The following is a 72,089-nucleotide window of genomic DNA, read 5'->3' on the forward strand; positions in this document are numbered from 1 at the left end:
TAAAAACAAAAGTATTGATATTTAACCATTTGACCAAAAAATTAAATCGTTAATTTTCAGTGAAAACGTGTCCTACAACATTTTCTCTCAAAAATACCTATTATCATAAAATATATAAAAAAGCCTAAAATCATAATATTAAAAAAGGGCATATATATAATTTAACCCATTTGAAATAGATAAAAAAAAAACGGCAATATTGAATTAGGAGCTAAACCCCGGAATAAAAGGACACTTTTTTTTGTCAGACTAGGGGTTTTCTTTTCTTGTTCATCTCTACTTCTGTAAAAGAGGCTTTGGTTTCTTTGCATTTGCATTTGATCCTTGAACCCTAGGTGATGGTTTAGTTTCTGGCAACATCCTTAATATGATTCCCATGGATATCAGCAACAGTCCTGACCCGTGGCATTCGGTTAATGGTTTTGTAAATATGATGTACGACAACAACAAAGTTACAGCTTTTCTAGCAGTTGTTATCATGGCAGTTGTAGCTGCACCGAAAATAGCAATCAGGGATAAAACAGACACTTGACCAATGAATGTAGCCATGGCTTCAAACACTAGAACGTAATAAATGTACGGATGTTGAGAACAAGAACTCCATGCCTTGAAGAGCTCTCCTGTTAGAACCATTGGCACAAGTAAGAAAGGAATCCCAACTATTGTTGAGCAAAACAACATCTCCATCTGTGTTGTTTCCGGATTCATGGTGAAAATTGCTTCTTGAAAATTACCTAAAAATGCATCCATGATTAAAGCACCCGAAATCATTATCACACCAATTATGCTAAAATTTGGAGATGTTTGAGCATCTGCTAAGGTGAAAAGGATGAGACCAACCACAAGAAGCAAAGCAGAGATGTATTCATTAAATGGGTATTTCCTTCGCAAGCCAGGAACGAAGGCACCCATAATCATAACTGGCAGTACCTTGGTAGATTTAAACATAATTTGGGCAGGATAGTTAAGGTAAGCCAATGAACCCTTGGTTAATCCATGAGAACCCATGAGAACACCTGATAGTTTAACATATGTGTTCCATGGATTCACCATTTGCTTCATTGTAAAGCCTTGAAGCCATATCAATATCAAGTAAACAAATCCTTGTACAAAAGTAAAATACCATCCATAGCTAAACTGAAGCCTATTATAAACATATTCCTCACAAATGCCATTAACAAGGTAACCAAAGAAGAACCCAAATGAGCAAATTAGAAACTGCTGCCATTTTGGTCTATCTGAAAGGGAAATTCCAAGCAAAAATCTTGTCTGATCCTCGCTTTTCATCTCCTTTCAACAAATCCTGATTGTTTAATTTACAAAGCACCAAAAACCTCAGCTGCTAAAAAAGCAAAAATCAAACCCTTAACCAAAGAATTAAAGCTATGCCTAGAAAACAGATGAAAAATAGGTCTTCTAATAAAATGTTTTATTTTCTAAATTTAGCTACCCTGAACAGAAAGCTTGAAAAATAGGGTAGATTTTAATCATTAAAAAATAACAAGAAGAAGGAAAGAACGAAAAGGACTTGTCTATTCTTTCCGTCTCACTAAAAATAAAAAAGTTGTATGAGCTATAGAGGCGAAAGAGAGATTTATGGAGGTTTTAAGTTATTGTTTTCTTTCTCTTTAGGAAAACGGTGGCAAATGGAAAACAGAACATACGACTTAAAAAGGGTAAGAAATAAAATATAGGAGGTCTGAGAAAAACAAAAGGAAAAGAGTCGCTCAAGATCAGGTTTCGTTCCCAACTTACCAAGCTAAACAAGACTATTTGGTTACATTTATAGAGGTAAAAAAATAATTACATAAAACAATTCAAAATTAAGATAAAAAAAATCCTAACACCACATTATTAATGATAAGCTAACTCTATACATATATCGAATTTTATATTTTATAGAAATGAAATTATTTTGCTAAATATATATGTAAATTCAAAGAAAATCAAATCAAATGAAATAAAAGTAATTGAAAATAAAACCAATATTTCATGAATTTAGATGGATAATCAAGATTTACCATTAAAATGGAGGATGAACAAGGTTATTTTCCACCAAAGTGTTATTTAAAGAAATCTTTTCTCTTAGGAATTTAAAGGGAATAGAGAGAAGGTTAATAGGCGTGCAAGGGACACTTTTTTTATGAAGACACGAGGTTTTATTTTGATTTTGGATTGAGAAAATAAAATGATATTAGTTAAAAATTACATTAAGTAGAATACTTAAATTATTATTTTAAATTTGTTATATAATTATAATAAAATATATCATAATCCGACCTGAAATTCAACTCTCTCTAGTGACTTAGAATCTGACTCAGAAAAGCCTCCTTTAAGGGGTTTGCGCTCCAAACACTCTTCTTTTCATCTCATTCTTCATCAGAGAACCCTCCTTTTTTTCTCCTGACCAATTAAATATTGTTCCAACAATAGTGCGGTGAGCGTGGACCAAACCCAGGAATGTTGTTTACCAGGATCATCAACTATGAACTTTAGAGGGATCAGGGTAGAGCACGTCTAGGAAGTATGGTTGGATAGAGTGACCGGGAGAGTATATGCACAGCATATGCCAAAGGGATGACAATAAATGGAATTGATGATTGGAGATATTGGAATTGGGTTTCTACAGAAGAACCTAGTCATGTTTGATGGGTATTCTAATTTCAAAAAGACTGATGATATTTGTGAAGACGTTTGTGGAAAGATAAATTTTCTTTCCTCTAATTTCGTTTTCAAAAAAACTGTTCATTTTGGGAGTGGGGATTGATTAATGGGTGTTTTTACTATTTTTCCTTGAATTTGTTTAAGATTGAAGATGAAGGTGAAGGTGTACGTGTGTCTATATATATATCTACCTTCATCTTTTCTTACTGTTAATTTTTTTGCTATTTTTCTATTATATTTTCTGGGGAAAATGTTTCCTATATGGTTTTTGATTTCTGGATAGTTGATAATCCTCTATTTGGTGGTTGTTTGAGATTAATGGAAAAAATGGGAACATCTCTTTGAATTGTTGATTTATATGTTCTAAAAGTTTATTTGAATTGTTGAATAAATTGCATTGTAGTTTCCTTTAGCTTTCATTGTTCCATACATTCCCCTCCATTTTGAATTTTTTTGGTACTTCATTTTTCTTTCCTTGAAGTGATTGGTTGAAAACGTATTTGCAAGGAATTGGAAAATTATTGATTTTAGTCATATGAACATGAGAATGGAAAATTAAGGAGAGGTTTAACTATATATACACATATGTGTTGGAACAAGACATTACCTTAATGTGGGATTGAGATGCTTTATCTTGAAATGTTTCTAGTATTGTTTTCAACCAACTTGTTAGAATTATGTATTGGTTACTTGAAGAAGAACAAAATGGAATTAAATATGCCAATTCTGCTTCTACATGGAGCACATAGATGGTTAAGCTATATATTTTTTAGCATGGGACATTTGGTGAACTACATTGTCAGTTGCATGTCTCATTTATTCTTTGGTGGGAGGAAATGCATTCGGGTGCTACTTAATTGCAACTTTCTAGGGTTTTGGCTTTTTGTTGATTTTCCTTTATACAAATGGTATTATGTAGAAAGTTTGAAATCTCTGAAAGTTTGCATCTTTGTTGTTGTTTCATCATTAATCTCTAGACAATGGGATCTTTTACTAAATATTGTTTAGAGATTATGTTTTTCTTCATTGCCAAATTGTTAATCTTGGAGTAAAAAGGTACTCAAGGAAATTTTGGGAAACATACAAAATCTTATAGAAACGATTCCAGAACCAACTCCTAATAGTAGACTTGCAAACGATCAGTGACATAGGGTGCTTCGTCGCAGTGGGAAGGTGTCTTGTAGGCTTGAGTTCTTCCAATCTGGCGGAAGTTTTTTTAACACTAAGTCTATTGAACAGGAAGATGATGACCCACTCATATATGATGAAGTGATGCAGAGTGTCGATATCAAGCTCTGGGAAATAACTATGAAAGCTGAGATGAATTCTATGGACTCCATCTCAGTGTGGGAACTTGTAAACTTGTAAACCCATAGGGTGTAAGTGGATCTGCGGGAGGAAAAGAAATGTGGATGAAAAAGTGGAAACTTATGAGGCCAGACCTGTAGAAAAATGTTATACTCAGAAAGTGTTGGATCTAGTACATTGAGTGTAGTATTTTCGTCTAAGTACAATTGTAATTTTTCGATCAGATTGATTAAATTATTCATGAATTACATTAATACTTTGTATATTGTCCTTACATGGTTTTTGCACGTAAAGCAAAATAGAAGCAAATGTTGCTCATTAGTTGTCTATTATTTAAAATGATACTAAGCAGTATTACATGGTCGGATCGTAGTATAGAAAGACAACTTCTATTAGTAGACGAACCTAAACATGTCCGTAGTCTAATCGAAAATGAGCAAACCGATTGAAAGACTAATATGCCGTCTATCAAGTCCAATTGAGGAGATGCCTTGTCTTGGGCTTCGGAGCGGATAACTTCCAGAAGATAGAGACATAGATGTGACTGACTGGACTGATAGTACATCGGACAGGACTCAAGCAGAATAGATCCTGAATCTGTTTATTGATTTATTCACTTGTGATATTCATAGTGTAGCATACCTCAATCTTAAGTGGATGGTAGACTATGTATGTGTGACTCGTACATTTTGTTGTAAGTAAAAACCTGAGTTTAAATATATAATAGACCGAAAGCTCATGCATTGGGTGTATGACTTCTGTAGTATGTAGCGTCATTTACAATAGTGGAATTCATAAACCAAAACATGGGTAAATGATATCCTCTAATTGGCATTACATGGTTGATGACAAGTAAACGTGGCCATGGGTCATCCTTCTTTGTGATGGATAACTTGATCACTATTTGATAATCATTGACTTTTCATGAAAGAAGATGTAATGGTTACCATGAGATAAAATAGGATCATGTTGGGAGAAAGGACATTATCCCAAAGAGATTAAGGATATACTTTGAGGGTAACACACTCATGACAAGGTCATTGGACGAGCACTAAATAGTTACTTTCATAATGGTATGTTGTTGGGGAGAGCTTAATCATGGTACTATAGTGGAATGAGTTTATTTTAAATAAGTTTATAATTAATAGGCAAAAAGTCGAAACTTAATTATAAATCATTTGAGCCTCAACAACATATGTCCAATCGGTCCTTTCGCTATCTCATTGAAACCATAAATGAATTGCGTGTTTGAATAGAAATGAATGGAATGAATAGGAAAAGAGAAATGGAAAACATTTAGGAATGATTATGGTTTTCTCTGAAATGGAGAAATGAAATAATTTGGAAATGAATGTAGGTTTCCAAAAATGGAAATGGAAATGGAAATGGAAATGGAAATGATCCATTTGCAATCCTATATAAATTACATGAAAAATTATTGGAAGAATGAGTTTATGTTTTTGGACTGTTTTGAAGCCCAAAAATGAAAATAAACCATTCGAACATAGTGAACATGTTGAGTTGTGAAATATTGAACATATTTTCTTGAAATTTTACAATGGGCAAAATCATTAAAATTTTGCTAGGGGTAAAATATGGATAAGAAAACTGTTTTGTATATAAATATTAAAGTTCATTTTTGGAAATAGAAAATTTCAATCGGGTTGGATCACATTACAGAGTATTGGGTCTAAAATGGGACAACCCTATTAAGAATACTAGGGTGTGTGGTCCACCCTAGTTCTTTCCTAAGTAGGATGTTGTTTTTCTATTTGAAATAAACAATTCCAACTCAACAAGGGTTCTACCTTCTCTTCTTATAAATAGATGACACCGATAGAGCTATTAACACAACTTTTGAGAGATTGTTATTCTGCCGAAAAATAAAGAGAATTTATTATCAACTATCAAATATATTTTTTCAAAATAATAATTCTACTAGTTCCTACTAAGAAGATAGAATTTTCATTTGCACCCCAAAAGGAGAGAAAACTTTCTCTAGTTTTATGTTTTGATTCAATTGGTTTGAGCTCACACTCTAAGTAGTTCGTGATATAAGAATAGCGAATAAGGTCGTTTGGCTGAAAGTCGAGAACAATGAATGTCTGCTAAGCTAAAAACACAAGTACAAATTCGATAAAGGTTTATTGCTATAAATATCACAAACAGGTTGATTTTTAAAATTTTAATTTTTCACTGTGCAAGAAACTCGTTTTCAAACCGAGATTTTTCCAACAGAAAGAAGGTATCAGTTACGAAGAAACCTTCTCTCCGATTGTCATGCTCAATTCAATCCTCATATTACTATCCATTGTGGTAACTCTTGATTACGAGATCTAGCAAATGGATGTCAAGACAACATTTTTGAACGACTATCTTGAGAGGGCATCTATATGATGCAACCCACCAGATATATGCTAAAGAAAACAATCATAAAGTTTACAAACTACTTAGATTTATATATGGGCTTAAGTAAGCATCTCGTTCATGGAATCAAAGATTTGATCAAGCGATCAAGAATTTTGGATTTGACCAAAATGTAGAAGAATCTTGTTCTATATGTCGATTACATTCTACTCATTAGGAATGATGTACGAACATTGTCATCATTTAAACTGTGGTTAGGTCAACAGTTTAGCATGAAGGACTTAGGAGAAGCTAATTTTGTTCTAGGCATTCGAATCCTAAAAGATCGAAAGAACAAAGTGATAGCACTATCTCTGTCTTCATACATAGACAAGATATTGGAGCATTATGCAATGACCGATTCGAAAAAGGGAAATCAAACCTCCGTATCAGGATTTCATCTCTCTTTGAGAGATTTTCCTAAGACAGCGGAAGGAAGAGAGAACATGAGAAAGGTTGTTTATGATTCAAAAGTAGGTAGTCTCATGTATCCTATGTTATGCACATGCTTAGATATCCATTTTGTAGTGGGATTGGTAAATCGATATCAGACGAATCTAGGATCGAAACACTGGCAAGCATTTAAGCATATACTCAAGTATTTACGGGAGAACGAGGGATCATATGATTGTGTATTCTAGAGGAGATCTTACTCCTATTGGATATACCGATTCTTACTTCCAGACGTGTTAATATTTGAGGAAATCGACATTGGACTATGCTTTTGTCCTAAACTGCAATTCCAAAGTGCAAATAAGTATCAAACAGTGTTACATTGCTAAATTCACTATGGAAAGCTGAATATGAGGTATGAAAAAGCTATGACACTATAATAGGGAGACCGTAGTGTTTAACGGAATAGTGGATGTAGTCAAAGTTCACATCTGAGGACAAACCCTGGGGATTTGTTTTGCCAAGACTCTACTAGCTAGAGAGCTCTTTGGGAAACATATAGAGGGGCACAATAATGTGAAACATGACTATCTACTTTACTAGAGAAAGTTAGAGACTATTGGATCTGGTGTCCTAAGTGTAGTATTTTCGTCTAAGTACACTTGTAATTTTTCGAACAGATTGGTTTATAAAATTATTCATGAATCACATTAATACTTTGTATATTTTCCTCACATAGTTTTTGCACACAAAGAAAAATGGAAGTAAATGTTGCTCACTGGTTGCCTAATGTTTAACTAATACTAAGCGGTATTATGTGGTTGGATTGTAATACAAAAAGACAGCTTATATTAGTAGACGAACCTAAACATGTGTATAGTCTAATAAAAAATGAGCAAACTGGTTGAAAGACTAATATGTTGTCAATTAAGTCCAATTGGGGAAATGCCTTGTCTTGGGAATTGGAAGGAATGACTCCCAGAAGATAGAGACATAGATGTGACTAACTGGACTAACAGTACATCAGACTAGACCCAAGAAGAATAGATCTTGAATCCGTTTATAGATTTATTCACTTGTGACGTTCATAGTGTGGCATACCTAAATCCTTAGTGGATGGCGGGCTATGTATGTGTGACTTGTACACTTTGATGTAAGTAAAAGCCTAAGTTCGAATAGCTAAGAAGCCGAAAGCTGGTACATTGGGTGTACGACTTCTACAATATGTAGCGTCATTCACAATAATGGAATTCATATCCCGAGAAATGGGTAAATGATATTCTCTCACTGGAATTACAGGGTTGATGAACAATTAATGTTGCCACGAGTCATTCTTCATTGTGATGAATGACTTGATTACTATTTGATAGTAATTGACTTTTCATGAAGGAAGATGTAATGGTTACTATGAGATAAAATAGGATCATATTGGGAGAACGAATCTTATCCCAAAGAGATTAAGGGTATCTTATGAGGGTAACACATTTATGACAAGGTCATTGGACGAGCACTAATTGAGTTTCTTTTGTAATGGTATGTCGTTGAAGAGAGCTCAATCACGATACTATAATGGAATGACTTCGTGACTAAATGAGTTTATAATTAAAAGGTGAAAAGCTGGAACTTAGTTATAAATCATTTGAGCCTCAATTTCATATGTTCAATAGGTCCCTCCTCTAGCTCGTTGAAACCATAAATGAATTGCATGTTGAATTGAAATAAACAGGATGAATAGAAATACAGAAATGGAAAATATTCAAAAATGATTCTGGTTTTGTCCGAAATAGATAAATGAAATCATTTGGAAATAAATGTGGTTTTCTCAAAATGGAAATGGAAATGGAAATGAGAAATGATTCATTTGCAAATGAACATGGATTTTTCAAAAATGATCAAAAGAATTAGTTTATTTTAAACCACGAAATGAAAATAAATTATTCGATCATAGTGAACAAGTTAAATGGTTAAATATTAAATATATTTTCTCGAAATTTTACTAGGGGTAAAATCGTCATAATTTTACCAAGGGTAAAATGTGGATGAGTAAATTATTTAATATATATTTATTGAGGCTTATTTTGGGAAATAGAAAAACAATTATTGGGTTGGATCAAATTATAAAGTATTGGGTTAAAAGACTGGAAGTACTTGTAATTGGACACGATATGGAAGAGGCCCAAAAGCCCCTTACATTAATAGGGTGGACGGCTAACCCTAGTTAATATTAATTAGGGTTTCACCACCTATACTCCTAATTAGATAAGGAGTTCATTTTTCTAATTGAAATAAGCTTCTATAATTCAACAAGGGTTCTACTTTCTCTTCTTATAAACAGATGGCATCGGTAGAGCTATGTAACAGAACTTTAAGGTATTATTACTCTGTCAAAAAATAGAGAGAATTTATTCTCAACTATTAAATATATTTTTTTGAAATAACAATTCTATCTATTTCTATTTGATAACAAAAAGAAGTGTTTTGTTGAATGGTTGTAGCAGCTAACCGATAAGAAGAAAGGAAATGAATTTTTTTGTAGAAGAGGAGAAAACAAAAAAGAAAAGCCAGAAAGATTTGTAAGGTTTGTACAGAGATTAATTTTTTATTACATTTTTATAGTAGAATCTTGTTCTTTTTAAATAATTATTAAGAAATTTAATTATGTTTAAATAATTTTACAATTTTAGTACTAAAGATAGATAATCAAATCTTTGTATGCGTTTATTTTGGAGTAATTTTAACAACAAAAGTTGGTTGTATATTTGACTGTCTCCAACAAATAGCAATAAGATTTAATAAAAATGTGTCGGTTGATGACATGAAAGAAAGGGTTAGTATAAAAATTGTTAGACGTTGTGGGAGGAAGATCTTGAAACTATTCTACAAATTCTCAGTTTCATCAAATCCCATCAAATTCACCGAGATGGAAAATGTAGACGATGAAGACGTGGAGACAATGGTCGCACTTTATTTTCGGAATTGGAGTGGCCACATTGAACCGATTCAGTTGTTTGATGAGTTAGTTGATGTGGAGCCAGCTGAAGATTTCACTCCATTAAGTGAAGAACATAAAGTTCAAGATCCGTGTACGGAGGTTTCGAGAGCGTCTGTTGATAGGTGATCGTATGTACGCGGGTTCGACATCTATCTTAATGATCCACCTACGTGTAACAGCCCGTTTTTCAGTGGTGTCGGAAATAGTGATTTCGGGACCACAAATCCAACGAGTAAGTTTGAAAATATTATTAATTAATATTTATGAGTAAAGTATAATATTAGTGAAATTTTTATTTAATAAATTTTATTAATTGGTTGTATAATTAAGTTCAAGTGGTTAATCCCTAAGTCAAGTGGTTTTAAAAAATGAGGTATCGAACCTCATTTTCGAGCCCGTATTTTTATTAAATATTTATTGAATGATTATATAGGTGGATTGAAATTTGGTTAAGAATTTTTAATGTTTGGATAGTTAATTAATTGAAAAGGATTAAATCATAAAAGCTACAAAATTTAAATTTTATTAATTAAAGGTGTTAAATAGTTAAATTAATAATGTCACAAGGGTTTATGTGGCAATAATACCATAGGCAAATGGTATTCACTTGTTAATTTATATGTTATATTTTAATAAAAATTAAAAGAAAAGTTAAGTTAAAATAAAATAAACAAACATATCATTTTTTTTTCATGTTCTCTAAACCAAAATAACCTCATTTTTGACACCAAGGAGGTTCCCCCAAGTTCTCTCCCATCATGTGTGAGATTTTAAGGTCCGTTTTTAATGATTTTTATGTTTTTTTATCGTTTTAGCTTAATGTAGCTAACTCGAGGGCCAATTCGTAATATTTTTAAAATTTTAGGGACTTGTCATGAATGTTTTAAGTATGTTTTTGAATTTAATTGATATATTATTAAGCTTAGTTGTTAAATAGAAGTATTTTGTTAAGTGATTTTTAGTAATTTTAATGTTTAGGAATTAAATTATTTAAATAGTAAAAATTCTTGAATTTTTTGTAAAAACATGATAAATATGGGCCGTAGAGGGTCCCTAGTAAATTCAAATAGCATGATCTTTCTCTAAAAATGGTAAAATCGCAAGTTTTGGGTTTAGGGACTAAATTATACAAAACTTAAAATATTGGGGTAATTTTGTAAAATAGTGATGGAAGGGCTAAATTGTATAAAATTTCTTATTTAAGTGCTAGAAAAGTATTAATTGAATGAAATTACTATTTAGATCAAGAAACGCTACAACCAGATTTAAATCGAGGAAAAGTTAAAGTTTTGGACTAGTTGTCGACTCTATTTTTGCAACCGTTTTAGTCGACGTAAGTTTGTATTTCAAGTAAAATAATTCATTTGATTTCTAGAAGTAAGTTGATATATATAAAAATTGGTGATCAGATTCATTGTTTGAGAAAAGGGAAAGACCATGATTGAAAGATATCATAGCATTACAATCGAAAAGGAAAGGACCATAGTTGAAAGATACTATGGCATCACTTTGGGATTGTGTAAGACCTTGGTTGAAAGATACCACGATATCCTCGGAACAATGAAACAATTGAAAAGGATATTAATGGAATGACTATTATATTAATGTTCTAAGGTTCGGTATGTGAATAAGAACTTATGAGTATTATAATAAGGGATTGAAGTTTATTATGCGAATAGAAGGTTGAATTGAGTTTTAAATACGTGTACTTGTAATGTTTTATGCCATAATAAAGTCATTTGTTTCATTTGGTTCAAAGGGTATTAATGAATTAAAATGTCAGTTAAATTATATGAAGTGTAATGTGATCTTGAATGTTGAAATGGAAGATGATGGTTTAATGCTTTGAATGGAATGTGTTATGCAAAATGGTATTTGTGATGAATGAAAGATATATTTGGTATGTTATTATTATGTGTTTATGATAAGATTATGTGTGTATCTTGTTGAGCTCACTAACTTGTTGGGAATTTTGATATGTATAAGATATTATAAGTTCATAAGCATGATAATAAAAATTATGCATCAAGTTTATATAATTGAGCCTAGTAGGTAAGTTTACGTTTGTAATTATACGAGCTTACTAAGCACTAATGGCTTACTTAGTTATTTTCTCTTCTTGTAGATTATCAGAAAGCTCAACCGGTTGGAATCTTGTCAAAGTACAATCACACTATCCATCTATCATTTTGGTAGTTTTTGGTTACTTTGGTTAATGGTTATACATGACATGTAATAGGAGCTTTTATACTATTTTGTCAAAGTAATGTGGTTTGAGCTTTTGCTTAGCTTAGTTGTATGTATATATGTCCTTGATTTTGGATTGTAAATGTCTATGTGAATATTTTTCTTTGGTTACCTATTTATGCCTTTGAAGTAGGTGACTTATGGTAGAATTGGAATGTAAATGAAATGGTTAAGTAGTGTGTATGATGTATGTTTAAGGCTTGGACTTATAGTATTGTTTTTGAGTTGATTTGGAGTTTGAATTGTGGTGCTAAGTGATGACATATTGGTTAGGCACATAGGTTGAATGATTTTGGCATGTTTTTGGTATGTTTGAATGTGTTTTAACCATGTGAATCTAGTTGGAAAAGGTTTGGTTTGATGTCCAAGAAATGCTTGTTGTTTAGGCTTGGATTAGAGGTCTTAGTGGATGCTCATGACCTAGGACACGGGCTGCCACATGGCCATGTGCCACACACGGCTTCTTCATACGGTTATGTGTCCTATTAATTTTAAGTGTAGGATGAATCACACCGTCACAAAAAGTTACACGGCCTGGAAACACGACCATGTGATCTAACTTTGAATGCACACATGGTCTGGCACACAGCCTGCGACATGATCGTGTAATACCCACAAGGGCGGACACACGAGCTGGGGCATGACCATGTGTACAATACTTCAAGTTGTATACGATTGGCCATATGATCATGTTTTCAAGCCACACGGCCTAGGTTATGTCGCACGGCCATGTGACCCTATTTGATTTTCAATTTTTCAAAAATTTTCTCTTTCATTTCAAATTAGTCCCTAAATGTTCCCAAGCTATTTTAGGGCCTCGTAGGATCGGTTTAAGGCCCATAAAAGTATTTAAAATATAAATAAAATGTGTTTTTGAGTGTTATTATTTAAATTGAATAATTGTTTCTGTTGAAGTTAAATGTTTTTAATTGTACTGTAATACTCTGTAACCCTAATTCGACGACAGAGATGGGTTTGGGGTGTTACACTGCGTCTGATAACCTTAACTCGGCTCCCCGTTTACAAATACATTCGGTGGTGGTTGAGACCGTTGTGGATGCTATAGATGGATATGATTATAATGGTCCATCTTATCACAAGATTGAAGATTATAGTGATCTCGATCTAGACGAGCTCCTCGATGATATCGATGATGAAGGCACGAATGATGATGGAAATGTCTACGCGACTTTAGTCAGGAACCCGAGTCGAGGCATTGTCATAATCAATGATCTTGGGCCCACATGTCGATTGTATATCCCGATACGTCACATGCATCTGAGTTCCTTGAGTACCCTGATATACTAATTGCTCATCAATTGGCTGTAGATCTCGAATGTGTGGAGTTGTTTATGGGCCAAAAATTCGTGACCCAAGAAGACTGTGTATTTGCAATCAAGTGGTAGAGCATGAATGTATCGATTGACTACTAAGTCTTCATGTCTAAATCAAAATTATATATTGGGAAGTGTTGGAGGTCGGTAGGAGGGTGAAATCAGAGGGTATTAGTCGCATTTATCTAGAGGTCGCAAATGTGAGGGATTCGAAAATTTGTTAGGCCTCACACATGCACTTCTACACGTATGACGCAAGATCCCCACAAACTTGATGTGAAAATTATCTGCAACTGCATCATGCCAATGGTGAAGGACATGCCGACCATTCCTATATCGGTATTAATTTCCAAAATGCATGAACGATTCCAGTACCGAGTGTCATACCGGAAAGTATGGATAACTAAACGGATGGCCATGGAGCAGTTTTATAGAGATTGGGATGCGTCGTACAATGAATTATAGGGGTGGATAGTTGTTATGCAAGAGTCTGTGCCAAGGACTGTCGTTAAGTTGCAAACACGACCTTATTACAGCCCGGACGACCAACTACAACCTGGAAGAAGAATTTTCCACCGGATGTTCTAGATATTCGATCCATGCGTGTGGGCCTTTCCCTGCTACAAGCCACTTGTGCAGGTTGATGGAACATGGCTATTCGGAAAATATATGCATATCCTACTTATTGCGGTTGCTCAAGGTGGGAACCAAAACTTGCTCCTGATAGCATTTGCCATTGTGTAGTTAGAGAACATAGAATCATGGGAATTCTTCCTAATGAACTTGCAAACATATGTTGTTAAAGAAGTCAATATTTGCATCAGATCCAATAAATCGAAGAGACTAATTGTAGCAATTAGACATTCTAGTGTTCGTGGATATACGTTTACTGCATCCAACACATCGCCGCCAACTTTCACCAAGACTACAATAATGCAGATTGGCGAAAACAAATAGTGAACATGGATAAATTTCAATTTCAACATATTTTTTAAATATTATTAATGCTTCCACAACTTAATTTGAAAATGTAACTTGTCTTTTCAGAATACATACGCAGATACAAGCTAGAACAACACCGTTTGAAACAATGGCTAACCAGGCTTGAGGGTGATATGCACAGTAAAAAAAATACTACTTTCTGAGAGTGGTTGGGTACCATGGAGCCGTGGAAATAAGATTAGAGTTTCGATAATGGTTCTCAATATGGCCATATGACCATCAACCTAGCAGAGGCTGTTAACTCCATCTTCTTGAGGTGGACAAGACATCTTCCAATTTTATATGTTTTCTCAACTATGTTTTACAAGCTGGCAACCTTGATGCTAAGAATGGGGATGAAACAAGTAAACCAAATGAAGGCAAGACACGTGTTTTTTGAAAAGGTCAAGGAGGAAATAGATGCGAACCGTCAGAGAGCAAGGTCGATGAATGTAGAAATATATTCTCAACAGTTATAAACTTTTCGAGTTACGGAGTCCATCAGCTGTTGACCTAGTATCCCACCTAGGTTCAATTAAGTTGATCTCCTAAATATATGGTGCGATTGTGGGAAGTTCCAGACACTTTTTTACCCTTGTACACACGTCGTTGTAGCTTGTTCTCGTGCCTCGATCAATTTTAAACAATATATCAATGAGGTGTACACTCTGGAAAGCACATTGCATATTTGCGGAAATAATTTCTCCGTCTTGCATGATTTATCTACATGGGAAGTGCTTCTGCCATCTTTCGAACTTCCCCCAGACAAGAGGTTACGTATGAGGCCAAAAGGTCGCCTACACATCACCAGGATCCATGGTAAAATGGACATGAAGGAGAAAACAAACCCCAAATTTTGTGGTGTGTGCAAAATAGTTGGTCACAATTGTCTCGATCGAATGAAATCTGAATTAATGTACTCCATGTTCAAGTGTGTGTGAAATGTTGTTATCAATTGAAGTAATATTTCATTTTACATAGCTTTTGTGTATACTTTTAGTTTTATTAAAATTTATTTGATTATGATGGAATTTTGATATTGCTTAAACATGTTCAATTATAAAATAAAAAGATTGCACTTCAATGAATATTACATTGGAATACAGAGAAAAGGCCTGAGCTATATATTATACAAACCTAAAAAATTGAATTACAAATACAAAACACATGCAATAAAGATAACTTTATGCGTGCTAAAATTAATGGTTCAACAGTGTTGTCTGTGGGGTAAATTGTTGTAGTGCTCGACGTTGTCGTTGAGGGTGCTCGTAACAGGCATTGCTACCCTCACACCGCACATCGTTCATAGCATCCATCGACGAACCTTGGTGTGTGCTAAACATACTTGAAAAATCAAATGTCCCAAAGGTTTTCCCAGGAGTGGTGGAGTACTGGGGTGGTAATGGGCTAAAAATATCAAACATCGTTTATGATCTCGGATCTAGATGATAAGAATTGGAACCGGGAATCTCTGATCCATACACATAGCTAGACGACCCTGGAAAATAATTATCTAACCCCAAATTCTGATGATAAGAACTACCCCCAAACTGCAAATAAGATTGTTTCGGTTCAGGCTTGGGATCGAGCTCGGGTTGCAGTGCAGGAGGCGGATAACCTCATCAATGGTGTTGGTGCCCTTATCGGTGCATGTGTGGAGGGACTACCATCAATTGCCCATCATATAAAAAATGGTTTCTCATTCTCAATGTACCAAAGTTGGTACTCGACCGAGGACCACAAATCAAGATCAAAATCCATCTGAAGTCTCTGATACATTCAGGTGTTCCATAATGCAAGATATTGTTGATTCTCTAATGCCCAATTTTTTTTATTCTTTCCCCTTTTTGTTAATTTCGCGGACACTGTCAAAATACAGCGAAACATCCAAAACATCTTGTTTGCTCCCAAACTGTTGTAGAACTCGATCCTCTTTGTACAACTTTACTGTCGAGAAATTCAATATGGGTGTGTTAATACACCACAAGTGTAAGTGGATGAGAGCATACAAGGGAATAACAGCTGCAATGTTTGGGGCGGAATTTGGCATCCAGACGAACTGGACAATTAATAACATAGTCATAATAGCATAAGTCAAATAACATAAATAAAGTAATTACATTATATAAATATTAGGAAAAATTACCCTCTCTTCGACATGTGTCTCAATCATCTGTCGGTAAATCACAAACGTCTAGGACTTTCTGATACTTGGACATGTAATAGCCTGATTTTTAGAAATGTTGAAAACAGTGGTACGAGACCACCAAGTTCAGAAAATAAGCTCGTAAATTTTATTATTTAATAATTACGAGTCAAATATGATTTTTAAGAGATTTTTGAATTAGTAATTTGTGTTTTATAAAAATTTATTAAGTCAAGAAATTGAGGAAAAGAGGTATCGAGACCTTGATGTTATAAATAGAGCTATAAATATTTTTATAAATATTTACGGAGTGTCAATATGGTAGTGTTAAAGTTCCGTCAGAAAATTTTAACATTTTGGCAGTCAATTAATTAAAAAGGACTAAATTGAAAAGATGCAAAACTTGCTAAAGTGATTAAATAGCTTAACAATTAAATAATAAAGGAATAAAAGAGTAAATGGACCAACTTAAGTGGCAGAGACGGCATACCGTTAAAAAATCAAAGATTTTTATGTATTTAAGGACAAAATTGGAATTACAATAAAGTTTATGTGGCCACAATTTCTTTTAAGGATTTCAAGACCATTTCTTCTTAAAATTTCGGTGGGGAAATAGCCATGGAAGAGGGTTTAGAGCTGGTCTTCCATATTTTAGCTTCAAGTAAGTGTAATTCTCACTTTTTCCTTGAATTTTTTTATTTTTAGACTTTTACAATTAGGTCCAACTTAGTATTCTACTATTTTCTTATTTTGTTGAAAGTTTAGGAAGATAAAATTGATAAGTTCATATGATTTTTGTTATTTTATGATGAAATTTATGTGTTCATGGATGTTTAAAGGTGTTTTATTAAAGAATTTTGGATGAAAACATGTTTTAGGGATTAAGTTGAAAAGTATTGAAATTGTGGAAAAATTCTGAAGTTTCATTGAATCCATGGGCTATTATTGATATGTATGAGAATTATTAGGCTTGGATCGAGGATTAAATTGCAATAATTTCATTTTTCAAGCCTAGGGACGAAATTGTCATATATTAAAAGTTTAGGGTCAAATTGGTAATCAACATTTTACACTAAAACAGTTTTGGGCAGCAGCAGTGGTTTAACTTTGAAAAATCACCAAAAATTGTGGGAATCAAATTAGAAGATGAATAAAATATGAAATTAAAGCTTATTGAGTCTAGTTTCTCATAGAAGAAATGGTGTAAGCAATGAAATTGAAATTTATGAGATATAATAAATTTTGCGAGACAAGGTCGAAGTTCTCTGTTCTAACTTTGGAAAATCATTAAAATTGTAAAAAATAATTATGGGATAAACTTTATATGTTTAGAATCTTGAATGATTCTATTTTCAAAATAAATAAACGAGAACATTATCCTAATTTTGTACAATGAGATAATTAATTTTTAGTAAAGAGGAGTCAAAAATTCTGAAAATTTTATGGTAAAAGATATATGAGTCTAGTTTCAAGGAAAATTAATAGATCTTAATTTGGAGCTCTGTAGCTCTAGATATAAATAAATTAGTGACTCTGACTTTGACAGACAACTTGAATTTACATACAAGAAAATAGTGAAAGTATGGATAATGGTGTTTAAGTGTGTTATACACATTAAGGATGTGGAATGGAGAGGAGGAGGAGGAAAATATATGAATGACTTGTGTATAAATTGGTCATTTGCCGATTTTAATCTACAAACTTTGAATTAGAAATGATATAATGTTTCATTTTAAATATTGATTATGAAATTATGATTATAGTTATGTTATAAAATCAAATTGTAAGTTCATATGGTTAAATTTTAATGATTATTTGATAATTTTAGGAATAACATAATATGTTAATTCATATGTTTGCTATTGAATTGTGAAAATTGTAAAATAAAAGAATATATATATGTATATGAAAATTGAATTATAAGTTCAAATTGAGTAGAACGCAAGGTTGAGTACTTCTGATTAGTGACAAGAGATAAGTAGTAAGTGATTCAGTGTAAGACCATAGCTAGGCTATGGCATCGGAGTGTGTTATGTGATTATGTGTAAGACCATAGTTGGACTATTGCGTCGAGGAAATGAAGTACTCAATTCTGTAAGTCGTTCTCTAATTTGACAAATTGTGGTAAGTGTTAAGCAAATTTTATGTGATAAAACATATTGAACAGTGAAATTGAGCTCAATTATGTGATCTCGTCATTCAGAGATTGTGTTTGACATGTTATGTTAATAAATTATGTGTATGTGAATTTAAGTGACGGAAGTTAAACAGTTAATGATATTGGGCTCATTTACATGAATCTGTCATTTGAAATTGTGATTGACAGGAAGAAATAGTGAATTGTAAATGACTCAAATTATCCGAAAATATTCTGTAATCTTTGGTAATACCTCGAAACCCTATTCCGGCAATGGATACAGGTTAGGGGTGTTACACTTTGGCCAAGTTGTGGCTGGATTATGCCACGTTAAACTTATAAGTTATGCATTGAAATGGTTTATCATGTGGTTAGTTCCAAAAAGAATTATGTTTAAATGCACTAGCTTGCGACTTTGGTTGAATGATATGTTTATGTCTTGTGTGATATGCATAGGAAACGAGTGTGGAAAGGTAACGAAATAGTAAGTTCATACTTAAAGTGTAAAATGACGAAAAAGGGGATGATGAGTTGAATTGATGTTGTTATTTAAGCTAAAGTGATATTTTCATTGCAAAGTTGAGAATTTCATAAATGTGTCAATGAATGGTATAATCGATAAACGTTGAGTTAAATGGTAAATATGTATTAGTATTAAATTTAATGATATTGAATTGTACATAAATTAAATGGAAATTGTTAGTGATATGATTTGAATTGTAAGCATGAGAAATTGTGAATTGAATGAAATAGGAATGAAGCATTGAATTGCTTGAGTATGTATCGGGTCTCGTAGGTCCTATAATTTATGAATATAATAATTTGAGGATATATTGTGAAGAATTATAAAAGCATTTTAATAATTTGAAAGTTTTAATTTAGATGAAATTTTATAACTCGAATAAATACGTTTACAAGTGTATGTGTTCTGGTAATGCCTCGTATCCTATTCTGGTGTCGAATACGGGTAAGGGGTGTTACAGGACAAGTATACCATCTATAACAAAATTAAACTTGTTAGAAAAAATTTTCATAAAAAAAAAAAAGAAAATTCGATAAATAATGCTACAATTTTATTACCTATTTACAAGTGGGAAGACATGTGTTTGATGACTAATCGATGCCAAAAATGGCATCCTGTATAGTGCCCAGCACTGTAGCAATATCAGGCACCCGCCTATGTCTTGTTTTGTGTGGTTTGTCACGAAAAAGCTCATGATACAACGTTGCCAATATACTGAGCCCCAATTGTACAAACGAGTGAGCTTCAAATCAGATAACAAGGGCAAGTGCATCAAATGGACCTTATTGTTATTTGCATCCAGCATGAGTACACCCCCTATCAGATGTATGATATATGCTCAAGCATCACACATCATCTTCCGCTCAGTGGCACTACTCGGTAAATTTTCAAAATTTTCCTTCAACCATGAAAATTTCAAATTCATAAAATTATCTCCACCATCACCGAGTGAGTGTCCTAGTAAGTGATAGCAAAGCATTACCGGTTTAGATGCTTTACTCGTGCCCATGATCACAATACCGTCAATTGGGATCCCGATTTGCAGTGCAACATCTTCCAAAGTGATGGTGCACTCCCCACACGGCAAATGAAATGTGTAGGTCTCAGAGCGCCATCGTTCAACCAAAGTAGATATCAAGTTGGCCTAAAATCGAACATTCGGATTAATGCTACTGATCTGAATATGGATGCTTCCAAGTATGGCATAACACGTTCATTCGATTAATAGCGCAGACCGTTAACACAAGTGATGGTTTTCGATTCCACCTATATAATCCTACAACTAATTTGCAAATTTAAGCAGTATAGGGAGTAGGGCCAATCCGTCAGAGACTGGGTTTACTAGAAATTGTTTCTCTCTCGACCAGATTTATGTCTGGGCAGTTGTTGTGCCCAAGAAGTTTGGGGAGATAAAATATGAAACCTGAAATAACAAAGTGACAAGGTAAAAAGCTGAAGACAATTAAATAAAAAAACAGTTAAGCAAATTTGAAGGAAAATCAATTAAACTCAGCTTCAGGCACGGGGTTTTCCGTCTTTGAACCGATCCTTGAAATTGGATGAAATCCTCTTTTCCAATAAGCTAGTTATAGCTACCAAGGATACCTCGGACACCAACTCTTCCTTGTGTAAATTAGTTACAGAATGTCCAATAACTAACCCTTGCCGATCGAACAACCTAAGAAACGTTCGTGATTTAGAACTTCGGCAGCTTTGCGTTCTAGAAGAGCCTAGCTCGAACCAATGCCCTCAACTGCATGGGATATTTAAATCTGGTTACTACTTCCCTTGACGGAACCAAACAACAATCCCCACTTGGCATGCCAATGTGTCCACGAAAAATCGATTAGACAATCGATCCTTTCGGAATTCCAACTGTACGTCTAACCACACTAACTCAAACGATGTCTTTTTTGACTTAGTGTTGATTTGAATTTGTGAGTTGATGAAGTTATACTTTTAATCCGGAGAAGTAATAAATACTGAAAATTAGGAATTGAATTGCTCGGGTTCGTAACTCACGGGTCTTGACAAAGTTAACACTGACCTAAAACTGAAATGAGTTTAGTTGACTAAGGTTTGGGGTTTGTTGGAGTTGGGCATATTTGGAGAGGGTTGGATAAATGAAAAAGAAATGTAGGTGGGTGGGTGTGGGTGACGCAAGGTTTGGCTGCTAGTGTTATATTTCCAAGGCTGGAAATTAATAAATGGAAAAATATTAAGAACTAATGACAGCAAATAAATTTTGCAAGGAAAGAAAGATTGTGTTCAAAAGATGAAAGCTTGATGAAAAACTTGATTCTTAAATGAACATAGTAGCCCCCTATTTATACTAGTGGCTTTGAACAAATTTGCCAAATTAAAGGTCACTAGCCATAGAAAAGCAAGGAAAAAAATATTCTAATGATATCAAATTCCCCACATAATCTCCCACTAAGTCAAAATAAAATTTTAGCTAATTACAACTTGGAAAAATTCTGTTTTGGCTCGCCTTCTTTGCTCCTTTCTTCAATCCAACCCAATTGCTTCTCCTTTTTCTCTTTTGAGCCCAAATTGCACCCCTGTATAAAATTAAATATAAACATGGAGAAAATCAGTGGTTCATTCTCATAAATAGATTAATTAAATTACATAAAATATGTACTTTTTTGCATTTAATCAACGGGCCCTCAATATGAGATACTCACCCTGACCATATTAAAATACTGCACTAGTTAAAATCTCCCAATTAAATAAAATATGACATGCAACTTTATATGGGGACCCGTGGATATTAAATAACAATTTTTTTATCGGCTCATTAATCATATTTGTTGTGTGATCGTCTTCTCTAATCAAATAACCCATTTGGATATCTGAAGTTTCAAAAAAACTTAATCATCGACTAAATAAATAAACAATATACAAATAATGAAATTACATTTTATACCGTTTGTAATTTATTTGGAAGCATTAATAATATTTTTACCCAATAACAACGTAATTTTAGATACACTAACTCTAATTTAAGTCGGTCATTTATTTTTAAAATCATCTAATATTTAACTCCAATGTAAGTCTCTCAACCATCTCTCGCTACCTTTTTTTTCATTTTTATCCCAATAACAAAATTTTATTACCAAAAGAAAAATATGCATCTGCATGTAGATGTACATAACGGATATTCAATGTTTATAGATTGTAAAATTTGTAAAGCCAATTGAGTTCAATTAATTAGTATTCAATCAATTTAAGGTACCATGTATAAATTCATTCTATATACATAGTGAATCTTAATCAAGTGTCAAGTGGACATAAAAATAATAATTTTCTTATAAAATTCACATAAATCATTTAATTTTCTTATAAAAATTAAAAGTATTCTAATAATTTCTCTACTTGAAGACAATTAATTTAGTGTATATTTGTGCTTTTTTCCACAATAGTCCAAAAAATAATTAAATACCAAAATGGGTCACCCTACAAATTTGTAGCAAATGACCCATTTCGGTAATTAATATTGTAGCAAACAACTCATTTCGGTAATTAACTTGTATGTGGTCCATTTTGGCATTTAATTATTTTTTGACTTATTGAGGTAAAAAGTCAAAATTAAATGTACAAGAACACATAAACTACTTTAAAATCTAATATCAACTCAATAGCTACATCAAACCGGTAAATAACAAAACACAACACCACAAATCCGAATAAATAATAATATTACAAAACAAACAAATAAATAATAATTGCAAAATAAATTTAAAATGTCTGGGAAACCCAATTAAAATATTGCTACCATTTTAGTTAATAGTTTAGGTAAAAAGCCAAAATCAAACAAATAATAAAGAACCCTAAACCTTAAATAATAATTACAAATAAAAATTACCTTTAAAACAAAATTTGTTGTTGCCTCCTCTCCTTCCAAAATCACTAAATCAAACAAATAATAAGTAGCACAAAACCCTAAACAAGTAAATAACAATTACAAAAAAAAATACCTTTAAAATAAAAATTTTTGTTGCCTCCTCTCTTCCCAAAACCTCAAAATAAAACACTAATAAGTAAACTAAAACCTTAAACAAATAAATAATGATTAAAAAAATTACCTTTCAAAACAACCCTCTACCGCCTCTCCCCTTTCAGCACACTAAAACCCTCTTATATTCTCTTCTCCCTTCTTTCTCCCTAAACTGGTACTTCCTTTTTTAGAGCACCATGGCTAAGGATCTGAGGGGACCATGGTTTATAAGGGGCCTTTATATTTTCCTAGTGAAAGCCCCCTTTTTCAGGCCGTCAAAAAGCAAACGACCCCGTGATTGATGGGTCACGTCCGCCGCAGGTGCTGCCTGACAGGTTGCCTCCATCTAGCCGATGTCGCTTGACAACCATCTTTCACCCCTTGGTGCTGCCAAACAACTCACCTCCAACCGTTAAAAATTAATTTTCCAAAGACTCGTATTTTACTCATATTTAACTCATATAAGCATACTGGTGTCGCCGTATAATGCCCCTCCACTAATAAAATATGTTTTTTAACCCAATTATGGCCTAATCATGGCATAATGATTATTGGAAAATTTGGGTGGTGCCGCCGCCTTGTTAAGCACCATCTATGGTCACTGTTGCAAACGACCCATTTTGGTAAATAATGCCATGGGGATACCATTTCAGTTAATTTTTTTTGTATTATTTGGGTAAAAAAACCGCCTCTTTTTCGTCACTCGACTGAGGCTACTTGAGGATCGCCATGGCATTGTGCCTTTTTTCATCTTACAGATCCTCCTTGGTGTCCACTTCAAACCTGCAATTTCACACCACTTCACACAATTTGCAAAGTTAGCAACATGACAGGACAACATATTAATGGATTGACACTTGTACCTCAAGGAAGGTGAAATTTCCTTAGATCTAGGATCAGGATCGGAACACCTAAAGACTTCTACCTCCTTATCGATTTCCATAGTCAATTCCTCTTTTTCCTACATCAATGGTGGCTTTAGAGGTTGCCAAAAAGGTCTCCCTAGTAGAATTGAAATCTCCAAGTCTTCCTCAAAATCCAGCATTATAAAGTCTACCAAAAGAATAAACTATCGAACACTAACTAACACGTCCTCAAGGACTCTCGTGGGACGGACTAATGAACGACTAGCTAATTGCAAAGTCATCAAGGTCTCCTGAAGGTCTTCTAACCCTAATCTATGATAAATCAACGGAGGCATAAGGTTAATGTTAGCCCCAAGGTTGCAAAAGGCTTTTCCAAAGTTCACCTCTCCTATCTTGAGATTTAATGGGACCTTCCTAGACACTACAATGCTACATTTAACATTTAGAGCAAAATTTTCCCCTCTTCTTATTTTCTTCCTCTTAGACATCACTTCTTGAACTAATTTGACATATTTGGGAATTTTTTCTAGGATTTCAAGTAAAGGGAGGTTAACATTTATTGACTTAAACATATTGAGGAAACTTAGAAAATCCTCACTCTTTCTTTTTTTTCTTTCCTCTAGTCTAGTCAAGAAACGTACATGTGTTAGCTAGCTGGTATGGTTGGCCTATCCTTAGGCTTGTACTATTTTGGTTCAACCTCCTTTTCTACACTCTCTCCCACCCCCATCTCCAACACTAAGAGTGCAAGTGTTATTTTCCTTCTCTCCTACCTCTTCACTTACAGGTCTCATCGATTCTTTTATCACCACTCCGGATCAGATATTGATAGCTTTGGCATATTACTTCCCCTCCCTTTTCGGGTTAGGCTCGGTGTTACTAAGGATACTAGATGTGGCATTCATTTGCAACACTTGAAGGATTTGGTCCAACTGACCTTGTATTTGTGCATGCAAGAGTTGCAACGAATGCATTCCTTCTTCGAGCTTACTCATTCAGATGGGCATAGGAGGGTCACTATTATAAATGGGCTTCCTATTTGTTGCTTGGGGTGGTCTATATGGCTGCGGAGATTGGTATGGAGGGTTGGGTTTACGTTGATTGCAACTAGGCACTCATTGATTGGAGGGTCTCTTTTGATTCCCTCCCCACTTAAGATTGGGTTGATCTCACCACCCTGGGTTATAGGTTTTAGAGTACGGATTATACCATCTATGTCTTAGGTAATTTACTTCAGCATGAGTATTGTCATAGAGGTCACCCCAACTTGCGCTTTCATTTTCGTGCCCTACATTTGTATTGGTTAGAAGAGAATAGTTGGGAATTTACAATCGGGTCGAGCTAACTTGGAGGTTGTTAAACCTCTCGAGGATTTGTTAAAGTTTGTCTTTGTTGTCGATCGTATCCACAGTCGATCGTTTAGCCTGATATGTGAACCGTTCAGTCAACCATATATAGGAGTTCATTTCCATATATTCGATTAATTAACACCCTTCAACGTAAGTCCTAGACGTGAATGCCCCCGCAGATGCTTCGTTAAGACTCGACCGCAAATTCTCATCGAGCCCATTATAAAATGTTTACAATTGTTACCAATCCTGCAAACCATCATAGGAACAGTTACATAGCATTAACTTGAAGTGCTCACACACTTCATAAAATGACTTTCCCTCGAGCTGGCGAAAGTTGGTGATATCCATCCACAGCTTTATGGTCTTGCTCGGGGGGAAATACTTTGCAAGAAACCCATTGGCTAGCTCATCCCATGTACTAATTGAATTTACCAGTTGCGAATCTAACCACATAAAAGCGTTATCAGTTAAAAAGAAAGGGAATAATTAAATACGCATGGCTCACCGGATACCCCATTATACTTAAAGCTCTCACATAAGGTTACCAATCGATTAATATGTTGGTTAGGATTCTTGTTCATCGATCCTCGAAATTGATAGGTCCTTTGAATCATCTAGATCATCGGTAGCTTTATCTCAAAGTTGTTTGCATTAATCGCGAGATGATTAATGCTCCTTCAGACTGCCTCTAGGTTGGCCATGGCGTAGTCTCGCAATGTGCATTACTCCATTTGTCTTCAGAGAAGTAGGGGTACGCGTTCTTCTACACTCCAATTGTCGATCGGAGGATCAGTGATCGATGGGTCTATCGTTGGAGGTTGGGCTTCTCTCGATAGTTGGCCTTTTCGAGCGTGTGTCAAGATCTTTTTTGGTTCCGATTTGAATGGTACGATCCTATTACTGTTTCGAGTCATACACTACCCCTGCAAAAAAAAACACAAACGAATCAACAAATAGCTTTCAAATAAAATAACAAACAAACCCAACAAAAAGAAATGTTGTATCTATGGACTTAGTTTTTTAAAATTATCTCCCTAAAAAGCATGTAACAACCATAAAAAATTCACTCAATCATGCACCGACTCCCCAACAACAGCACCAACAACTTGACCACTTCCGCTACCGGCGTACGAACACCTGGGCAAAGAATCAACACTAAATAATCAAATAGAATGCAGTATCTGTAAATGTGATAGGTCAATTGTAATATTTGTAACGTTCAATGGAATACCCGAGTATTCCAAGGATCGAACCTATAGGAGTCAGGGATTGAGTGATCCCTAAACAATTGGCATGCAATTAAGGAGTCTAGCTAACTAGTTACTAAGTATCATATTACGATAGACCATAGTTAAGGTTAATTGTGCTAATTAATTACCTAAAACAGAAAAGGACTAAATTTTAATATAAAAAAATTACGAAATCAACAAATCAATAATAGACAATAGTTGGTTGCCTTTCATGTTGTTAATTAACCTTCGGATCAGGGACTAAATCACTTGCACTCCTAAACTGGTTTAATTTTACCTCTCGGTCACAATTTTACCAAGTTAGACAAATTAGTCTAGTTTATCTCTTAACCTCACCAAACTAATCTATGATTATCACATTGGTGCTCAATGAGATCTCCTCTTTGTCTCACTCATCTAAATTTTCCTTTAAGGGCGTCAATCCTAAGTTTTGACTTCTATTCGATTTAGTCCAGATTTTACGATTTAGCCTCTAAACCAAAAATTAACAAAACAACATTTTTGTCAACCAACTACTTAGGATTTAGCTATTCTAAATAGGTAAACATCTAAAATTTAACCAAAATATGCATCAAAGTAAACTCAAAGAAAAGTTAAGAAGGAAAACTTAAGCGAAAACAATAATGGTAGCAATGGTAGCAAGTAAAAACACAAAAGGTAAGATTTTTAACAGGTACAATAAAACAAGGGTGAGTTATATTAAAACTAATGACTGCAGTGCAAATACAAAGAAAGTTAACCAAAAACCAAAAACCAAACTATCTACATAACCAAAAACCAAAAAAGTTAAAGTCTAAACCCTAAAAAAATAAAGAAAGTAACTAAACCCTAAGCTAAAAAGATGATAAAAGTTAAAGAATGTAAAACTATGTATTTCTCTCAGCCAAAAGATAACTTTTCAGCTTATTACAACCCAATTTTTGTGACCAAAATATCCCTCAATGTCTAATTTTGATTGGTGTTGAGGTTGGACAATGACTACCGCTACAGTAATTTTTTGTCTCCACTTGACAGGAGTATTACAATACCTAGGCTCCAGTATTATGATACCCACGGTAGTCTTGGCATGGGGGAACCTGGGGGTCTCGGTTTCACGATACCCATGGTTGGTATCGCGATACCACTAAAGATGGCCTCAATTCTTCTCGTTTCAACACCATCAAGGGTATCACAATTTTCATGCTTCGATATCTGTCACGAAATTAATCGATGATGTGCGAGTGTACACAGTCATCAACAAGTAATAAAGTAGTAAGTAAAGAGTATTGTCTCCATAGGGATTGTATATGTGAGGCAAATATTGTGAAATTATCAAATGGCAAGTTGGTGAAACAAATAATTAAATGTGAATTTAGTTTACTGATTAACCTAATTTAAATCTCTAAATATGCAAAACAAATGAAAGTAATAACACAAAATAAAAATCAACAAAACACAAGATTAAATTACTATGACATGAAGAAGCGAGATTAATTATTGTCCCTTAACTCAAAATTATAAAAAAAAATGTTAATGATGTTACGGTAAATCCGTTGGCAAATTGGCTATTTACTAACCCAGAATTTAGAAGTTATGAAATCAAAATTTTCAACCTTTAAGCCTCTTTAGCATACTTCTATGTTCAATTAACTTCAAAGTTTCATAAGCAGACCTCATGTTTATGCAAGGTAAAAATATTGCTAAATACCATTACTAATTTAATTTCCAAGAAATCAAACATGTACCATTCAAATATTGTGTCCACTAATTATCATCTTGTTTGTATTAAATAATTAATTCAAAATTTTCCCAACATTAATTATGCACGAGTAAACATGGGTATAATTTTATTTGAATGAGTAAATGAACCGATGCACAGAACAACATTAACAAAGTACGAATAATTCAAATTAAGGAATTGCAATTAATCTAGCATTAATAAAATTAAGTCAGAATCATTTAATAGAAAGTAAAAGAATAAGTTGCAATCATGTTTATCAACTTGAACAAAATAAAAGAGTAAAAGGAAGAAACTAGAAGCCAATTTTGGTGATTTCTGTGACACTGCTCGTGCTGCTGCTTCCTTGTTCTTCTCTTTTGCTCCAATGCAGAATTACTCTCTCAGTGCCAAATTTGGCAACTCTCAAATTCTCTGTTTTCTTTCAACTCTGATATTTTTTTCTCTCAAATGTAATGTGTTCCCCTAAATGAATGAATGAATGAATGAATGAAAGCCCTATTTATACTAGTTTATCCCCCAACATCCCATGCTAAAAATATTATGAAAATCCCTTGTTTTTCTCCCTTTTGTAGTCAGCCCTTATTTTGTGGAAGAGGAATGGATGGTTTACTATTTTTGGACGAGGAAGTGATGTCATCCCTTTGATTCTCTCTTGGTGGTTCCTTGATTCAAGGAACATGGTTGAAGTAAAGGTCTTATGGACAAGTTTTCCCTTGGTTGGACGATTTGGGACTTCATCTCCCTAGTGGGTTGTCTAAAGATGTTAACAAGTCAGCCCAACACTTAACTTTCTACTCTCTTTTCCCAAACGAGTCCATTTATTTCTTCAAAAAGATGGAAAAAAAAGTATTTAGTGTAAAATTAGTTAAAATAACACATTTTCATAGTATTGAATTTATATAACAGAATTACAAATAAAAAACTATAAGTGTTATCAACTACCTAGAATTTGAATATTTTATATGTTAAAAAGTACTAAAAATAACTCTATATTTTAGAGTTATCAATATCGCAATACCCCCCATTCTAGGTGATGTTTTCTTCACGTTCGGGCCACCATCGACTCTGTACACATTCAATCAACTTGCTAGGTTCCCTATGGCGCATTTAGCCAACTCGAGTCTAAAAAATAGCATAAATCACACAAAACCACTTAATCAAGTGAAAAGTTAAAACTAAATAAGAACACGAAAAAGGCATCTAAATTGCTCGAGAATAAGCTCTTCAAGTGTAATGGAGAGCTTAATTTGACATATCAAATTACAACAGATCAAGTACTTTCTACATAAATATACTTCCATTGATTTGAATGCATGAGTGAAACATGATGATGTGCCACAACACAACATATTATTGAACTTCCATTGGTGTTCGTATAAACTCCAAAAGAACCCACAAATAAAAACTTTGAACGAAAAAAACACCAAGGTTTCTCTAGAAAACTACAAAGATAAAAAAAAGTACAATTGTGGCATTCAAAAGCACTAAAATGAAATGACTAGTAAAAACCTACAACAACTAATAGGGCCCACAGAGTAGCCTACAATAGGTAGAAAGACAAAAGTTAAATCATGCATCGTTTCAGTTTACAATAAGGGAAAATGCATTAAATGCATATTACACAAGCAAAAACAGAAGGCGACTACACATGCATCCAAACACGCACGCAAGTCACCTTTTTAGTAACTACTAAAAAGATGAAAAGCTTGCTAGCGCTGAAAAGAAATCCCCAAGGTTCACCAAAAGCAACATGGTATCACTCAAACCACTACAACAAACAAAACATCTTGAGAATGTCACTTTATAATCTATCTCTCAATTGAGAAGCAATTGTTATACATAACCAAGCTTTCCTCACTTGGAAAAGGAGATGGCCTACTAAGGAAACTTACTTTTTCCATAATCATCTCCCCTAGCCTAATTGAAGCGTCAAAATGGAAAATCTAGATAGGGCTCACCATTTTGGAACATTCGTGACTTAGAAAACATGTGGCCACTATAAAATACCAAAGAAATATTCTTGGTACACATATACATAAACTCTCATCACTTTCGAGGCTCTAATGACCAACTCCTTAAACTTGAACACAATTGTGTCAGGTCCTATCACATAATATCTAGCCACATCTTACTTGAGTTCTCCACGACCTTATCACTGACCATACTCTAAAGGATACTCAGTAGGTGGGATCCACACTAGAGGTGTTCATAGGTTGGGTCGGGCCTAAGCATGATATTAACACACTTTATGTTTACTTAAGCCTCGTTCAACTCAAAATATAGGTCTAAACTTTTACCCAATCCTGCCCATATTTGTAAATAGTTCATCTAAACCCATTTTAGGCCCACTCATTATTTTTTAAAAATTTTAAAAATATATTTTTATATTATTTTTAATTTAATATTTAATAATTTAATATATATTTTTATTTATTAAAATTTTATATATAGTCATCTTAACAATTTTAATATTTACATTATAATAGTATTAAATACTATTATAGACTTAATTTTTATGTGTTCTAAATTACATAAAATATAAAAATAACATAATATAAAACATTACAAACTTAAAAACGGACAATACAGCTCAAGCCCGAGTCCAACTCACATTTTAAAATGGCCTATTGTTTTTTCATTTTTCTTGTTTAATTCTTTTGTCCCATTCCTCCTCCTAAATTTTGGACGAACCTTTGGACTAGGATGCATTATCAAGTCTCATCCACTCCAAACACATGGTTTCTTAAGTGGCTTTTGACTCATCAAGTGTGAACCACATGAAACCTCCATTACCATATTTTGCACCAAGAAGGACGAAGCCCATGAAACAAAACGAAATAATTCCAATTATAGAATCCTTGGACATCCATGCTGAAGGAATTGCATAAAAACCCTTATTTGAACGCCCTTACGCAAGCAAATCTTAAAAAGTTCATACTAAATAATTAATAGAAACTTTTAGATTTTAGTCAACTCATGGCTTCTTTTTCATTGTGTTAATTTGGTAATTGGAAATCTAATTAGTTAATTAGACACTTGTGTTTTGTGAGTTGAGTTAAATTATCAAAATGATATTTTAGAGTCCGTAAACTTTTCCATCCTTCATAACAAACGCAGGTGAGGCAACATCGATGAATCTATATCAGAGGAAACCAATGCTGTATTTGGTCAACAAATGATTTACGGTTTACACATTTTGGAAGAGCAAAGCAAAAGATAAAAAGTGCTTAAAACTCCCATTTCTTGAAACATAATTGATCAAAGTAGGAGGTTTTTATTTCGTTATTTGGATGTATCACTAATTCCAAATTGACGAATACCTAGCTGCAGTCAAACATACCAACCTTGACCATCATCAATTGTATGACATCGTATGGCTAAATGATTTCAAAAGTAGGTATTATTATCTCACTAACATTCATTTCAATGTGCTTGGATATTTTTGTATATATAAAAAGACTGGTTATCTTATCAACAATAGCTCTACATTTCCATACAAAGAGTAAGCGGGTGATAATGCACCTCTAATCAAATGGGTCAATTCGTGGGTCATGTTCACTAGCCATTGCCATTCCAGTGCAGAGACATGTAGGGCACATGACCTGCCGAAGTATTCAAAAAAATATTGATTATGAGAAGACACTCGGATTATGTGAACTAATGAAATCCATCAAATCTAACCCTAAAATTCCCAAATTGGATAAGGAAAATATCCTTCCATTCATTAAAATTCCCCAGTTGATACGCATAAGTAGACAACAAACTATTGAGACTACACGTTTTTAGAAGCCATACCTTTCCAGAACCTGAACAGTTTGAACATCTTTCTGTTTTGGGAGTTGATAAAGGTAGGTCTCCACCATTACCTGTTGAGACAGGTTCAATAAGAACAAGTGATCCAGTATTTGAGCAGCGAGCACAAGCAAGATATCCTGCATTTACCATTGACCTTGATGAAAATACAGTACCTGGAACATAGTAGGGGATTTAAAAAACAGGGAATTTCAGAAAAAATACATACCCGTTCCAAGACAATACTTGCATCGTTTATGCTCCTGCTGTTTAACATTGTTTATTTCAACTACCATCAAGGCTGAAATAACACCGACAGCTCCTCCAGAGAATGATGCCACTATAGGATCAACCTGACTGCACTCACCACCAACTGAAATATGTTTAATACTACATGAAACAAAACTGCATCCAGTATACCAAACTGAAGACAAATAACAGATGCTTCTTCTTTGTAGAAGCAAACTTTTGTAAGTTAATTAGCCATTAATCTTTCTAACAAAATGTCTAATATTGTTTTCATAAGCTGGCTTGCACCAACTGCATCTGTCATCTTTCTCAACACCGTCAAGGGTATGCTTGATAGAAACAAGTGCAACTAAGGAAGCCAAAAACACATTGACTTCATGGTAAAAACGAAAGCAATCAAGCAGCTCAGTTCAAACATCTTCAAAATAATAAACATACATTACAAACAAGAGGATTGCCATACCTCAATTGCATTGGCAGGTGCATACTACTGATGAAATCTGCGTATGTAGTGCCCCCTAGTCCTAACTTAAGCTCCAGCTATAATGTGGGAACAAAAAGAAACAATATAAAGCAAAATAAGTTATGATATGCAGATCTTCATAATTTATATTAACATCACCGAAAGTGTCCATCCCCAAATTGCTACAAGGAAAACTTCTTGCATCAGTATAATGAGGTGAACATTGTCATTCTTGCCTGTATGAAGTGCCCCCTTCAAATACTTTATCCTCTCAACAGAAAACACATTCCTTTGTTTTGTTCCTAAAAGCTATGTTAGTTGGAATTTAGGACTAGTGTTAATTAGGGATATGTGTCCATGTATGCTCAATATTTTCATATATTTGGAAGATCATACCCAATACACATTTGGATGTGTTTAACACAAAGAGTACGGGTAGCATAACTTAAAACCGCCACAACTAACTCAGCCATTCACATCAGAGGAGAGACTAGATTATAAGAGTTGAAAGCATGAGTGACTCACAGTGGGTGCTATAAGTCCACCAAAAAGGATAATCCCAGCAATAAGAGAATAACAAGTTGCGTAATAAACCTTCAGATTTGCTGAGGTCTGTATGTACACAACATAATACATCGGTTAAATATGATTAATGAACAAAACAGTGGAACTAGGAACAAGTTGGGGGGGGGGGGGATAAACAAAAAGAAAAAAGGTATCTTACCAATGGAGGCAAGAATGGGATGAATGATGGAAAATTAGGAAGTTCTATTTCTCGCTCTTCCTTTAAAATGCCAAGTTCAGCACTTTTAATGCGTTGTTGTATCCTTAGCCTCCGAACCTAGAATTGGGTAGGTTTCAAGTTAGCATATGGTTCTTTCCAGTAACATTGACTACTTGATGAGCATATGCAGAAACTTCCCCTATCGGTACCGGAAACTCAATGGAAATCAAAAGCTATGCAGCAACACCGCTAATGGTGTTTAAAACTCAATGAAAATCACAACTCTCAATTTGATGCAGAAACATCTCCTATTGATATTGGAAAAAAACTCGATGGAAATAACCAAAGCAAGAAAATGAAATCAGTTGGGTGACCTCTTCCATTTGCAGAAACACTTTGTTTCGCCGGCTTCGGATATTATCCCGAATTTCTTGCAATTCCATATTAGCAAAATCCTGGACTGTTTCAGGCCCTTCTATGATGCAAAATCTGTACATTTTAAATATCACACATAGAAAAGAAAATCAGAAATAGCATCTAAAACAACATGAAAACCTTAAACAAAGCCAGAGAAAAGAAAAAAAGAAATACCCGGCTGTAACTTTATCAGCGGAAGAATCAGAATCAATAGAAGGTGCGAAGGAAGAAGAGTCAGGTTCAGTCGCCATGGATCGCCATTTCGAATTCAGTTTGGGTTTCTTTTGAGGAAATCTAGAGCTTAAAGAACAAGTGTTGCAGGGAATGGATGGCTTTATCGTATAGGAAACCGCCAAGACTCGACTCAAAGAAACCATCCTCGAAAGGTCTTCAACCTTATCTTCCTCTCTCAATCAATCAAATCTTGTTGTTCTTCTGTACTTTTCAATTGGGAAACCATAAATTAAGCGATCGTTTTCATGGTTAAGAAGATATGTTGTTTGGAACAGAACAAGGTGGAGGGTGGGAGGAGAAGGTTTAAGACAAAGTGGAAGCATAAAATTTTGATGCAAATGCGAGTGGTAGGAATATTTTAACCGGTTTATCATTACTCATCGATGACCGGTTCAGAGTCGGTTGTGTTGTGTGGTTTGTTTTTATTATATACTACTATCTTTCCATTTTTCATTATTTGTTTAGTGAAATTTCGTACACAAAGATTATATCAGACTGTAATTTTTATTGTTATCATTATTAAAATCTTTTTATTAAATTTATTAGTGTAATGTTTTGAAATTTAAAAAAAACACTTATTAATTATAACAATAAAATAATAATAAAATGTCGATGTGAATTTTTTAAAACCACACATTTAAACTCGTAATAATAAAATATTTTTTGTTAAAATAATGTTCTTAAAAAGTTTGACATCAACATTTTGAATAACATAGTTGACATTGTTAACTATTTAAACTAACTAATAATATTATAGAAATAGATTATCAAATTATGACAAAAATTAAAATATATAAATAAAATCTCAAATTTCAACTTAATAAAAGGTTAATCTAAAGTTTGACCATTTTCTTGTAATATCAAAAAAAAAAAAAAAAAAGAGCAAGGCAAACTAAAAATAAATGGGAAGTCATGTGTTCATCTTTAAGACCTTTCAAATTATCTATAATCACATAATATTTTAATTAAAAATTTAAAATATTAATTATTTGTGATAATTGATAACATTATAAAAAAACCAATTTATATTAGATATTAAAGTATAAAAATTAAATTTCAAGATGAACCAAAATTAAAATTAATCAATTTTTCTATAAAGAAAAAGGAGAGCACCAATGTGCTCCAACATGTCAACAAACGTATGTAACTAATATGGTTGTCTGGCTCGAATATGCAAAAAACAAAAAAAATTATTTTTTTACTATTTTCTTGTTATTTTTCACTATCTTGTTACCATTATAATATGTTGATATTATTTTGTTGTTATTGTTTTATTAATAATTTTGTTACTATTTTAGAGGCATTTGCTTGTTAAATTACACCTATCTTAGTGTTATTTAAGTATACATATATATTTATTTTCAATTTGGTGGGAAACATTTATTTTAATATTTTTAGTATTTTTGATGTATTATATTTTTTAAAATTTATATAATAAATAATATAAAAATTTAATACGGGCGAGTCGAGCCCTAGTTTTAACATTTTTATCCAGGCTGGGCTACAAAATTTCAGGCCCATTTTTCTGGCCAAACCAAGCCCGAGCCTAGCAAACGAACCTAAAATTTTGGTTGGGCCCGACCCGAATCGGCCCATGAACACCTCTAAGTATCAGTACCTTCATTTTTATTTTTATTTTTCTAAAACATCGAAAGCCAAAATGGTATCAGTACCTTTATAGGGTATCTGATACCTATTTTGAAAGCTTTAAAAAATTACAATTTGGTCCTTTTTCAAGCTCAGGTTAGTAAATGGGCTTTTGTAAGCTTGAATAAGTCTCGAAAAAGATCGTATAACGTAATTCTAAGACGTTTTGAGTAGGAATGCATGTATTATAGTGTAAATTGATTATTAAATGTTTATAATTGTTCCGGCAACGACTGTAGCATCCCATAAATCGGGCCCGACGATCAGGTCGAGTAAGAGGTGTTACATTTGTACAAGGATTTGTTACCTAATATTGATATAACTTCAAGGCTTTATTATGAAGCAAATTGTGAATCCATGGGACACATATATCAAACTATCAGGTATTCTCATAAATTAACCAAGGGTTCGTTGGCTTACCTTAACTATCCTGCCCAAATTATGTTTAAATCTAACAAGGCACTATCAGTTATGATTATGGGTACCTTCATTCTTGACTTGCGAAGGAAATACCCATTTCATGAATACATCTCTGCTTCACTGCTTGTGATTGGTTTCATCCTTTTCACTTTAGTAGATGCTTAAACATCTCCAAATTTTAGCATAATTGATGTGATAACGATTTCGGGTGCTTTAATCATGGATACTATTAAGTGTGACTCCTATTTCAGTCAAATTTAAGAAATTATCTTCTAGTTAAACTTTATTTATTTGTTTCAATCAAACTCTGATTAGTCTAGATTATTTTATTATTATTTGACCTATAAATTTAGCCTATAAATAGGCTCTTTTACAACCTTAGAAAATACACCCATTAGAGATTAGAACTCATAACACTTTTAGAGGATTTTTGTGTTTACATTTTGAGGGTTCTTTGTTTTCAGGTTTTCGGGGTTTAGTTTTTTTATCTCCATCTTTTGTACTCTTCGTTCTTTTTCTATTATAGTGAAATTATCTTTACCCGTAGTTTTTTTTATCCTCTTTGGAGGGGTTTTTCCACGTTAAATTTGTGTGTTCAATTTCTCAATTTCTTCCGCTATTTTTACTTGTTCGTTGTTTAATCAGGTCGATCCCCAACAAGTGGTATCATAGGTAGTTCAATTTTCGTAGACAAGATATGGAAGCAACAAGGTTTGAAATTGAGAAGCTCGATGGTGTCACAAATTTCAATCTGTGGCAAGTTCAGGTGATGACAATTCTAGTTCAAACCAGCTTAAAAAAGGTTGTTACCAGGAAAAAGCCTGAGAATCTAAATCAAACAGAATGGGAAGAGCTTGATGAAAAGGCCTTGTCTACAATCCAGTTGTGCCTCGCAAATACAGTACTGTAGGAGGTATTGATGGAGAAGACTTCATTCTCTTTGTGGAAAAGGTTAGAAACTCTTTATGCTACCAAGTCTCTAGCTAACTGTTTAGTGTTGAAACAACATCTATTTACGTTTCGCATGAACGAAGGTGAGCTTCTTAAAGATCACATCAGTTAATTCATTACTTCTTTAAATGATTTAAAGAACGTTAAGGTTCAGATTGACGATGGAGATCAGGTTATGCTATTATTGTGCTCTTTACCCCCTTCATACAAGTCTTTTAGGGAGACCTTGATTTATGGTAGAGACAAGCTCTCGTTCGAATATGTGAAGGGCCATTTGTTAAGTAGAGACAAACTCGACAATGAGTTTGGTTCGGATAGCAACGCAAATTGTAGCATCCAAGAAGCGAGACAAAAGGTGTCGCTATTGTAAAAAGTTAGGTCATGTCAAAGCAGATTGTTATAAACTGTAAAATAAAAGAGCTGTTGAGAGTAACGAAAAAGTTGTAGCTGGTGCTTATTTGGCCGATGAAAGCAATGATGATTTCTTGTTAGTGTCAACGAGTGATAACTTCAAGCTTACGTCCGAGTGGATTCTAGATTTGGGATGTTCTTTCCACATGTGTCCCAATAGAGAATGGTTCTCCACATACAGTTCAGTTGAAGGTGGAGTTGTGCGTATGGGAAATAATTCATCCAGTAAGGTAATTGGTATTGGTACTGTTAAAATTAGGATGCATGATAAGACGATTATGACACTCTCAAATTTTAGGTATGTACTTGATTTATGAAAGAATCTCATCTCATTGAGTATTTTAGACTTGAAAGGATGCAGAATCAACATCGAGTTGAGCAGCATTAAGGTATCTCGTGGAACTCTCGTTTCGTTAAAAGGTAAAAGGATGGATAGTCATTATATTCTGGAAGGTTCTACAGTGGCCAGTGAAATCAAACGTCCCTCATTCGTTACGGAGTCGAAGTCAACTCGTTTGGAGCGAAGACAACTTGGTCATAGGAGGGAAAAAGGTATGATTGTTTTGTTGAAGAGAGGTTCTGTAACACACCTTACCCGTATTCGACACCAGAATAGGGTACGAGGCATTACCAGAATACATACACTTGTAAACGTATTTAACCGAGTTATAAAACTTCATCTAAATTAAAACTTTCAAATTATTAACATGATTTTGTAATTCTTCATAATATATCCTCAAAATATTATATTCATAATAAATAGGACCTACGAGACCCGATACATATTCATGCAATTCACAAGTCTTAATAATTCAATGCTTCATTTCCATTTCACTCAATTCCCAAATTTCTCATGTTCACAATTCAAATCATTAAGTTCAATACTAATACGTACTTATCATTTAACTCAACGTTTATTGATTATACCATTCATTAACACATTTATGAAATTCTCAATTTTTGTAATGAAAATATCACTTTAGCTTATATAACAACATCAATTCAACTCATCATCCTGGTATAAATTCACTACCACTTATCCATTTACTATAATTCTTTTGGGCCCATTTGTCACTTACCATCCTTAATCAAATTAGGGAGCAGTTACGGAAAATTGAGTACTTCACTTTCACTTTGCCATAGTATAACTATGGTCTTACGTATGATCACTTATCACTTGTCCCTGATCAGATAAATGTAGCTAAGCTACCACTTATCACTTGCCACTTGTCACTGATCAGATAAGTGTAGCTAAAGCTACCCCTTATCACTTGTTACTTGTCACTGATCAGATAAGTGTAGCTGAAGCTATCACTTATCACTTGCCACTTGTCACTGATCAGATAAGTGTAGCTAAAGCTACCACTTATCACTTGTCACTTGTCACTGATTAGATAAGTGTAGCTGAAGCTATCACTTATCATTTGCCACTTGCCACTTGCCACTTGTCACTGATCAGATAAGTGTAGCTGAAGCTACTACTTATCACTTGTCACTGATCAGAAGTACTCAAATCCGATGTTCCACTCAATTTGATCATTTATTCAGTTTTCGTATTGTTATTTTATTTTCAATTCACTAACAAATATATCTTATCATACATTATATAATTCATGAAATTAACATGTAATCATTAAATTTTCAGCCATATGAACTTACTATTTCATTATATTTCCACACTCATTTCCTATGCACATCACACAAGGTATAAACATATCATTCAACCATAGTCGCAAGCTAGTGTATTTAAACATAACTCTTTTTGGAACTAACCACATGATAAACCATTTCACTAGAGATTACATGATCACAACTAAATATTTTACCATTTCAACCACTACTTGGCCAAAGCCTAAGCATGTACGCCAAATATGTTAGCCAAATACACATATAGCATAAACATTATAAGCATGGATGAGCACAACATTTATTCATGTATCACACTTACCAACATGTGTTAATTCATAAACCATTCATGACATTACTTCATGCCAAATCATATACCGAATATACCATACACATCCTATGAAACTTTATTTTCACACATGAGCTTAGACCATGACCAATAATGCACAAATATAAGCATCATTTCTGTTTCATCGTTTATCAATTATAATCAAACATATGACCAATTATACACAAATAATTCATATATTTCCCAATTTTCCTCCTCCTCCTCTCCATTCCACATCCTTAATGTGTATAACACATTTAAACAACATTATCCATACTATCACTATTTTTCCTGTATGTAAATTCAAGCTGTCTGTCTGAGCCAGAGTCACTAATTTATTTATATCTTGAGCTACAGAGATCCAAATTAAGATCCGTTAATTTTCACTGAAACTAGACTCACATATCTTTTTACCATAAAATTTTCAGAATTTTTTGTTTAGCAAATAAGTACAGTTTATTCTTTAAATTTTCCCATTTTTCACTGTTCGACAGTTCCGACCCCTCTTCACTAAAAATTAATTATCTCTTCTTATAGAATTCGGATGATGTACCCGTTTGTTTCTATTGAAAATAGACTCATTAAGGATTTAAATATATAAATTATAACCCATAATTATTTTTATACAATTTTAATGATTTTTCCAAGTCAGAACAGGGAACCCGATTTCATTATGACTTTATCTAACAAAATTCATTATATCTCATGATTTAAAATTACATTACTTACATCATTTCTTCTATGAAAAGCTAGACTCAATAATCTTTAATTTCATATTTTTATCCTCTAATTCAATTTCCACAATTTATGGTAATTTTTCAAAGTTAACCTACTCTCGCTGTCCAAAACTGTTTTAGTGCAAGATGTTGATAATCAAATTTATAACACCCTCCTTTCCTTTCTCTACAATATTTTCAATCAATTCCTCTTGTTTCCTTCACTAACATATCAAGAACATATAACCTTATATAATAAAACCCTACATTAACATCAATTTCATACTTTTTCAATAATATCAAACTTAAAAATATATTGAAACCTTGATGTTCTTACCTTGCTCTATTGATTTCAATCTTTAACTTGATTTTGTCTCTCCTCCAGCTTCTATTTCTCGAATCTAACTTGATATTCTAGCTCCTCATAGTCTCCTTAACATTTTTCTCTCTTGGTAGCTATGGAAATTCTTTTGATTTCTAGGTGAAAATGGTAAATTTTTGGTGGAAGGACCAAATTGTAAAGAAAGCAAAACTTTCTTTCTTCCCTTCTCTTCTAACGTGAAATGCATGGGAAAGGAAGATGATTCTTCATCTTTTCTTCCACATATATATATACTAAATAAAATAATAATAAAATAATAAAATGTCATTTAAAAATCAAATTAAAATATTAATAAACTAATATTTATTTATTTAATATAAAATATCTCCAACATCATTATTATTTTCTAGATTTCTCTTTATTCTAATTGACCATTTTGCCTTTAGATCTTTTAAAATTTCATCCTTGAGTCATCACTTAATTTGGTAAAATTACGATTTAGTCCCTCATAATTCTTCATCTATTCAATTTGGTCCCAATTCATCCATTTTCCTTAGTTTCTAGATTATTCCACCCTTAAAATATTTATACTATTGATCCTTCAACTTTTCATATTTACACTTTAACCCATCAAATTTTGAGTATTTACTCTTGGATATCAAAACTTTTCTCACTTTTGCAATTTAATCCTTTCTTTATTTAATATGTCATAATATACTTCCCAATGTTGTCATAACTCAAAATTCTCCTTTTTGTCACTTTACTTCCTTACTATATCAAAGATAATATCTTACTGTAAAAATTTTCGGGGTATTACATTTCTCTCCCCCTTAAAATAAATTTCGTCCTCGAAATTTTCCTCATCGGATTTGTGGTCCTGAAACCACTGTTCCAACTAGACCTAAAAATCGGGCTGTTACAGGTTCTCTTTTGGATGCAGGTTTTGAAAAGTTAGGGCACTGTGTTCGTGAAAATTAGACCCGGGTTAGTTTTGATTTGACAGTGTACAAGTTGAAGGCTAAAAGTCTTCCAGTTTCTAAGAACAGATGCGACTTAGTTAATACCTTGTGTAACACCCCTTACCCAAGACCGTTGCCAGAGTCGAGCACGAGGCATTACTTAACTTATCTTACTAATTCGGAGCATAAAAATTTACTTTTGCAAATTATTTTCACTATTTACAGCAAAGCTGTCCAATTGCGCAACAGTCACTAAATTAATTATAACTTGAGCTACGGAACTCAAAATTTAACTTCGTAAATTTTCCATGAAACTAGACTCATATATCTTCCTACCATAAAATTTTTAGAATTTTTGGTTCAGCCAATTAGTACAGTTTATTAGTTAAAGTCTTCCCTGTTTCACCATTTGACTATTCTGACCTCTTGTTACTAAAAATAACTTTTCTCATTATAGGATTTTCATATGCTATTCCTACTTCTTCCTACAGAAAACAGACTCATTAAGGAATCTAAGCATGTAAATTTAAACTCATAACCATTTTTGTACAATTTTTAATTATTTTCTAAACTCAGAACAGGGGACTCTAAAAATAGTTCTGACCCTATCTTACTAAAATTTACATATCTTAAAATATAAATTTCCTTTTGCTACACTGTTATTTTGCCATGAAAATAGACTCAACAGGATTTAATTCCACATATCATTCATCCTCTAATTCATTTTATACCATCCTAGGTGATTTTTCAAAGTCACGTCACAGTGCTGTCTGAATTCTGTTTCTTTGCAAAATTTTACCCTTTTATGATTTCCATTCATAGTTTATCACCTAAACTTTTATAACAACAAACACTTCCATACTTAACCATTTTAGCAACCATTCATCATCAAATACTTACACATCATTCTTTAGCAAGATCATAAATACAAACATTTAGAATAACTAAATCCCTATACATGCCATAACTCAAACGTGTTTCGACATAAAATACCGAAGCGCTTGTGGTTGATAGTGTGGACGATCTCCGACTTCTTTAGGATCCTTGAAGTAGCCTTGTAATACTATAAGAGAAAGAGAAATAAAAGACGTAAGCATAAAGCTTAGTAAGTTTACTAGCAAATAAATAACAATATTTAACTTAAATAATTAAACTCAATGTCTATATCTCTAGTTTACTCTTTAGTTAATCTCATACTAGTTCTCTTACTTGTTTACTTAGAATACTTGTGTGCATAACTTACTCAATCCTTGCTGCATCGTTGAACATCAATTGATAGTATAATAAGTTCGTAACTCTTATAACTTACCGAGCTTGCCATTTATGCTTTAAACCGAACTTTCATGAATATGATTCGCTTATTAGCCCGTTGAGCTACATTGGAACAATAAGGATACTCGGGTCTCTTCGATAATAACATGCCAAAGCCATGTCCTGCACATGGTCTTACAGGATGTTCTCATCTCGGTGCCCATGCCATGTCCTGACATGGTCTTATAGGGACCTCTCATCTGGTGCAACGCCATGTCCTGACATGGTCTTACATGGGACCTCTCATCTCGGTGCCCATGCCATGTCCCGCACATGGTCTTACTGAGGACCTCTCATGATCTTAAGGATGCCAATGCCATGTCCCGACATGGTCTTACATGGGATCTCTTTACCCAAATGTCATGACATTCGTATCCAAGACCATCCTTATGTATTAACTGGACTTTTAAATTTTAATTCTCTATCATTTCATGCTTGGATCATCATCAAATAAATTCATAAAATAAATTCATAATTGCTGAAATTAACAGCATTAATAATAAATATTGAAATATTGCATTTATTTACCGTAAACTTACCTCGGTACCAATTATAGCCAAATTCACCAACTTAGTCTTCAACTTTATTCTTCCCTTTGTCTAACCTCGAGTTTCGTACTTCTTGATCTAAAATAGTAAATTTAACTTATTTAATAATCACATTCATCAAAACAGCCCTCGACTCTAACTTTTTCAAAATTACAATTTTGCCCTAAACTTTACATAATTACATTTTTGCCCCAAGGCTCGGAAATTAAACTTCATCTCTTATTCTTATGTTTTATAACATTCTGAACATTTTCCTTCTATGGAAACATCAAATTCCCACTCTAACATGTACTTATGAACATTAGGTATTTTACCGATTATGTCGTTTTACTCGTTTTCACTTAAAATCGCTTAGCAAAAGTTGTTTAACATAATTTCTAGCCTCATATTCTATCATAAAACATCAAAATAAACACTTTTCACCTATGGGTATTTTTCCAAATATAAACCCTAGGTTAAATTATTGCTAGAATAAGCTAAATTAAGCTACCGGATCTCAAAACGAAAGAACATTAAAAACCGGGCTTGGGATCACTTACTATGGAGCTTGGAAGCTTGAAAACCCTAACTATGGCTTTCCCCTTGCTGATTTCGTCCTAATGAAGAAGATGAGCATAATTTGCCATCTTTTTCCCTTTTAATTCATTTTAATTACTAGATTACCAAATTGCCCCTAACTTAAAAATTTTCTATTTCACTTATCTCATGTCCATTTTTGTCTACCAAGTTACCAATGGTATAATTACCATATAAGGACCTCCAATTTAAAGTTTCATAACAATTGGACACCTCTAACATGTAGAACTCAACTTTTGCACTTTTTACAATTTAGTCCTTTTGACTAAATTGAGTGCCCAAACGTCGAAATTTTCGAACGAAATTTTCACGAAATCATTTTGTGAAATTGTAGACCATAAAAATATAAGAAAAATAAAATTTTTCTCATCGGATTTGTGGTCCTGAAACCACTGTTCCGATAACCTCAAATTTGGGCCATTACACCTTGTATAGTTCAAGATAAGCCCGTGGTGGGCTTTGGCAAAGATGGCGTTGTGGAAATATGAGTTAAGGTGGAGATTTGTTAAGTGTGACTTCTATTTCAGTCAAATTTGAGAAATAATCTTCCAGTTAAACTCTATTTATTTGTTTCAATCAAACTCTGGTTAGTCTAGATTACTTTATTATTATGTAACGTATGAATTTAGCCTATAAATAAACTCTTTTACAACCTTAGAAAATACACCCATTAGAGATTAGAACTCATAACACTTTTAGAGGATTTTGTGTTTACATATCGAGGGTTCTTTGTTTTCGGGGTTTACTTTTTTATCTCCATATTTTGTACTCTTCATTCTTTTGCCATTATAGTAAAATTATCTTTGCTCGTGGTTTTTTATCCTCTTTGGAGGGGTTTTTCCACATTAAATTTGTGTGTTCAATTTCTCAATTTCTTTTACTATTTTTACTTGTTTGTTGTTTTATCGGGTCATCCCCAATAGATGCATTTTTGGGTAATTTTCAAGAGCAATTTTCACCATGAATTCAGAAACAGCATAGATGGAGATTTTTTTTGCTCAACAATAGTTGGGATTCCTTTCTTGTGCGAATAGTTCTAACAAGAGAGCTCTTTAAGGCATGGAGTTTTTGTTCTCAACATCTGTACGTTTACTGTTTTCTAGTGTTTGAAGCCATGGCTACATTCATCAGTCAAGTGTTTGTTTTATCCTTGATTGTTATTTTCGGTATAGCTATAATTGCCATGACAACAACGGCTAGAAAAGCTGTAACTTTGTTGTTGTTGTACATGATATTTACAAAACCATTAACCAAACGCCACGAGTCAGGATTGTTGTTGATATCCATAGGAATTATTTTGAAGATGTTGCCTGATACTAAACCATCACCTAGGGTTCAAGGATGAAATGTAAATACAAAGAAACCAAAACCTCTTTTAAAGAAGTAGAAAATGTAGTAGATGAACAAGATGAAGAGAGAAAACCCCTAATTTTGAAAAAAAATATCATTTTATTTAGGGGTTTAGCTCTTAATTCAAGATTGCCATTTCTTTCTTTTGTCTATTTCAATTGTGTTTATATTTAATTCAATATTTTTCAAAAAAAAATCCTAAGATTACATCATTAATCATTTCGTTTTATTGACAATCCAAACTAATAGAAGTTAAAAGGGAAAAAGTAGACAAAAAGAAAAATCAAATATAGGTCAATTTGGAAATGAGATTGAGAATTTGGATATTCTTAGATCTAAACCAGCAATGTATATATATTTACTATTATTGCAAAATTTAATTTGCAAAGTTAGAAAATATTGTAAACACCTACTAATTTTGAAGAGAAAAACAAAAAACTGGGTTCAACCAATTTTTGATTTGCGGTTCTAAACGGTTTATAGGCTAATCAGTTTAACCTTTTCTTTCGAACTGGTATATTGGACAGTTTTCGATTTGATCTGCTGGTCTGATTTAAATAACATTATAAAGTGGTTAAAAAAAGAATAAGTGCCAAAGTGATTAACGTCGTAAATGATAGGTGCAATTTTTAGCTTTATGCTCTTTGAGAAATAAAATGTCTATTTTAGACATGATGTTCTGAAATAAAAATATGCATTTAAATAATGTTCAAAGTCGTTAATATTATGATATTTTAGTAAGAATATAAAAAGTAATTTGTTGTAACTCATTATTAATATTTTGGTATCTGAAATATAATTTTAAATATTATAAGCAATTAATATTAATTATTTAGAATTTTTAATTTGGATATATAATCAATATTCTAAATATTATTAAAATATAACCATTACAAATTTAAATATATAATGTTATATTTTGAAATAATTTCAATAGGAAAACAATCGATACCCAATATAAATATTACATAAAATTCAATAGATTATAAATAAGGGTTAAAAATTTTATTTTACTGAGTGTTTTTTCTAAAAGTAAAAGCTAAAAAAAAAGTATTCTTTCTTTTATCTTCAAAAGCACTTTTGAAAAGAATGGGACAAAGCATTAATATCATTAGGAATGGTAATATAACAAAATGAATTAAACGCTTTCGGGATAAACTACATCAATAATCACTCAATTATGGTTTCTTTAGTTACCCAACTATGAAAACTTATAAAATAATCATCTAACTATTCAATTTTGTCTTTTTGGTCACCCAACTAGTGTTGAAGCCAAGGGGCTAGCAGGAGCTCGATCACCCTAAAATGAAAAATTTTCTATTTAGTCCCTTTTATAAATTATAAAATTTTAAATTAATAATGATAAAACTGCACTTTGCCCCCAAAAGATAAAAATTTGATTTAATCCTTTAAAATTAGAAAGATATAAACTATTGAAATAATGAAATTGCATTTTACTATTGCAAAACTATACAATTTAATTCCACCCCATTTTTTTTAGCTTTGCTCCTGCACCCAATTATCTTGGATTTTAGGTGTTTTTATTTTTACATTATCTAGCTAGTGACTAAAAAAAGGAAAATTTGAATAGTTGAGTGATCATTTTATAACTTTTCATAATTAGATAACCAAAAAAAACATAATTGGATAACCTCTATTATAGTTTAGCCAAGCCTTCAATTTAATCTTCTTGAAGAAAATGAATTTTATATTAACATTTAAAGTTTGATCACATAATATATCATATTAATTTACAGGGTTTTATTAAAATATTATTAAAAATGAATAATTACAAAAAATTGGAAAAAATAGTTACGTCGTTATGAATTGTAAAAGGCGATATCACTACCATGTGAGATGACACTACCTATAAAAATAGTATTTCAATAAAATAAATAAAATAAATAAAAATTTAATTTAAAAGGGTGTCGCCAAAAGGCAGCACCCTTTTACAATCACCCTTTCACTTTTTCTTTTCTTTTATATTTTTGTTTTATAATTTTATAATTTTATAATTTATAATTTTATTTTATTTCATAAAAATGGCTGAGTTGTTTTATTTTTATAATTTTATTTTTTAAATATTTTTATAATTATAAATTTTGAATATTTAGAATAATAACCGATGTCGAAACCATTTTTTTGAAAAACAAAAATTTTAGATTGTCGACTTTAAAAAATGAAAATTGGGAGTCGCCACCAATCTTTTATTGAAGTGTGATTGGGTCACTTAAAAATGATTTTGGTCTACGATTTTTAGAAAAACGGGTTCGAGAGTCGGTTACGTATGAGGAAGGATTAGCACCCTCATTACGCCCAAAAATTGGTACCTAGTTAATTAATTAATGTCTTAATGTCGAAAATTTGAAAAATATAATCCTTAGCAAAAACTTAAAAACGTTACGTATTAAGACCCTTATCATTTCAGAGAAAGAAAATGCCACACCCAATGCGTTAGGACACGACATTCTAATTTCCTCAAAAATGGATTAGGCCAGAATACTCGTGTAATAAAAATTTAAAAGAATATCCATTTATTCAAGATTTAAGAAATCGCGGCCCAATACGTTAGGACACAATTCCTCCAAAATCCCAAACTTGGAATATTTCCTTTATTATTTTTTAGAAAAAAAATCTTCATTTCGAGAAATCAATGCGTCACATCCAATACGTTAGGACACAACGTGTTGAATTCCCAATAATGAATTCTTATTTTTTGATTAAAGAGAAATACTCGATTGTTAGATTTAACGAAGAAAATCGGAACCCAATATGTTAGGGCTCAATTTCCTTGAAAATTCTAAATACGAGTATTATCTCTGTTTTGAAAAGTTCTATTTTTAAATTCAAGTAAAAAGATGATGTAATGTTATATTGAATGCGTGTGATAAAGTCACAATAACAAGTACAACAATTGTATAGAAATAATATAAACAATAAATAAACAAAATTAACATAAAAGCATGCTTTTAAAACATAAATAAAAACATAATATCGATAAACAAAAGAATGAAATAAACAAAACGCATAAAGAATAAAAGGTACATAATATATTTATCGAAATTATGAGGAAGAAAAAACAAGCACAAGATTTACATATAAAATTTTGAATTATAAAATTTATATAAATATATAATGCATTTATGAAATAAAGAAAATATAAAAATACATAGATTAAAATATGTATTAAAAATATATATGTATGTGAGCATTTTAAAAACATAAACATATACACGTATATAGATAAATATAAAATATTCATTTTAAAAATATAACAATATATTTATATATATATATATATAAAATAATTACATATATACATAAAAAATAATGATTACTCTATATTAAAAAAAATATGCGTGTAAGAAGATAAATGAAAATTAATGTACGTATCAATTATGGGAATAAAACAAAAATAGTAATAATAAAATAATAATGCTAAAAGGTAATAAATTGAGTAAAAAAAAAGTCACATTGTAATTGAAATCGAATTAGCAGGCAACAAATGGGATTAAAAGTAAAATGAGGGACGAAAATGCCACACGCGAATGACATGGGGGTCCAGATGGGCAATAACCCAACTTCCCAAAACGCTGTGTATTAACATAGGCTAAAGTGAATGAATTGAAAATGAACCGGGTAAATTTTAAAAAATAGATATGGAACAATGTGAAAACACCGAGGGGCAATCGTGCAAATTACCTATTTAGGGTGAAAACGCGCGGACCCAACCTGCGGGTCGGGTTGACGCGCAGACCCACCCCCAAACCTAACGGTGTCGTTTTGCCCTTAGGTTTTAAAACAGTTTTCTTCCTTTTTTTAAAAAAATATTTGCAGTAGAAAGAAAAAAAAATAATAAAAAAACAAATGCTCTCTGCTAGGGTTTCTTCTTAACCCATTTTATGCGCATTGTCGCTTATGCCAACACTCCGATCGCGACGGAGATGGCAACCATCCGACGATTTCGATGAAAAAAGGTAAAATCCCTTTCCTCCTTTCTTTTCTTCGTATTTTTAAGCAGAATAAATAAATAAAAATAAAATAAAAAACGAAACTACGAATGAAGAATACCAAATGGAAAAAAAAATAACCTTCTGTGTTAAAAAATTTTGTATCTCCCGCTATTTGAACTCTCTGTGTTGCAAAAATAATAGCTTTCTTTTTATTGATCTCCTTCCCCTCTCAATGAAGGGAGAGGCCTCTATTTATAGTTGAGCCTCCCCAAATCCAACGGTACAGATCAATTACATCAACGACTAAGATTAAAGGGTATCTACAAATTAAATCTCTAAGATTACAAAATCATATCTTCTAAGATTGTGTATATCATATCTAAGATTGCATATATTTTATCTAAGATTGCATATCATATCTAAGATTGTATATCCTCGAAAATTATGTTTCCATATGTGAGCCCGGGCTAAAATTGGGTATTACAACCAAGTTGATAAGGTGTAAACGTTGAGGGCGGAATGTATTGAATTTTTTAGAAATTGAATCAACTTGATAGGATGTGTAAAATATTATGGGCTAAATTTATTATTATACCAATCAAAAGAAGGTCACATCAGCATTCTATTTGGTGACCAATACATTTGCTATTAAAATATTATTTTTAAAAATAATATTGCTTGACATGTTAGTGACGTCATTTTTTACTGTTTAAAACGATCCATTTTATTAATTAATTAATTAATATAAAAAATATTTTTATAGTTGGTGTGTACCATTGAAACGTAATTATTTTTTCCACCCCATTGCAATTGTTTTTTTCGTATTATTTTAATAAAACCCCCAAATTTATGACTTTTAATTATGCAAATTTTAGGAAAAAAATAATGGGAAGATTTTCTTTTCTTTAAAGGCCTATTCGGGTCTGTTTTCTCTGTTAATACCAAAGAAAATAGAGAATTAGGGCCGGAACTAAGACCCGAATAATTTTACACGAGCTTCAGTTTACCCATCAAATTTAGGTTTATGTACTCTACTAAAACCCTAATTTTCACTCCTATAAATATATAGCCATCACAGTTATATCACATCTCCCTCTCCTCACTTCTAATGTTCTTAACCTCTGTTTTCCGTTGAATTTGTTTTTTTTTCAATTTTCGGTTTTATTTTAAAATAAAATTTTTGTTCATTGGAGATATTATTTTGATAGTAGATCGCGGTGATGACTCCATAACTTCAAGCTCAACAGACCGGAATGCAGGCTTCTCATCTTTTTGAGAACGTTGCGTGTCGACCACCCCGCTGAACTGAGCGATCTTTGCTCCTTTTTCTATTTCGTTAAAAGCATTTTTTTTCGATGTTGAACTTTTTTTGGTGACAAATTTGAGGTTGCGATGAGGATTTACAGCTCCCTCTTCCGATAATTTTCGTTGAAGAAAACTCGCTGGCAGAATCGAACCTATAACTTTATCGCCACCACTGAGCAATCTCTTTAGTTTCTCTTGATTTTATGAATCGGCAAAAAGAATTTCACTTTTTTCTCACTCAAATCCTTATTATTATTTTTTTTGGTTTTGGAATTTGATGAGGATTAACCAATATATATAGATTCATATAATAATCCAATTCTTGATCTGTGGTAGTTCATTATTGATTGATGTGCAAATCCTTGCTTGTGTATCTATGCTTAGTTACTTCTATAATTCTTGAAAGATTTAAAATATTCAATCAAGAAAGTTATGATTTACTTGCCTCAAGAGTCATCAAGTGATGAAATTGGAAAAATATCTTAGGACACCTTCCTACATAGCCTTTTTTAAAGGCTATGGATGAGAAGAATATTTCCTTTCTGATGGTGACGACGACGATAATAACAGTAATGTTTATATTAATATTATTCTGTTTCTTTTAGTGGAAATTGGAGATTCGATAAGTTTCAATAAAAATCCAATTGGTTTAAATTTTACATAATATTGTGACTTGGCTAAACACAGTTTTTGCAAACACAGTTTTTGCATTAGCTTTCATATTCATTCATCTTCTGTTCATGGTTTCTTAATTTATTTACATCCTATGCATCTCTGGATGCTGAATCCAACCTTTGTGAACAATGTTTGGAGTTATATCATAGTGAAACATGGAGGCTCTAAATGAATTTACGAATCGAGAGGATTAATCATCACTAAACTGAAGGGACAAGCGGTTTACGATTAAAAAAGATGTCCTGGATTGAGAAACAAATGGGACAATAGTACTTGGGATGAGACAGAAGTTAAGCAGTCATCGGTAGCTCGAAGAGCGGTGGAAAGCTTCATACAATGGATCCTCATTGACTGGAGGATAATGAGAGAAGGAAGCAAGGATCGTGGGAAAGCTATTGAGAATAATTTCTTTATTTTGTAGGAAAAGGGATTGAGATTTGAGGGCCTTTAAAAGGCAACTAATATTAAGGAAAATTGAGATCCCACTATGGAAGACCAATCAAGCAACAATGACGACATACCTACTATTTCACAAGAACCGTTGGTGACTTCAAGCAATCATATTAGAGCAAAAAATTTGGTTAGAAATTCTGGGCTTGTGTTGGCCCAGTCAACTCAAAAGCTAAGAAAGACTAAGGGTGAGTTTGGATGGGTGATTAGGTGCAGTGCGGTGCACTTAGCTTACTTTTTATCTCACGCTACAGTATCACTACAGTATCTAATCTTACCGCCACTGCTGTTTTTACACTAACCGCAGATAAACGCACCGCCCATCTAAACTCACCCTAAGTGCTCATACGCCCAATCGAGGCGAGCTCGATTAATAGGACCAATATCAGCAGAAAGAAAAAAAAAAGAAGAATAAAGGAAATAAGCTGCTAGTAATATTTTTTTATTTAGAATGTATATTTGAAATGTTTTATAATATTATTTTTTAAAATTTTAAATATATTTTTAAAATTTAAATATTATTTTTAAAATTTAAATATTTTTAATAATATAAAACATTTAAATATTTTAAAGATATGACTTTTCAAATTTATTATTAGTTTTATAATATTTTAAATATTAAATTTTTTAAAATTTGTTTTATAATATTTTTAATTTGTTTTATAATATTTATAATTTTTTAATTTTTAAAATATATAATTTTAAAAATATGACCTTTCAAATTTATTATTTGTTTTATAATATTTTAAATGTATATTTTAAATATTTTTATTTTAAATATAATTTTATAAATTATTAATTTTAAATTAATTTTAAAGATATTCAAATGTTTTTAAATTAAATTTAAAATTTTAAAATTAATATTTTATTTGGTGGAGCCATTTAGAATGACTCTATTACTTTATTATAAGTGTAAAATTTTTTTATATTTTTTTAATATACAAATTTAATATTTAATATTTTATTTTGGTGGAGCCATTCTTTATGGCTCCACCTCTTGGTTCTCTAGCATATATAGAATGGTGAAATTGTTACGTTCAGTAGGAGAGTTCAAAAATTTGGTTGAAGATATATAATGAAGTGTTTTTGGTGTATGTTCTTTTTGATGGCGAAATTGTAGAAGGTGATGTTGATTGTGTATTTCAAAGTCAGTAAAGAGTAGGTTTGTGATTCAAAAAAAATGTGAAGCTGGCAGAAATAAAAAGGAGGATCAGTGCGAAAATAGTTATTCGTTGTGGAAGGGAGATGTCTAGATTATTTTACAAGTTTCCAATCTCTATAGATCCATTCAAATTTTGTGAGATGCAGCATGATGATGACTTGGGCACTATGATGGAAATATGGTGGTTGACTGGGAGTGATAACCCCCAACCAATTGAGTTATTTGCTGAGTTAGCAGACTCAGAGCTTGTTGAGAATGTTAGTCCAATAAGTCAACATCGCGAATTTGACTTTGATCTTAATGTTGGATGTACAGACCAATTAAAATGCGAAAGGACATCATAGATACCCAAAAATCCTAATTATAGTGGGAGTTCATATAACAACCCTACCTCCGATACCGTCTACAAATACATCTGGAGGTGATAATAAACACAGAGGCAAATGTCAGAGAAATGATCAATAATGGTGAAGATTCTAATCAGGATGTTGAAGATTTTAGTGACCCCGATATTGATAAGGTTCCGGACGATACCGATGATGAAGGCCCGAAGGAGGTTGAAAATGTTCACGGCCCTTCATTCAGTAACCCGAGTCGTGACATTTTTTTACGAAATGAACCTGGGGGAGACATGTTAAACGTAGATCCAGATGCAGTGCATGCATTCAAGTTCCCTGAGTACGCCAATATAGTACCTACTCATACATTGACATCAAATTCACAGTTTAAGGGGTTGTTCGTTGGGCAACAGTTCGAGAACAAGGCAAACTATGTGTTTGGCATCAGACAATACAACATGAAGTTGTCGATTGGTTACAAGGTTTCCAAATCTACACTGACATTATATATTGGGGAATGTTGGAGAGCCGACGATGGGTGTGGTTGGCGAGTTCGAGATGTATTTATACAGAGGACTCAACAGTGGAAAATATGAAAATTGGAAGGGCGTCATACATGCACTGTCCTACGTATGTCTCAAGACCATCGGAAATTGGATGCCAAAAGTATTTGCAACTGCATCATTCCACTAATGAAAGATAGCCCAATCATTCATATGTCGACTTTGATTGCGGACATGCAAGCTCGATTTCAGTACAGAGTGTCGTACAGGAAAGCATGGTGGGCGAAACAAATGGCCATGCAATAATTGTACGGTGACTGGGATGAGTCATACAATAAACTTCAGGGTTGGATTTTAGTGATGGTGGAGTACATCTCAGGAACTGTTGTGGACTTACAAACGTTGCCTTATAGGGGCCTAAATGGACAATTGGAATTGGGGAGAAGAGTTTTCCGTCGACTATTCTGGACTTTCGATCCATGTGTTAGGGCCTTCTCCCACTACAAACCGCTAGTGCAAGTTGATGAAACATGGCTTTATGGAAAATACACATAGATTCTTCTAATTGCAGTTGCACAGGACGGTAACGAAAATGTACTACCGACCACTTTTGCCATCATGGAGTCAGAGAACTTCGAATCGTGGGCATATTTCATTCGAAACTTACAAAGGCATGTTGTTAGACAAAACAACATTTTCATTATCTCTGATAGATCGAAGGGTCTTGTTGCTGCGATTCGGCAATCCGAGGTTTTGTGGAGGCCCGTCTATTATATTCGTCACATCTTTGTCAACTTCCATAATGAGTACAAGAACAAAGACTGGCACAAATGAATTGTGAACATGGGTAAAAATATCATTTTTAAATTCGTATTTGTAAATATTTTGAGTCTATTTCCTAATTGGGATGGTAACGCATTTTATCGGAATACATACATAGGATACAAGCTCGAAGCACATCGATTCAGACATAAGTTGGTGAGATTAGAGACTGATATGGCGGGGTCCAAACCTTCTCTTAGACAATGGTTGGGTAGCATGGAACCGTGGCAATGGGCTCAATGTTTTGATGAGGGTTACCGATATGGTCATATGACAACTAACCTCGTTGAGGCCGTTAACTCCGTTTTAAGGCGTACGTGTCACTTGCCAATTTCAGCGATTTTTTCAGTCACATTTTACAGGTTAGCAACTTTAATGCTAAAAATGGGGTTGAAACAAGCAAAATAGTTAGAGGCAGGACACGTGCACGTCGAAAAAATCAGGGATGCCATGAAAGAGAATACTCAAAGGGCTAGGTTGACGAATGCAGAACTATATTCCTGAAACTTGGAAAATTTTCGAGTGACAGAGTACATCGGTCGTCGGTCGGAGATCCCGCCACGGTTCTACGGATTTGATCTCTGAAACAGACGGTGTGAGTGCGAGATGTTCTAAACACTACAGTACCCGTGTGCGTATGTGGTTGCAGCGTGTGCTACCTACAGTTTAAATGTCGAACAATATATCGACGATGTATACACACTTGAACGTACATTGCGTATTTGGGGTAACGAGTTCCCCGTATTAAGGGATGTATTGACATGGGAAGTGCAACTGCCTACGTTCAAGATATTGCCAAATCGGTCACTACGTAGGAGATTCAAAGGTCGACTAACAACAATGAGGGTTCAGAATGACATGGATATAAGAGAACAAGTCGATCCAAAGCGTTGCATCATATGTAGAACAGTTGGCCACAATGGGAGCAAATGTCCCCATGGTAATGTCTACACTGGTCAATCTTCACGGTCTGAAAGAAATTAAATGTTGTACCTGATGTTTGCAATTTATGATCTTTTAGAAATAAAGTTTGCATTATTTAGTGTTAAACTTTTATTTAAAATTAACAGTTGCCACTTTTAATACTTTAAAAGATATTATAAATTATACAAAAAAAGACTAATATATAAGTTGTTGAACCCTAAACCAATACAACAAATATTACAGAACACTTGAAATTTACATAACTCAAAATTGGAAAGAACCGGGAGTGGTATTGTTGTTTGGGGTATAGCGATTTACGGGCCTTCGTTGACGGGGTGGACGTTGGGGTGTACTGTACACATCAGGAGGATCGGCAGCTGGATCGAATGTGGCCTGAGGCGAGGTGGAGTATATGTTATTTCCAAACATATCAAATGATATCGGTGGTTGCTCTGGGTGAAATGAACTCGAACTGCCTATGTCGGGGTGATACGAACTCGAACCACCCATGTCCGGGTGATATGAACTCAAGCTGTCCAGTCCGGGTGATATGAACTATTCTACGACTCATCACAAAAAACGTCAACCCATTGGTCTGATGTGTTCAAAGGTTGGTCCTCCGAGTCGAGCTCCACCATATGTTGATCCTCTAGCTCCCCAATAGGTTGATTTCCACGTCTGTAGCCATGACTCGGTACTATCATAATTTGTCCACCATATAAATAAACGCACCATCGAGTCATGTACCACTGCATGTATTTAGTTGAGGGACTGAAGTCAAACATGCATTAGTGCATCTTAGGCCGCCTGTCGTACCGGGTATTCCATAGTGCTACATAAAATTGATGTTCCACGCTCCAATCTGTTGTATGTTTCCCCCTCATGGTCTTACCGTGGACATCAGCAAATTGTTATGGCTCGACCGACACAAATTGTCTACACCCAAATTATCGCATAACTCGATCACCGTTGTACCACTCAACGGTTGAGCACCGACATGTTAATACACCACATATGGGCTTCAGCGTGAACCCATTGAGGAATAAGGGTTGCAATGTTCGGTGCAGATTACGGCATGCACAAAAACTGCATAATATAACATAATGAGTCAAGTCACATCACATACTGCAAGTGGATAAGTTAAATCAACGTTACTTAAACCATATTAATATATATTACTTTCTCTTCGGTGTAGCCTCTATCATTTGGCAGTAAATGATTAATGTTTGGCTCGCACCAATTCCCGGAGACGTGGGCCATCTAAAACCAAAAAAAACACGTTAGCAATTAAACTTTGGAAAATATTATCCACACTTTTGAGTCTTTAAATGTTAAGTATAATTTTGTTTTTACCTATTTATAAGTGGCCACGAATATGGTTGGTGCCTATTAGCCATGTTACTAACCCTATGTTTTGTTGCTCGGCAAAGCTCATAGTATAATATGACCAACATTGCCGATCCATAGCTGTAACTATTGGCACGAAAGAAATCATCCAATAGAGGCAAGTATTTTAAGTGGACCTTATTAGATGTGTTGTTGGGCATAAGTACTCCCCGATCAGCTGCATAATATAGGCTCGAGCAACATACATCACCTCGTGCTCTATGGTAGTGCTCGATAACTCCTTAAAATTTACTCTCAACCATGCCAATGTCAAGCATGTGAAATTTTGTTCCCCATCACTAGGGGACCGTCCATGCAGTCTGTGGCATAGTACTGAAGGTTCCAACACTTTGCTTCGACTCGTGACTACAGCACCGTCAACTCGTAAACCAAGTTGCATAGAGACGTCTTCCAACGTGATAGTGCACTCCCCGCACGACATAATGAAGGTATGGATCTCCGTAAACCGCCTTTCAACCAAGGCAAATATTAAGTTCGCCCTCAAGTCAAACCTCTGGATTAATTGGACATCCCCAAATCCAGCCAACTGTAAGTATGGCATGATCCGCTCGTCCGGATCGTACTTGGGAAAACGAAACCGCGACCTCAAAACCCGATACCCATCCTGTATGGTAAAATTTTTATAAAAAATATGATAAATCAATTATCTATATAATTTAAACATAAAATTATATATTGAAGAGTAAAATTGAAAGGTTGAGAAAACAAAAACATCACACTTATACTATACCAACGTAGCCATTCTAAGTATTTTTTATTTAAGTTAAATTAAATAAGTAATAAAATATTAATAATAGAATGAAGATTTGTCATAAAATATTAATAATAACATGAAGAAATCAAATGTGATTACTATGTCCTAATCATAGTTAAGCATTAAAACTAAAGGCAACTATATAACTACAAAAAGTACATAAAAAAATAATGTCCTAAAAACTATAGGTGGTATGGGTAAATATAAAAATAAAAAAGACTTATTTTATTGAATTGATATCTATAATAATACATAGAGTTTTACATAAAATACAAACTAGGGATATTCAAACTTCAAAATTTATCTTACATACGAGAACTTTTATAAAAAAATTCACTCGTTAAAGACAAATATAACTTTTTTGTACCCCACAAATGGAACCAAGCACAGTAAACAGTAAAATTAAGCAGAAAGGTCGCCATAGTAAAAGAATTAATATATAAATTTATAAATTTATGAATGTGTACTAAATTAAAAAATTATAACTAACACGTAGAGATCAATTTCATGCAAAAAAAGTTAAAAGGAATAATAATAATAACCAAATAGAGATAAGTTTCATGCAATCAAAACACGTTAAGCAAAGTAGCGCTTAGCAAGAAAAAACTAGAAAGTAAAATAATTTTTTATTTCATTTATAATTAATTTCTTGTTTTGTTGATCCTCGATGAAATGTGATCCGTATTTGCTCTAGAAGACATTTTGATATTTGTATAATATAAAAAAATAAATACAATACAATATAATTAATTATTATATTACAATAACTATAAAATATAAACATACAAAATAAAAATTATAAATAACGTACTTTTTTTTCTCTTTTCTTGCTTCTTTCTACAAATATTTGAAGGGACCAAACCCACATTATATAATACATTCATTTTTTAATTAATAATTAGGTTAATAACGGGCCACATTGTTGATGCCACTGACACGATGTGACTAATTATAATATATATTTTAATTTTTAATTTAATTTTTATTTTATATTTTAAATAAAGTCATATTTTTAACAAATAAATTCTTTTTTAAAAAATATTGTTTTATTTTTCTAATTAATTCAATTTTCACTTTTTAAATAAAATATTACTTTTAAAATTTTAAATAGAATTTAAAAAGTTTGAATATATTTTAAAATAATTAAAAAAGCGTAATTTAAAAATTATATGTAAAATTTTAAAATATTTAAAATATACATTTAAAATATTATAAAACTAATAATAAAGTTGAAAGGTCATCTTTAAAATATTTAAATGTTTTATATTATTAAAAAATATATTTAAAATTTTAAAAATAATTTTTAAAAATATATATAAAATTTTAAAAATAATATTATAAAACATTTCAAATATACATTTCAAAATTTTAAAACCAATAATAAAAATAAATAAAACAAATAAATAAAATAAATAAGGACAAATAAAAACTTAAAAAAGTAAATAAATAAAAAAATTAAAAAGAAAGAAAAATGAAAAAGGACAAATGATACAAACTGACGTGAAAGAAAAAAAAATAAAAAATTTGCCTTTACCTGCTTTAATAAAAACTAGGTGACAGGCTACTATTTTCTTGAAATCTGCACCAACTTATTTGGCTCCACTAGAAAAAGGTAAAATTGTTTAAACTCCCCTTATACTTTCAAAAATCATAATATTTCTCTAATATTTATACAGGTAGTGCCATTCTACATGACTCCACCAAAAAATTAATTTTTAATGTAGATTGCTGACGTGGTATGTTGGTGGCTCTAAACACTTTGACTCCACCAACTTTTACTGTAGATTTTGGGTTATTTTCGTATTTTATCAAAAAAATAAGTTATTTAAGTAATTAATTAATTTTAAGGTTATTTTTATAAAAAAAAAGCTGGGGTTTTTTAGGCATTTTTAAAGTTTAAATATCAAATTGAGTGAAAAAAAATAGGGGCTTAATTTTTTTCTTTTGAAAAAGTTTTAGGGCCTTTTACACTCTTAAGCCAAGGAAAAAGGTGGCAATATAGTAAGAATCTTGGTTTGCTCTTTATTTAAATTGATGTCCAAATTGATATTTAGATAGATGTTTGAACACTTTTGAATAGAATAGAGGTAATAAGTAAATAAGAGGAGAGAAATAAGTATAAAGAGATTTGTTAACGCATTTCAGATTTATCAATCTTACTTTGTGACAATTGATTCAATCACTTATTGATTAAAGCTCAATTTACTTTTTACAGAAGAAGTAATTGTACCCCAAATAGATAGTCTTAACTTGTTACAAATCATTCGACAGGAACACCTATGATGAGTGGTAATGCAACCTATTGTTAAGAATAATGAATTACATTTTTCATTAACAACATTTAACCAACTAGACAACCATATGCTTCGACTCGCATTGAATGTTGGGCCATTCGTTGAAGATAAAAGCACATTGAACTCGTATGAAGTTTTACCATGAGCAGATTAGATCCATTGGGCAAATATGGATTCGGTCAAGATTTGTTTCTTCGGAGTCACAAAAACAAGCATGACATCATTATGGACATGAAGTCCCAAGAGTATGGAATCCCAAAAAGAGGCTAGCCCAACTTAAATGAGATATGATAACTTCTTTATGGTCTAACATTCTTGCCAATACATTATCTTTATTCTGTTCTGGATTGTAATCGTAGTTAAGGTAAAACTCTTGATGATAATATTAATTTATCTTTTGAATTATCTCTAATAATTATCTCAAAATAAGGTTTTATCAACCAAGATAAATCAACAATTTTATCACCAAATAAATATCTTAGGATAAGGATGAGACTTAATGGAATGTTGATCTCATGGTTTCCACAATCAGCCAAACTCGATTATCATGATTTGAGATGAAATATAACATGTTCCGAGATTCATTTGCTTATGGAGAAAACAATTATGGAGGTCTAAGTAAAAAAATGCAACCATCAAAATAACACTTAGGCTGTTTTGAAAGTTTGTCTAGATAGTTGTTTAAACAAGACGTTTAATCATTAGCACTAGACAACTATGGTCTCAACAATTCCCCCTTTGGCTTTTTGATAAAAGATAAGAAAATGACAAATAGTCCACCTATCTCTAGGGGTGAGCAAAACTCGATTCGACTCGAAAAAATCGAAAAAAAATTCAAATTTCGAGTTAAACGAATCGAGTTATTCGAATCAACTCGAATTTTTTTTCGAATTTCGAGTTCGAATCGAGTTGAGTTTTCGAATTCGAATAACTCGAATAATTCGAATAATTCGAATAATTCGAATATCAAACTATAATATTTTACATTTTTACCCCAAACTCCTAAACCTTTTTACTTTTCCCTCAAAACTTTTACTCCTTCCCACTTTCCCCCCAAAACTTTTACTCCCCTCCCTCCCAACCCCCCAATCTACCCAAAATCCATTTCCCACCAAAATTTTACTCTCGCATTTATTTTTTCCCAAAATTTTACTCCCAAAAACCCTCAAAACTTTTTATTTTCCCCCCAAAATTTTCCTCCCTCCCACTTTTCCCCTAAAACTTTTATTCCCTTCCCATCTATCCCAAACCCTCCCCCCTCCAATTTTTTTTTAATATTTTCCCTCCAAAATTTTACTCCCCCTATTTACTTTCCCTCAAACTTTTATTCCCCAAAAATTTTTATTTTTCCCCTAAACTTTTACTTCTCACCCTTTACTCTCAAATAAAAAATCAAAATATCCAAAAAAAAATCACTAAACATAAATAGTAATAATTTTATTTATATCTACTATTTATATTATTAAATTAAATTTCACATTTTATATTATTTATATTATTGAATTGTTTAGTCATATTGAATATTTATATTAAAATTGAATTATTAATTATGCCATAAAATATTCGAGTTAAAATTTTATATTGGTATCAATTTCACATTTTATTTTAAAATAACTTTTATTAAAAAATCATATTTTTACATTTAATATATTTTTAATTCTAAAATACATAGTGACAAGAATCAAGATAATTGACACAACTAAGCAAGCAAAGAAGCTAACCAATATATAAAAATTAATAAATAAATTGTGAAGTGATGAAAGTTAATAAAAAAATTGATTAAGGTGGACAAATTTTATTACGATGGGTGACAATGGTTACAAGGACCCAAAATTATTTTTTAAAATTTAACTCGAACAAATATATTCAATTCGAATTCCATCTCAGTAGACTCGATTCGAGAAAACTTCAAATAAAGTTAGGATGATAAAATGAGATTCGAAAACTCGACTAACTCGAAAATTTTCGATTCGATTCGATTCGATTCGATCGAATGCTCACCCCTACCTATCTCCATGCCATAAACACACATAAGATATAAAATATAAATTGAATAAGTAACTCAAGAAAGATGTTTAATATATCATTAGAAAAATAACAGCATAAAGGTAGTAATATAGCAGCAAAATCATAAAACTAATAAGCTCCTCCTAAACTTCAGCAAGAAACAGAAAAATAACAGTAGCAACAAAAACTTCAAAGTAGAAATAACAAGGATAAAGAAGACTTCATTGTAGCAAATTCAGAAACAACTCAACCCTTCCCCTTAAAACAGTCAATATCAGCAACTAAAATCATCAGTAACAAGCAACAACCTATTAAACTCAAACTCCTTATCATTCATTCATCTCCCCTTTTTTTGTCACAAGACCAAAAAAACTCCCAATCACTAAGCTATATTTTTAAAGAAAACCATTCCCCTTAAGAGGAATGCATCATAGCAACCAACCAACAAGCAAATAGGAAAAAAAGAAAGAAATTTATGTTAACATTTTCTCCTTTTGTTCTGTTTTGTTCTGTTCTAGTCTTTGTTTGAACAGAAATGTAACACCCATTGCTCGACCCGATTGCCAGGTCTGAACTACAAGATGCTACATTCGTTGCCATCAAATATACAATAAATATATCATTCAAACATACATTTATGTCCTAAACACTTTCATAATATGATACACAAATAAGACCGAGTCTTAATCATGCTTACGAAAGCTCTTTTTTGTTGACTCAAGCACGAACTAGGACAAAATTGTAAAGTTTTGAAAATTTAGGGCCGATGTCGTGGCGTCAGCTCCATGTCATGACGTCGCTAAATAGTTTTTCACGTCACGATGTCAGGCCACTCGATGTCACAATGTCACATACTGTCGGCCAGCGTTGCGACGAGGAAATGTGGTCGTCGGTATGATGACTCTATTTTTGGTACAAATCAGGCCATTTTGTAGCAATTTCAGGTTAACCTTTCAATTATCTCAAATGGTGCTTATTTGCACCACCTTTCCTGCACAAAATCATACCATAACAATGCATTTATCCATCTCCTAATCAACCAATTCAAGATAACTTCAATTGAACATCAAAACATACCAAATTAACTTAATCAAATTCAACCTATCAACTATACCTTTAGCCAATCAATATCATCATTTAAAATATCATTACATACCCAAACATGCCATTTTGAATACCGTTCACATACCTCACATATTACTAACCATTCAAGTACTAATAAGATTAACCTTATAAAAACCAAGAATTATAAAGGATTCAAACTAAAACCATCATTTTAAGTTAACATATCAAATACTTATGCACATGCCACAAATAACTGAGCCTTAAAATGATGAAAATACTATCGAGGCAATAAGTGGATAGTGTGAGCTTCTTGACAATCCAATAAACACATTCCGCAAGTTGGCAATCTGCAAGGAAAAGAGAGGTAATAGAGTAAGCATATTGAATGCTTAGTAAGTTCATATGAAAACCACTTAACTTATCTTAGCATTATAACAATCTAAACATTTAAATTCGTTGATATTCTATATGGTATCCTCATGCTATCATATGCATACCAACAACTCAACAAATAGGTTAGTTCTATTGCATATCGAAGACTTATAATACCAATCACATATACTTATTCAACAATCCAATATGACATGTTATACCATCCGATTCATATTCAATTACAAATATATGTAATTCGTTTCATATTCAAGTTGTAATATCCTTAAACCGGGTCTAGTAGTTTCAGGTATATTTTTTGGCTTCCGAGCGTGAATTTAGGAATTTATCGTGTTAATAGTAATTTTAATTTAATTTAGGAGGTCAATTTCATCTAAAATCGATTAAACAATAATCCAAAAAATAAAAATATTTTAGAAAATTAATTTTAAAGTAATTAAATAATTATTAGTGAAAATAATTAATTTGGGATTAAAAAGAATTTTAAAATAATTTTATTGAAGGTTAATTTGAGTTAACTTTAAATATTAATTAAATTGGATTTAATTGTAAAATAAGGAAAAATTTGAAGTATTTAATTGGCAAATAAATCTTTAAATTCGATATTTTAGAGGGAAAAGACCAATTGGTAAAGTAAGGGAAATGTGGGAGTGGCCATTGGGCAAGTTTTCCAATTTTTAAATTTCTGGTGGGTTGTTTCAGTTTTAAACACAATACATCTAGCCTACTTTTCACACCATTTACATTAGATTAGAGAGCTATAAAATTCATTTTCTTTACATGATTTTATTTAAAGATCTATCATCAGAGAATAGATTTAACAAATTTCCTTCTCAAAATACTCTCATTTCACCCGAAATTATTCACAAAAGAAGCCAAAAATATTATGAAATTTCTCGAGATTCTTGAAACAAGATTTTCAATCAAAGGATTTAGAACAAATCAAAGGTAATTATTATTTCTAAAATTATTTTTATGATGATTAAAAGCATATTTACATGATTTGAGTGATAATTACATGATTTTTTTATCAATATCATCTTCTTCAAAAGCTTAAGGTGCTTTAATGGCGGATCTTAAATTTTGCGAGGAAATTCACAAATCAATGGATGTTCCAACTCAAAATGGATCTATTAGAATTTTTTTTATCTTATTTATTAAGATTAAACATGTTTTGTAAGGTAATTTAAGGAAATTCGAATTTCATCATCTTCATGAATCGATTTTCTAAATTTTTTTGAAATTGATGCTTAGTATATGTTTATTTGGTCTAGTATTGATGTTTGGAAGTGATTAGGAGGGCTGGAGTGATCGATTTTGTGAGGAATTGAGTTTTCAGCTTGATGATACAAATCTAGTAAGGTAATTTTGAGTGAGAATTTCGTGTAGCCTAGTTGATGAAAATTTGTGTTTATTATATCTTTTGAAAGGTGATAATATCTATTTTATCCCTGTTGAAGCTTTGAATTGTGAAGAGGATCGAGCTAATCGAAATTGAAGCTTGGATTTGCTTGGTTGATCACTTGGTTGTGGTTGAGTTAGTTGTGTGGTGAGTGTTATTAAAGGGCAATTTGGTAAATTGACCCTCACTTATGCTTAACTGGATGATTAATTACTGATTGCAAATATTTATTTAAGTTTTGGTTGGGTAATTTTGTAAGATTACTGATATATGTTTAAGTGATGAAATTTTTGTTAAGTGTTGATAAGTGAGCATCTAGTGATTTTATGTGCTTAATTTGATTGATTATAATGGTGAACTAAGCAAGTATGTTAGGGTTTTTGGTTCATGGTATGTTGATATTTCAATTGATAAATGAACATTGATAATACATAATTGGTATGCTAGATTTAATTTAATGTTAAAATGCTATGTTACACGATTCACATATACATTTTGGCACTTTAAATTGAGCACATTATTGACTGAAATTATGTTATGGTTGATTGATTATATTGGCATTATAGTATGGTGGATCCATTGGATATAATTGGCATGCCATAGGATTTGTGAGTACTCACCATATTGATATGTTATTTGTAAGCAATGAGGATCTAAGTGGACTGATTTGGAGTAGATAAGAGAGTGTTGAGCTTGTATCTCCACTCAACGGGACTGATTTGAGGCGATATAAGAGAGCGTGTGGCCTCGACCTACTCAATCCGGGAATGATTTTGATTCTGATTGGGAGTAAAGTGATCTATTTATCCGATGTATGATCACCTGATTAAGCCATGATAGTATATGCCAATATAAATTTATGAAATGTTATATGCTAAATTGATGATTATATGCCATGATTAATTATGATTTTTGATACATGGTTGAGCATATGACATTGAACTATTATGGATTGGTATTATGATTGAAAATTTGTATTTGATTGGTTTCAATTTAAGCATGATTTGAGTTCTAATTTACTCGTCATTTTATTAACATTCATTGAGCTTTTTAAGCTCACACTCTCACATTCGTGCAGTTAACCGACGAGATTGAGGAGCTGAGGAGCTGAGCAAGAGAGTTCCAAGAGATTAAGGCTCTATAGAGATTTATTTAACGTTTTAGAGATGTTAATCGGGCATTGTGGAACTTCTGGGACTTAGTTTAATTTGGTTGTAATTGGACTTGGATATTGGACATTTTTAATTTTGGATAGTTTTATAATATCATATATGCATGTTTGAGTTTGATTATTGAATAATTTACGGTGTATTGTTGCTTGATAACACGGTGATTGATAACACGGTGTGTAAGGCATGATGTTTACACTAACCATTGTTTAAATGAAGCTTCCATGGAGTGGTTTACTAGTGACTAAGGTATGCCAGTTGTTTGAATTAACCGATCGGTGATATGCATGAATGTTTAATTCTATTTAATTGAGGTTTAATCGGTGTTAATAAATTCAATTGAAGGTGTGTGAATATGTATGATATTTAATTGTAGCTAAATCAGGTTTAATTGGCCATTAAAAATACTCAAAATCGGGTTTAAAATCAAATTGTTTGCACAAAAAAACTGCAATGGACTGTTGGGGGTTTGAATTCTGGTTTTTTCTTAAATTGGTTCACTAGTCCGTTTAAATTACAAATTAGTCTTGTAACATGAAAAGTCTAATTAGAGCCTTAAATGATAAGGAAACTTGATAAAATTTTAGGATTAGACTTGTAATTGATAAATTTTGTTAGAAACGCACTCAATTTAATATTCAGGTATAGTACTGATAGTTTGAAATTGTTACGATTTAATCCTTAATGATAAAACTTGAATTAGACATAGAAAATAAACTCAGATTAAGCTGAAATTTTTAAGGCCTACATAAATTGACTAAGAGAGGGTTGGTAAATGTATAGATCTAAATTTGGGTTATTTTAACCGTAGGTGGTAAAATGACAAAAATACCCTTAGGTTAAATTACTTATAAAAAGTTTAAAATTGGTTCATAAATTGCTTCCGCATTAATAAGTAACTAATAAATGGATAAGATTGAGGTGTTATAAGGTCGGGGTGTGTCTTGGGAGGTCGTTAGCCGGAGAGTCACTTAGGTGGCTAATATAACACTTCAAATTCAGGCCGATTCGTCCCGGTCGGGTTTGGGGTGTCACACAAATCATTTCAATACTTTCATTTTCATTAGATTATCGTTTTCTAGCCTGACTGAACCTTAGTAAAACAAAGTCGGATACACGGGACTGTAGTGCTCACACAAGTTGACATTGATCAGGGTTGCTCAGACAAGCTAACATATTGAATCAAGAATCCACAACAAATGTTGGATCTCAAATAACCATGCAAATCTCTGATCATTTTCATATTTGACCCTAATGGCATGTCATACGTATCCTAATCCTTTACAAAGTTCACACGAGCTTTAATATTGTATTCGTATTTCAATCCTTGTAACATCATCATATACATATCATTTAATAATATAAACATTTCGTATCCATTCAGTATTTTGTACCTATTTGCAATTGCCAAATATTAGTACTTTACATTCCTTTAGATGCCAAAATCACCAAAGTTACATTTATATAAACTAGTAATCATTATAATTAAATTCAAACATAACATAAAACAACTTAGTAAATTTCATATGAACTTACTTGGAAAAACAAAAAGGAGCAATTCTCTAAGGGATAATCAATAATTTTGTCTTTTCCTTGATTATCCTCAATTTGGTTCAAATCTTGATCTATGTAATAATTCAATTCAATCTATCAATTCCACACATCTTATATGATCCTATTATATGTATGTATCAATTCAATTTCATTATTCAAATGCCCCTAAATTTTTACATTTTATTCAATTTAGTCCTTAAAATCGAAATTGCCATAACTTTCAAATTTCAGCTTTAATTTTGAAATCGATCTCAATTACATCATTTTAAGATTCTCTATTATCCATAATTATAGAAATTTCATCTCAAAATTGAAATTTATATACTTTATTCCTATGTTCAAAAACCGACAATTAAACTTTACAAACTAGTCCTTTTTCACTTCTAAGCTTAAAATCTAATAATTTAGTACCAATTTCATTAAGCATTCATTAATGGAAAATTTTAAAAACTTTAACAATTTTGTGAATTGGTACATGAGCTAGCTAAATCAAGCTCCCATAAAAAAAACATAAAAATTACAAGAAAATGACTAAATTGAACATACCTATTTAGAACCGAAAGATTAAAAGCTCAACCCTAGCTTTTTCTTTTCTTTGCTTCGTGAGAAGAAGAAGTTGACAAGGAAATGACTTTTATTTTTTTTAATTTTGCTTATATACTTCAATTAGTTTATTAATAAATTATAATTAAATTAATCAACCTATGTTTAATTAAAATTAAGCTTAAATTACAAATTTGGTGGGTTACAAATAGTCCTCACCACAGTTTGGCTATATAATTATGACCCAATTGCTTAATTGGTCCTTCCGTTAATTAAAAATCCATAGCGATTAACTTTGACCTTTTTACAATTTAGTTATTATACCTTAATTAACTAACTATCCATTTTACAAAATTAAGGGACCAAACTTCAATTAACCTTTATACTAACCTCGTAAATATTAAACTTGAACATCAAAAATAGGGTTCCAAAACTGTCATTTCCAACACCATTGAAAAATGAGCAGTTAAAGAAGTTTGAACATCCAAATTTGCTTCAGTTTAATTCCATTGGCCTTTTAAAAAAAGATCATTAACCCATACAAAAAGCAACGAACTTTCTCCCCTTACTCTATGTTCCTCTTGTTCGTTTGCCTTAAATTTATTCAAGGGGACGGGGTGCTATCTCTTCAACAATAAAGGTTGCAGCTCGTAAAATAACAAGTACCTTTTCCACGAAATGAAGTATGTTTGATTTTTGAAATATCTTCAACATATCATCAACATAAGTTGCAACCTCATGCAACGCATGAGCATCAATAACTTGATGATATTTATAACTCAACTATGTTTGATATTTTCTCACTCAAATATTCTTTTGTTGTGGTCTTCTTGTTCTATTCACAGTTTGAACATGTTTTACAACAAACTTGAACTAGTGAGGTGTAATCTAGCATCATTTTAGAATAGTGAGGTTTGATGTGCCATTCTTTCCCACAACAAAAGCATATTAGTTCATCTCTCTTTTTGTTCTACACATGTTGTTGTCTAAGTGATGTGCTATTTAGTGTTGCAACATTAGATTTAACATGCCTTATGTTTTCCACTTTTGATCTTTCATCAGTTTGTAGCAACTTCTCATTTTTACCCCCAAACTTGCTTAAGGCAAAATTTGAACCAGCTAACTCCTTCTCGGTGGTTTTTAAAGCAACATCATTTTCTTGAACTAGCCTTTTAAGCTTCACTTTTTTCTTTCTTCAAAGTATCACTTCTTCTCTCAAGCCATCATTCATGTGACACACAAATTCTAATTTCTTAATCATTTGGAAGTATGCATCTTCAAGTGATCCAAAGCCACAGTCAAGTTCTATTATATGTCTATTATCTGTCTCGACATCATTTAGAATAGCAGTAATGAAAGCTACTAGATCTGATGCCCTGAGTGTAGTATACTCGTTTGTAAAATTGTAAAATTTTCAAACAGTTTGATTAATAAAATTATTAATTAATTAAATTAATATACTTTGTATTATTATCCTCACATGTTTTTTGCACACATAGCAAAGTAGAATCAAATGTTGCTAATTGGTTGTCTAAATGTTTAACTAATACTAAGTGATATTATGTGGTCGGATCGTAGTACAGAAAGACAAATTGTATTAGTAGATGAACCTAAATATGTCCTTAGTCTAATCTAAAATAAGCAAACCGATTGAAAGTCTTATATGTCATCTATCAAGTGCAATTGGTGAGATGCTTTATGTTGGGCATCAGAGCGAATGACTCCCAGAAGATAGGCACATAGATGTGGCTGACTGGACTGGTAGTACAGTAGACAGGACTTAAGCATAACATATCCTGAATCTGTTTATAGATTTATTCACTTGTGACGTTCATAGTGTGACATACCTAAATCCTGAGTGGATGGCGGACTATGTATGCGTGACTCGCACACTTTGATGTAAGTAAAAGCTTGAGTTCAAATAATAGGGAATCAAAAGCTAGTGTGTTGGGTGTACAACTCTTGTAGTATGTAGCTTCATTCACAGCAGTCGAACTCATAGCTCAAAACATGGGTAATTAATATCCTCTCATTGGCATTACATGGTTGATGAAAAGTAAGCGTGGTCACAGGTCGTTCGTCTTTGTGATGGATGACTTGATCACTATTTGATATTGATTGACTTTTCATGAAGGAAGATGTAATGGTTATCATGAGATAAAATAGGATCATATTGGGAGAATGAATATTATCCCAAAGAGATTAAGGATATCCTATGAGGGTAACACACTTATAACAAGGTCATTGGATGAGCACTGAGTAATTACATTTGTAATGGTATATCGTTAAGGAGAGCTTAGTCAGAGACTATAGTAGAATGACTTCGTCACTAAATTATTTTATAATTAATAGGTCAAAAGCAGAAGCTTAATTATAAATCATTTGTGCCCCAACTACATCTGTCCAATCGGTCCCTCCGCTAGTTCGTTGAAACTAGAAACAAATTACGTGTTTAAATAGAAATGAATGGAATGAATAGAAAAAGAGAAATGATAAACATTTAGGAATGATTATGGTTTTCTCTGAAATAGAGAAATAGAATAATTTGAAAATGAATGTAGGTTTCTAAAATGGAAATAAAAATGAAAATGGAAATTTGCAATCCTATATAAGATTAATTAAAAAATGATGGAAGAATGAGTTTATGTTTTTAGACTGTTTTGATGCCCAAAAATGAAAATAAACCATTTGATCATTGTGAACATGTTGAGTTGTGACATATTGAATGAATTTACTCAAAATTTTACCGGTGGTAAAGGCATCAAAATTTTACTGAGGGTAAAATTGTCAAAAATTTTACTGGGGCAAATTTGGGATAAGAAAATGATTTAATATGTAAATATTAAAGTTTATGTTGGAAAATAGAAAAAAATTGAATTGGGTTGGACCATATTACAGAGTACTGGGTCAAAAAGGCTAATGAAGTACTAGTAATTGGAACCGATGTGAGAGAGGCCCAAAACCCATCATGTAAGGAGGTGGGGCGACAAAACCTAGTATCATTAACTAGGGTTGTCGCCCCATATCCTAGTTAAACTAGGGTATCATTCTCTTCTATGAATAGATGGCATTGGTAGAGCCATGAGCATAACTTTTGAGAGATTATTATTCTACCAAAAAATAGAAAGAATTTATTCTCAACTTATAAACATATTTTTCAGAATAAAAAAATTATCGATTTTTATTAATGAAAAGATAATTTCCATTTTCACACTAAAAGGAAAACTTTTTCTAAATTTGTGTTTTGATTCAATTGGTTCGAGCCCACATTCGAAACAGTTCGTGGTATGAGAATAGAGGAGAAGATCGTTTCGTTGAAAATCGAAAAAAATTGAGGATTTGCTTATCTAAAAACACCAGTACGAATTTGGTTAAGTTTTATTGCAGTAAATATCACAAACCAGGTCAATTTTCAAAGTTTTAATTTTTTGCTGTGCAAGAAAACCGTTTTCAAATTGGGGGTTTTTCCAGCAATCAACATAGTTGCTTCGTCCATATCGAAATTGGTCTCTTCATTGCTCCAAGTGACTATAGATAACTTCTTCTTAATATTAGCACATTCTGATTGAATGTGATCTAATCCCTTGCATTCATGCATTGAACAACCTTTTTTCTTTGGTTGTGAATTCTCCCTCTTTATATGAGTCTTCATTATCTCACTTGATTCTGTTCCCTTCTTAGAGTATCTCTTCATGCTCTTTATGAGCAAGGCTAATTTCTCCTTTAGCTCATCAATAGCCTCCCTAGTCTACTTTCTTATCCAAACGGTAGGTTGAACATTGAAGACAATCCTTATTTCAGGTCTCAATTTGTCAAGCTTTCCTTCTTCTAGATTTAGCTCAAAGGTTTTAATAGAACTTATCAGTTCATCCAATCTGAGAGTAGTAATATCTTTGGCTTTTTCTATTATTGTAACCTTGATAGGAAAACATTATGGAAATGACCTCAGAACTTTTCTCACCAATTTTACCTCAGAAAAATGTTCACCAAGACAAAATGCCTTATTAGA

At 32.5% G+C, this 72,089-nt stretch overlaps 2 protein-coding genes, 3 non-coding genes and 1 pseudogene across 5 annotated transcripts; 4 read left to right on the plus strand and 2 right to left on the minus strand.

The window, feature by feature from the left end:
* Nucleotides 1–197: 197 nt before the first annotated feature.
* LOC105789854 (UDP-galactose/UDP-glucose transporter 4) lies at nucleotides 198–1,328 on the minus strand. Its single transcript, XM_012617177.2, has one exon. The coding sequence runs from the start codon at nucleotides 1,285–1,287 to the stop codon at nucleotides 277–279; it is 1,011 nt and encodes a 336-aa protein (XP_012472631.1). The 5' UTR covers nucleotides 1,288–1,328; the 3' UTR covers nucleotides 198–276.
* Nucleotides 1,329–31,693: 30,365 nt separating this feature from the next.
* Nucleotides 31,694–34,546, minus strand: LOC105788573 (protein ORANGE-GREEN, chloroplastic). The gene is made up of 8 exons (XM_012615520.2): nucleotides 34,139–34,546; nucleotides 33,922–34,036; nucleotides 33,548–33,664; nucleotides 33,349–33,435; nucleotides 32,824–32,900; nucleotides 32,341–32,468; nucleotides 32,115–32,251; nucleotides 31,694–31,921 (listed from the first exon to the last, which is right to left on the minus strand). Exons 1-8 carry the CDS (start codon nucleotides 34,339–34,341, stop codon nucleotides 31,844–31,846), a joined length of 942 nt encoding a protein of 313 aa, XP_012470974.1. The 5' UTR covers nucleotides 34,342–34,546; the 3' UTR covers nucleotides 31,694–31,843.
* On the plus strand, nucleotides 34,458–45,537 carry LOC105789657 (UDP-galactose/UDP-glucose transporter 4-like; annotated as a pseudogene).
* Nucleotides 45,538–50,526: 4,989 nt separating this feature from the next.
* LOC128039509 (small nucleolar RNA Z107/R87) lies at nucleotides 50,527–50,631 on the plus strand. The gene has a single exon (XR_008194010.1). It is a non-coding gene; the product is annotated as a small nucleolar RNA Z107/R87 (small nucleolar RNA).
* Nucleotides 50,632–50,698: 67 nt separating this feature from the next.
* Nucleotides 50,699–50,801, plus strand: LOC128039429 (small nucleolar RNA R30/Z108). Its single transcript, XR_008193932.1, has one exon. It is a non-coding gene; the product is annotated as a small nucleolar RNA R30/Z108 (small nucleolar RNA).
* Nucleotides 50,802–51,073: 272 nt separating this feature from the next.
* On the plus strand, nucleotides 51,074–51,174 carry LOC128039506 (small nucleolar RNA snoR31/Z110/Z27). The gene has a single exon (XR_008194007.1). It is a non-coding gene; the product is annotated as a small nucleolar RNA snoR31/Z110/Z27 (small nucleolar RNA).
* Nucleotides 51,175–72,089: the final 20,915 nt, after the last annotated feature.

This window comes from Gossypium raimondii, chromosome 2 (assembly GCF_025698545.1).
Source record: "Gossypium raimondii isolate GPD5lz chromosome 2, ASM2569854v1, whole genome shotgun sequence".
NCBI lineage: Eukaryota > Viridiplantae > Streptophyta > Magnoliopsida > Malvales > Malvaceae > Gossypium > Gossypium raimondii.

Excerpts from the sequence above, each read along its gene's own strand:
- LOC105788573 (XM_012615520.2), bottom strand. The coding sequence starts at position 34,341 with ATGGTTTCTTTGAGTCGAGTCTTGGCGGTTTCCTATACGATAAAGCCA. Across the intron at positions 34,037-34,138 it reads GCTGATAAAGTTACAGCCGG|ATTTTGCATCATAGAAGGGC; the intron begins GTATTTCTTTTT and ends TAAAATGTACAG. Across the intron at positions 32,469-32,823 it reads CACCTGCCAATGCAATTGAG|TCAGGTTGATCCTATAGTGG; the intron begins GTATGGCAATCC and ends TGGTGAGTGCAG.
- LOC105789854 (XM_012617177.2), bottom strand. The coding sequence starts at position 1,287 with ATGAAAAGCGAGGATCAGACAAGATTTTTGCTTGGAATTTCCCTTTCA.